Source organism: Salvelinus namaycush, chromosome 16 (genome assembly GCF_016432855.1).
Source record: "Salvelinus namaycush isolate Seneca chromosome 16, SaNama_1.0, whole genome shotgun sequence".
NCBI lineage: Eukaryota > Metazoa > Chordata > Actinopteri > Salmoniformes > Salmonidae > Salvelinus > Salvelinus namaycush.
The window spans coordinates 2,743,059-2,804,006 of record NC_052322.1 but is presented as its reverse complement, the minus strand read 5'-3'; the positions used below and the strand labels follow the sequence as shown (position 1 = coordinate 2,804,006).

Here is a 60,948-nt window from a genome sequence, read left to right as displayed (position 1 = left end):
ACTATTCAAACTCACTTACATTCACACAGAATGCAATTCATGGGTGATATTTAAACTCTACCAAACATACTGTACAAACACAACACAGTGAACACAGTGGGTAATAATTGTGATTTGCAGTCATCTAGTGTATCTGTGAGTGTGTTCTGTGTCCAAGTGTGTCTGTGGGTGGTATGTTTGAGTGGCAACTGCCAACATTCAATGTCATGGAGCTGAGAGAACATTCAATGTCATGGAGCTGAGAGAACATTCAATGTCATGGAGCTGAGAGAACATTCAATGTCATGGAGCTGAGAGAACATTAAATGTCATGGAGCTGAGAGAACATTAAATGTCATGGAGCTGAGAGAACATTAAATGTCATGGAGCTGAGAGAACATTCAATGTCATGGAGCTGAGAGAACATTCAATGTCATGGAGCTGAGAGAACATTAAATGTCATGGAGCTGAGAGAACATTAAATGTCATGGAGCTGAGAGAACATTCAATGTCATGGAGCTGAGAGAACATTCAATGTCATGGAGCTGAGAGAACATTCAATGTCATGGAGCTGAGAGAACATTCAATGTCATGGAGCTGAGAGAACATTAAATGTTTGGCTGACGGATTAGAAAAAAAACGGAGAATAAAACAGGGTTCCATTTTGGTTACCTGTGATTTTAAGGTGTTACCTCTTGGCCTATAGTTTTGGAGGTGGAGTTTGCATTGAGGTTCTGCTGTTGCAGAGACCCTTCCAGCTTATACCATTCTTCAGCCAAAGGGGAGTCTGGGCTGGCTGACAGGGCTGTTGCCTGTAGTTTAGTGTCAACGGGGATGTGGAGAGTTTGGGAGGAGTGTAAAGTGTGTGTTTGATGCAGGTTTGGTGTTGGTGGTTGTAGGTGGTAAAAAAAAGTTTGTTGCAGCGATAAAGAAATGGAATGCGGTATTGGATTTCAGAATCAGCACAAGAGTATACATGGGGTAAACAGGGGTAAATAAGGTGTGTTTTGGAGAGGAAAGGAAAGGAAAGGTAGAGGGAAAATAATGGGGGCCAAAGAGATGGGTGGGGGAGGAGCATGAAGTGGGAGTCAAAGCCAAACAAGAAGGCGGAGGGGAGACGAGAGGGGGAGAATGAAACAGAAGTGGCGCGAGGTAAATGAATGCGTGGTCAACTGTCTGAGTCCAAGAGACAGAGAAAGAGAGAAACAATGAGAGTGAGAGATGGCGAGGAGACCAAAATAAATACAAGGACAAAATGGAGGATGACAATTTGAGGCAGTGAAAGAGGGACAGAAAATACAGACAGGAAGAAAGAAGAGGCGGTACCAAGTGTGATGGATGAAAACAAGGACAGTATGGAGGTGAATAAGTGGAAACATAGAGCAGAGCAGAAGAGTAAATGTGTTGGTGTAGGTAGGTGTTGTTGTGTCCTGTCAGAACATAGAGTTTGTAACCTCCCTGTCACACAAACACAGTCATGTCTCTTCCCATGATGCTGTTGGCCGTTGCTTGTGTCTGCCTGTGTGTTTTCTCTAACTAACCACAAATCAGTTCCCACATATGCTGTATTTGATCATGTATACATAATTAGTGTGTATGTATTTGTGTCTTGCGCACCTTCTCTGTTGGCATCATCTATATAGGGAGTATTTGTACCAGTGCCTGTGCCTTATGGCATCTTATGTGTAGCTCTGTTGACTACGTGGTGTGTGTTTACAGTTCCGTCCGCTGCGGGACCGACATACCTTTCCGCACATTCCCATCTGTGGCGCGTAATTCCCTGGTGTTGAGCAGGAAGCAAGCACGGTCCTGCTGGTGGCGTTCCCGTGTTATTCGGGCGCCCTCTCGCTCCGGACTCAGCACCTGGTCAATCGTGGGGCAGTCCTCATTCGCCAGGACCGCAGTGGCCGCGTCGCCGTTCTGCTTGGACTCTTTTGGAAAAGGAGGGGAGATGGGGAAAGAGGGGAGGGAAGAGCAAGGGAGAAAGAGAGAGTAAAGGAGAAGGAAGGAATAGGAGAGTAGGAGTGAAGTGAGGTACCTGGATAGTAGAGGAAGAAGGTTGCGATAGGAGACTGAGGCCAAACTGGGCTGTGTTTCCATATCCACACTAGCATACCACTTAGGGTGCATGCCCATTACATTGCTTCATTCTACGTAGTATGTTAGTATGGGTATTTTAACATAGCCCGAGGGGAGTAGTTGCTTACTTGATGATTCAATTGACCCAATCAGAGAGCTTGCTGTTGTGAGTTTAGGGGCTTTGATTGGCTGCTATATCTGAGGTTTTGGCATGGCACCTTGGCCCACCAATACAGAAATCATGAATCCCCAGTCTCCCATCACTGTAAAAAAGTGTGTAAGAAAATAGTCAAAGGAATAGGGAGGAGAGGTGTTACTACAAGCTACTGATCACAATTGAATACTGCAGATGAGATACATAATCAGAGACGGATTCAGTCAAATAGCCTCCAACTGGGCCAAATCTAATCCCAAACTATGGTGTCCTACTAAAAAAAAACACAATGCAATAGACTACTTTATTAGGACTTAAACATAAATGATCTTTCTCACTGTGTGTGATAAAGTAAATGGCGTTAGTGAAGAGCAGTCGTTTCAAATGTAGGCTAAATGGACATGATGCTGCTGAGGGGAGGACGGCTCATAATAATGGCTGGAACGGAGCAAATGGAATGACATCAAACGTGGAAACTGTGTTTTTGATGTATTTGATACCATTCCACCTATTCCGCTCCAGCCATTACCACGAGCCCATCCTCCACAATTAAGGTGCCGCCAACCTCCTGTGGCTCTATGTAGTCTAGAGCTCAGGGCCGAGTACCATCTTAAGCTACTGTGTTTTCTAAAACACCCACATATACATTCTACTATGATATGTAATTGATAATTGCCAATGTGTCAAAGTTCATGTCTATCCTGGCTTAGCAAGACAGCATGGTAAACTAAACACTGGACGTAGTGATAGAAGTGGTGGTTCGGGGTGCGAGTTGACGCTACATGGTGGCTGGTGCTTATACGCTCAGACACAGCTGTCAAATCTTATCTCACATGAGTTCCTGCTCATAAACTTACTGACAACCCGCAACAAAAAAGAAAGATAGCGAGAAAGTGGTGGGGTACTATAGGTGCTGATGCAATAAAATACTAAAATTGCAGACTCACTGATGATTTCTCAAGGGCTACAAAATACACAACATGTGCCATATTGTCGTGTGTGGACATTGGGTTCATACACAATCATGCCAAATGAAATAGGAAGTACTGCACATATTACGTACTAAATATTGCAATTCAGTTTTTCAAAAAAAAATTGTCTAACATTTAAACCAAACCATTGAACCAAATGTATGTCTATTAGGCTGTTGTGAAGAGATCCAAATTATAATTTAAAGTACTGTGTTTGTTTTATGCAGACAGATGGAGGCCTGTCGGCAAAATGTGGACTCACCAGTTGATCATAAATTACCTATGAGTTCTGATGGATTAGCTATCTCTCAAGGGCAGATTCAGAATCAGCCCCCCTCTCTCAAGGGCAGATTCAGAATCAGCCCCCCTCTCTCAAGGGCAGATTCAGAATCAGCCCCCCTCTCTCAAGGGCAGATTCAGAATCAGACCCCCCCATCCCTATCAGGGACAGAGGCACTCTAAATCCACACCCCACAACCCAAGGATCTGCAGGACTGTACTATTACTGAGATCACTGAGTGCCTGTAACTGGCTGTCAGATAACATTCTGATTCTTAAGTCTTATACAGCCCAGAGTCACTCACATACTGTGAAAATCCCTACGTTTGATTGAATGGATATCTGTTGACACTAAACTGTACAATTTGACAACATCTTTGCCAAAAACTATAATATTTTGCCGTGGTAATTTGAGTTCTACGCCCTTGTTGGAGGCCAGTGGTGGTGTGTCCAGATGCTCAGCGAAGCTCCATGTTGTGTTTAAAAACTCATACCAATCTTACGAGGCAAGGTCGAAGCAAGTTTGTTAACTTGCAGTCTGTGTCTTAAAATAGGGGTCTGAGGATTAAAAATAGAAATGTCTCACCTCGGTTGATTGCTATGATCTCCTCTTGAGCGAGGGGGCAGTCGAGGCCTCCGGACCAGATCACCTCGCCGAGTACATTACCCAGGATCCTATGGGGTGAGGCAGTGGCCAGGGCGAGGGCGTCGGGCTTGCAGTAGTTGGGCGAGCCCGGCATGGTTGGCCGGGGGATGTGCTTGCCCTTTTTCTTGGGCAGCTTCTGCTTAGCCATGGCCAGTGAGTAGTACATGCCGAAGTTGTTGACGATGACGGGCACAGGCATGGCGATGGTCAACACCCCCGACAGGGCGCACAGCGCGCCCACCAGCATCCCTGACCACGTCTCGGGGTACATGTCCCCGTATCCCAGAGTGGTCATGGTGACCACGGCCCACCAGAAGCCAATGGGGATGTTCTTGAAGTTTGTGTGTTTGGCAGCCGTAGGGTCGTCAGGGTCTGCACCGATGCGCTCGGCATAGTAGATCATGGTGGCGAAGATGAGCACTCCGAGAGCAAGGAAGATGATGAGCAGGAGGAACTCATTGGTGCTAGCACGGAGCGTGTGGCCCAGGACGCGAAGCCCCACGAAGTGGCGGGTCAGCTTGAAGATACGCAGGATGCGGACGAAGCGGACCACACGCAGGAACCCCAATACGTCCTTGGCGGCTTTGGAGGACAGGCCGCTCAGCCCCACCTCCAGGTAGAAGGGCATGATGGCAATGAAGTCGATGATGTTGAGGGTGCTCCTGAAGAACTCGACCTTGTCCGGGCAGAAGACCACGCGTGCCATCACCTCAATGGTGAACCAGACGACGCACATGCCCTCCACGTAGGTAAGCCAGCTGTCGGTCACCACCTCGTAGACGATCACCTCGCGCGTCACGTTTCCCTCCGTCACGTTCTCCGTCCTGTTGTAGATGGTGTTGAAGGCCTCATGCGTCTCCATGCAGAATGTAGAGATGGAGATGAGGATGAACAAAAGGGAGAGGAATGCGCAGTACTGGAGGAGAGGAACAGAAGAAACAGAGAGTGGAGGGACAGAGAGAGCAGGGGAAAGGCAAAAAGACAGAAGGCAAAGAGAAAGTTGAAGATAGAGGGACAGTAAAGGAGAAAAGAAAGAGGAAGGAGAGAAGGTTTACAGTCATATACAAAACCAACAGCGCTAGAAAAACAGATGGTGTATTGTTCAACAGTTTGTCAGCCCCTACAGGACACTGCAGGGCATTACTCGATCAGATGAGATGAGGCCAGATTATTAAACCGGACTAGACTCCTAAGTGGGATAATGTTGACCTTGAGGGTGACTGCAGGGTCAAACTGGACCGAGCACTGAGGGATGCTCAATCTGACAATCATAAAAAATGTTGCAACGGTCATCGGCATGACAGCCCAAGGACAAGCGGTGGAAAAAATAGAAAACCGGGAGCCACACATAATAAACCTGCAGAATGGAGGAAAGCGGGAGGAGACCTGGCTGGAATGAGAATACAGACTACTACTGTTTCGTTGGCGCAGCATGGACACAGAGAAAAGGGGAGTAAAAGAAAGATGGAGAGGAAACAAAAGAAAGTGACGGGGGAACAGAAAATATAGTCGTAAAAGGATTAAACTGATGGATTATAAACATCCATGTGTCTCAGAGTGCACTGGATGGGTTTCAAAATCAGGATGGGGCACGTGTTCACCCCTTCATACTGAATGTTCAACATAAAGGGCCTGAAACATGTCATTGAGTCTGTTTGTGGCCCAGCATGATTAATTGTGGTCCCAAATATTTGAAAATATGTCATGCTGAAATAACAATTCACACATAAAGTATTATAAACAAAGTAAAAGGACTGACAGCCCTATTGTACATTATGTATTGACCATCATTTGGACCCTTACAACTACTATATTAATCATACAGTGGAAATCCCTAAAACCCAAAGTGCTTGAGATAGCATTCTATTTTAACACTTCATTTCAAGGTAACAGTACTGGGGAACCAATAATCCCCATTCAGTCATGTAATTAACCCACTACTTTTAAAGAGTTCTGCGAATGCAAAAATGTCTAAAACACCCTCCAATCACCCTCCAATTAGCCATATAGGTACTCCTTATACTACCACTACCACTATTATGGTGCTACTGTATAAAGCATTGTATGATTGGTAACTGAGTAAATATCAAAACTTCCCGTGAGATCCTCTTCATAATACCTTATAAGTACATTTATTATACCTTTTGAGCAATGCATAATGCATTACAATGCACGACATGGGTGCTAAAAACTGGTACTTATTTATTAACCATTGATAAAATCAGACGGTACAACATGAGTACAATCAGTCAGAGACATCCAACAAGACCTCAACCTGAATGAACCCTCTCAAAGGGTTCATTTGAGATAACCAAACAGGCAGACTTCATTTCAAACTGTATTATAGGTTGCCCTATATGTACTAAAACTAAACGACAACATCCAGTCTATAACAATAGTAATTTAACCATATATGGTGACAATGGTCCTGTGTGGCTCAGTTGGTAAGACTGTGTTGTTAGCAATGCCAGGGTCATTTGTTCAATTCCCACAGGGATCACAGACACCAACTAAAAATGTATGCACTCCACTGTAATGTTACTCGTGTTGGATAAAAGCATCTGGTAAATGGCACATATGATCATTAGATAATTAAAACATACAGTGCCTTCAGCTATGCAATCTGGTGTCCGAGCTGGTCATGGGTGCACCTCAGCCACGCTCAAGGTACTAAACGATATCATAACCGCCATCGATAAAAGACAATACTATGCAGCTGTATTCATCGACCTGGCCAAGGCTTTCGACTCTGTCAAACAACACATTCTTATCAGTAGACTCAACAGCCTTGGTTTCTCAAATGACTGCCTCGCCTGGTTCACCAACTACTTATCAGACAGAGTTCAGTGCGTCAAATCGGAGGGCCTGTTGTCCGGACCTCTGGCAGTCTCTATGGGGGTGCCACAGGGTTCAATTCTCGGGCCGACTCTTGTCTCTGTATATATCAATGATGTCGCTCTTGCTGCTGGTGATCCACCTCCACCTCTACGCAGACGACACCATTCTGTATACTTCTGGCCCTTCTTTAAACACTGTGTTAACTAACCTCCAGATGAGCTTCAATGCCATACAACTCTCCTTCCGTGGCCTCCAACTGCTCTTAAATTCAAGTAAAACTAAATGCATGCTCTACAACCGATCGCTGCCCAGACCTGCCCGCCCGTCCAGCATCATTACTCTGGACGGTTCTGACTTAGAATATGTGGACAATTACAAACACCTAGGTGTCTGGTTAGACTGTAAACACTCCTTCCAGACTCACATTAAGCATCTCCAAACCAAAATTAAATCTAGAATCGGCTTCTTATTTCGCAACAAAGCATCCTTCACTTATGCTGCCAAACATACCCTCATAAAACTGACTATCCTACCGATCCTTGACTTTGCCGATGTCATTTACAAAATAGCCTCCAACACTCTACTCAGCAAATTGGATGCAGTCTATCACAGTGCCATCCGTTTTGTCACCAAAGCCCCGTATACTACCCACCACTACGACCTGTACGCTCTCGTTGGTTGGCCCTTGCTACATATTCGTCGCCAAACCCACTGGCTGCAGGTCATCTATAAGTCTTTGCTAGGTAAAGCCACGCCTTATCTCAGCTCACTGGTCACCATAGCAGCACCCACCCGTAGCATGCGCTCCAGCAGGTACATCTCACTGGTCACCCCCAAAGCCTATTCCTCCTTTGGCTGCCTTTCCTTCCAGTTCTCTGCTGCCAATGACTGGAACGAATTGCAAAAATCACTGAAGCTGGAGACTCATATCTCCCTCACTAACTTTAAGCATCAGATGTCAGAGCAGCTCACAGATCATTGCACCTGTACATAGCCCATCTGTAAATAGCCCATCCAACTACCTCATCCCCATATTGTTATTTTAATTTTTTTCCCTTTTCACCAAGTATCTTTAACTTGCACATTCATCTTCTGCACATCTATCACTCCAGTGTTTAATTGCTAAATTGTAACTATTTTGCCACTACAGCCTAATTATTGCCTTACCTCCCTAATCTTACCTCATTTGCACACACTGTATATAGATCATTTCTATTGTGTTATTGACTGTACGTTTGTTTATTCCATGTGTAACTCTGTGTTGTTGTTTGTGTCGCACTGATTTGCTTTATCTTGGCCAGGTTGCAGTTGTTAATGAGATCTTGTTCTCAACTGGCCTACCTGGTTAAATAAAGGGGAAATACATTTTTAAAAAGAAAGTGTGTGATGCAATTCATCAACTAAAATACACAGTATCTGAGTTGATGTGGTGTGCAGATACTGTCTTTCAACTTGGGGATGGAAGTTAAACATTAGCCGACCGCCTAAATAAGCTACAATCTCTGGACCATTTTGAGGAAATGACATCCTACACCACCAAGAAAGCAATGGGATGAACTAAAACACAGTGAGTGTCATTGGTACTCTTCAGTTGCTGTTTGCACACTGCTTCCCTTTCTCTCTGCCTCTGTAGAATAGCACCATCTACAAACAGGATCATATCAATATACTACAATATCTTGCATCTCTGAGCCTAGCTAAATCCTTTCCAAAACTCTCTCTCGCCGGGCGAATTTCATGGACAGTGTAACGGCATTCCTCCTCCTCTTCATACGAAGAGGAGGAGTAGTGATTCGACCAAAGTGCAGCGGGTTGTGAATACATAATGATTTATTACAGCAAACTACGAAACACGAAAACAAACACTTGGAAGGATTACAAAAATAACAAAAACGAATGTAGACTGACCTAAACCATGAGAACTTACATATAACACGAAGCACGTAGGAACAGGTACAGACTATCACAAACGAACGAACAAACGCTACAGTCCCGTGTGGTGCGCAGACACAGACACGGACGACAATCACCCACAAACAAACAGTGAGAACAACCTACCTTAATATGACTCTCAATCAGAGGAAACGTCAAACACCTGCCTCTAATTGAGAGCCATACCAGGCAACCCAAAACCAACATAGAAACAGAAAACATAGACTGCCCACCCAAAACTCACGCCCTGACCAATAAACACATACCAAACAACAGAAAACAGGTCAGGAACGTGACAGAACCCCCCCCTCAAGGTGCGAACTCCGGGCGCACCCCTACAACTCAAGGGGAGGGTCTGGGTGGGCATCTGTCCGCGGTGGCGGCTCCGGCGGTGGACGAGGACACCACTCCACCACTGTCTTTGTCCCCCTCCTTAGCGTCCTTTGAGTGGCGACCCTCGCCCCCGACCATGGTCCAGGAACCTTCACTAAGGCCCCTCCTACATAGAGGAGACAGCTCAGGACAGAGAGGTAGCTCAGGACAGAGAGGTAGCTCAGGACAGAGAGGTAGCTCAGGACAGAGAGGTAGCTTAGGACAGAGGGACAACTCTGTACTAATGGCAGCTCCGGACTGAGTGGCAGCTCCGGACTGGGTGGCAGCTCCGGACTGGGTGGCAGCTCCGGACTGGGTGGCAGCTCCGGACTGAGTGGCAGCTCCGGACTGAGTGGCAGCTCCGGACTGAGTGGCAGCTCATGACTGTAGGGCAGCTCATGACTGTAGGGCAGCTCATGACTGTAGGGCAGCTCATGACTGTCTGGCGGTTCTGGCAGCTCCTGACTGGCTGGCGGCTCTGGCAGCTCCTGACTGGCTGGCGGCTCTGGCAGCTCCTGACTGGCTGGCGGCTCTGGCAGCTCCTGACTGGCTGGCAGCTCTAATGGCTCGGGGCAGACGGGCGGCTCTAATGGCTCGGGGCAGACGGATGGCTCAGAAGGCGCTGGGCAGACGGATGGCTCAGACGGCGTTGGGCAGACGGATGGCTCAGACGGCGTTGGGCAGACGGATGGCTCAGACGGCGCTGGGCAGACAGATGGCTCAGACGGCGCTGGACAGACGGATGGCTCAGACGGCGCTGGGCAGACAGATGGCTCAGACGATGCTGGGCAGACAGATGGCTCAGACGGTGCTGGGCAGACTAACAGTGCAGGCGGCGTTGGGCAGACAGCCGACTCTGACCTGCTGAGGCGCACAGTAGGCCTGGTGCGTGGTACCGGAACTGGAGGTACCGGGCTGAGGGCACGCACCTCAGGGCGAGTGCGGGGAGAAGGAACAGTGCGTACAGGGCTCTGGAGACGCACTGGAAGCCTGGTGCGTGGTGTAGGCACTGGTGGTACTGAGCTGGGGCGGGAAGGTGGCGCCGGATATACCGGACCGTGTGGGCGTACTGGCTCCCTTGAGCACTGAGCCTGCCCAACCTTACCTGGTTGCATGCTCCCCGTAGCCCGTCCAGTGCGGGGAGGTGGAATAACCCGCACTGGGCTGTGTTGGCGAACCGGGGACACCATGCGTAAGGCTGGTGCCATGTACACCGGCCCGAGGAGACGTACTGGAGGCCAGATATGTTGAGCCGGCTTCATGGCACTTGGCTCAATGCTCACTCTAGCCCGGCTAGTGCGGGGAGGTGGAATAACCCGCACCGGGCTATGAACACGTACAGGAGACACCATGCGCTCTACTGCGTAACACGGTGTCTGCCCGTACTCTCGCTCTCCACGGTAAGCCCGGGAAGTTGGCGCAGGTCTCCTACCTGACTTCGCCACACTACCCTTTAGCCCCCCCCCAATAAATTTTTGGGTTGTACTTGCGGGCTTCCAGCCTTGCTTCCGTGCTGCCTCCTCATATCGTCGCCTCTCCGCTTTAGATGCCTCCAGCTCCGCCTTGGGACGGCGACACTCCTCTGGCTCTGCCCAGGGTCCTTCTCCGTCCAGAATCTCTTCCCATGTCCAATCCTCCTTGACCCACTGCTGCTGTCGTTGCTGTCCGTTAACCCGCTGCTTGATCTGGGTTTGGTGGGTGATTCTGTAACGGCATTCCTCCTCCTCTTCATACGAAGAGGAGGAGTAGTGATTCGACCAAAGTGCAGCGGGTTGTGAATACATAATGATTTATTACAGCAAACTACGAAACACGAAAACAAACACTTGGAAGGATTACAAAAATAACAAAAACGAATGTAGACTGACCTAAACCATGAGAACTTACATATAACACGAAGCACGTAGGAACAGGTACAGACTATCACAAACGAACGAACAAACGCTACAGTCCCGTGTGGTGCGCAGACACAGACACGGACGACAATCACCCACAAACAAACAGTGAGAACAACCTACCTTAATATGACTCTCAATCAGAGGAAACGTCAAACACCTGCCTCTAATTGAGAGCCATACCAGGCAACCCAAAACCAACATAGAAACAGAAAACATAGACTGCCCACCCAAAACTCACGCCCTGACCAATAAACACATACCAAACAACAGAAAACAGATCAGGAACGTGACAGACAGAGAGCAAAAAAACAAGCAAAGTTATAACAGCATTCCGGCGCTGAGATATGCAACCTGCCCAGACTGTTTCTCGTAAAGAGATGGTGACTCAGTTCAGAAAAAGGGAGTTGTTTTATTTCCGCTTTGATGTTCATCCTTCGCAGCGCTCCCTTTTTCCTCACTCACTCATCGATGCGATTTGTTTTGCTGGCATTTGCTGTCTTTGCAGTCTGTAAATTACCTGACTGTCTGTCTGACTGTACTGTGTGTAGTGGAGCTCATTACACTGGACCATTGAAATGTTCCTGAGTCAATTACACAGGAGTGATAATATTTGTGCATGGCTACTAGCCTCATCTTTTCCCATGCCATTCTTACAGTTACCCGACCTGCATAGATACTGTATAGATACTTTGTGCATTATCATATAAATAATAAAACACAGATATGACCGGGAATACATTTTTTGGGGATAAATTCATACTTTAGTAAACACCATATACTGTATGTCAAATGCCTGAGTGCCATCACTGTGTTATGCATCTCCTATGTGTACATTCTCTGTTGTTCACATACACTCCTAAAAATAAAGTTGGAACCAAGTAAGTTTCTTAAGATTTATGCCATAGGGCAGCTATTCACCCAGGGGTACGCGCAATGCCGTCATGGGTACGCCAAATAAAAATGTGATTCACATTTAAAAAAATATATATATACACATATATATATATATTTATTTTTTATTTTTTATTAAAATTTTCAAACAGTCCATTTATATTTTACAACGGGGCTATACATTTGGGTGAGGTTTTTTCTTGCCTGAGTAGCCTCGTTTCACTGCCAAAACTAAAATGAAACCATCTAGTGTTCAGCGAAATAACAACACAATGTCAAACACAGGAAGCCTAGTCAAATAATTAACATCCAATCACATTAACCGTTTCTCTCTCGTGGGAATTCCACTAACGGTTCATATGGAGCCAAACGTAGCTGCTGCTCATGTTGGTATCTATACTGATGGTGCAAAAGCCATGACAGGGAGACAAAGTGGAGTGGTAACGCGTGCAAGCAGTTGCTCCCGATGCCACTTGGGTACACTGCAGCATCCCCCGAGAGGCTCTTGCTGCCACGGGAATGCCTGACAGCTTGAAAGACGTTTTGAACACTACAGTGAAAATAGTTAACTTTGTTAAAGCAAGGCCCCTGAACTCTCGTGTATTTTCTGCACTATGCAATGATATACTGGCAGCGACCATGTAAAACTTTTACAACTTACAGAAGTGCCCTGGTTATCAAGGGGCAAAGTATTGACAAGTTTTTTTAAAATTGAGAGACGAGCTTAAAGTTTTCTTTACAGACCATCATTTTCACTTGTCTGACCGCTTCCATGATGATGAGCTGCTCACACGACTGGCCTATCTGGGTGATGTTTTTTCTCGCCTGAATGATCTGAATCTAGGATTACAGGGACTCTCCGCAACTATATTCAATGTGCGGGACAAAATTGAGGCTATGATTAAGAAGTTGGAGCTCTTCTCTGTCTGCATTAACAAGGACAACACACAGGTCTTAACATCCTTGTATGATTTTTGTGTGCAAATTAACTCAAGCTTACGGGCAATGTCAAACGTGATATAGTGAAGCACCTGAGTGAGTTGGGTGCGCAATTACGCAGGTACTTTCCCGAAACGGATGACACAAACAACTGGATTCGTTATCCCTTTCATACCTTGCCTCCAGTCCACTTAACAATATCTGAACAAGAGAGCCTCATCGAAATTGCAACAAGCAGTTCTGTGAAAATTGAATTTAATCAGAAGCCACTGCCAGATTTCTGGATTGGTCTGCGCTCAGAGTAACATGCCTTGGCAAATCGCGCTGTTATGACACTGATGCCCTTTGCAACCACGTACCTATGTGAGACTGGATTCTCAGCCCTCACTAGCATGAAAACTAAATACAGGCACAGACTGTGTGTGGGAAATGATTTAAGACTGAGACTCTCCAATACAACCCAACATTGCAGAGTTATGTGCATCCTTTCAAGCACACCTTTCTCATGAACCTGTGGTGAGTTATTCACAATTTACGATGAACAAATAAGCTTTTATATGTAAGATGGTTAAATAAAGAGCAAAATTATTGATTATTATTTTTTAGTATTTGTGCCTTGGTCCTATAAGAGCTCTTTGTCACTTCCAATGAGCAGCGTTGTGACAAAAACTCAAACTCTTTCTTATGTTTAATAAATGCATCATATATAGTGTGTGTGTGTGGCAGGCTTACAACGATGACAAAAAACAACATTTGCGAGTGCGCTGACACTGGTGCTAGAGGGTGTATGCAGCTGGAGGTTTAATGTTTGAAGGGGTATGAGGCTATAAAACGTTTGGGAACCACTGCCATGGGGGAACCATTTTAGGGCCTCTGAAGAACCAGAAATGTGATTGTTCTTTGAAGAACCATACAAACCAGAAATGTTTTGTCCCTCCAGGATCGGAATTGAATAGCCCTGCTGTAGGATTTTAAGCCTTATTTGCATATTTCCCAGAGTGCCTTTTGAGTGAATTTTAGAGATACCAATACTACCCATGATTATATTTGCTAGTGATGGAGACATAGTTGATGCATTCATCCAGTTTCACTTTTGATGTCCTTCACCAAGTGAGATCCTAAGTGAATATTTTGCCATTAAAATGTCATTCTTTAAGGTGAAAGTCCTTTTTTTGAGGGTCTAGTTTTACACTGAAAACTCCATATTACACTCCATATTACACCTGCAAGTCACATTATGCTGGCTTGCAAAATGATGTGCAATTCCTATTGGAATCCTGCCAGAGTGGGGATATCCAACATTTGGCATTTTTATTCACCCGCAAGTTGCATTCAGAATGACTGCCAGCGTTGGGAAGACTAAGATATGAGACTACCTTAAACATCTAAACTGGAACAAGCAGTTCAGTAACGAGTCCAATAAGTTCAAGTGACAAATTAGAATAGTTTAGAAAGATTTGAGTAGCATAAGGTTAATGAATCAATCAATGTGCATGTCAAAACATAGATGTTGAAGCAAACAATTCTAAAAATCAACTGCAATAAAGCATGCTGGGAAATATGATAAAGATAGGTGTGGTTTTGGTTCAACTCTGGATGGTAATTTAGCTCTTTACAGTGTTAATTTAAACTCTTGAATTGTCACTAGAAATGTTACACTGACAAATCAACACTAGTTAACACTGGCCAATTTGCTACGTGCTATGAAAGGGCCACATCTCCAGGTTTCCATACATTTCAAGAACTTTTAAGAATTCTGAATATCCGTAGATGCCACATCAAGGACCCCACAGCTAACTCAAAGGTTCTTAATCTGGCAAGAGTTCTCCAAGGAACCTTAAGAGCAGAGGAAGAAGCATTTAAGAAGAAAGTGTATATAATATACAGTTGAAGTCAGAAGATTACATACACCTTAGCCAAATACATTTAAACTAGGTTTTTCACAATTCCTGAAATGTAATCCTAGTAAATATTCCCTGTTTTAGATCAGTTAGGATCACCACTTTATTTTAAGAAGGTGAAATGGCAGAAAAATAGTAGAGAGAATGATTTATTTCAGCTTTTATTTCTTTCATCACATTCCCAGTGGGTCAGAAGTTTGCATACCAAATACTAATTCAGTGTAGCATTGCCTTTAAATTGTTTAACTTGTGTCAAACGTTTCGTGTAGCCTTCCACAACCTTCCCACAATCATTTTGGCCCATTCCTCCCGACAGAGCTTGTGTAACTGAGTCAGGTTCACCGTCCCCCATCCCATGGAACTAGGAGGTACCAGTGCGGGACCTGCACACAGCGTTCCTGCATTGGCTAAGGACCATACACACAGCACAGCAGAGAGTTTCAGCTGTGGTTGTTAATTTGATGGTGTTGGTGGTAGTGAGTATGGTGGAGGCAAGATTTTCTTCTCGTAGGAAAATACATGTTTTTCTGATTCGGAGATGATGATGGTGGTGGTAGTGATGGTGATGATAGTTAGTAATACTACTCAAAGTACTGCTAGTCATAGCACTTTACGGTCACCATCATATTCATGTGTATGGAAAACATTATACAGTAGATGGTTTTACCATCAAGGTATGCTAGCCTTACCTGAGAGGCATTTACCTTCTCTGTTTGTTTGTCTCTCTCAGTCTCTCTCTACTACTCTCTCTAACACACACATGCACACAGTAGACTTGGGTACACATAGCAACAAAAAAAGCCTAACACAGTAAAATGGGTAGAAAATCTGATCTTGTATGTAGGCTGTACAGGGGGGCAGACGAGAGGGAGGGAGTGGGGGGACCAGTTGATGTAACAACCACATGCAGGGAATGACAGGAGAACATGAGAGGGGGGTTAGGAGGATATAAATGGAATAGAGGAAAACAAAGGACAAAAACATGACCAAAAGATAAATGGATGTGTTACCAGAGGACAAGACCGGACAATCTGAACATCCTCTCGTGCCTGTATTACTTAAGTCAGGCAGGACGTGTTAGTTGAAGGCTAGGCTAGGCATTTGTCCAGAGCTAGCATAGGTTGGGCTAGGCATTTGTCCAGGGCTAGGTTAGGCTAGTTATTAGGCTAGTGGTAAAAAACTAAAACATGCAACACCAGGGAAGACAGGAAAAGATGGAGGTAGATTAAAAAATACCTATCTTTAACCAAAAACGGCTGACCAAATTCCAAAAATTGTTTGAAAGGTAGTGGGGTCTATTACAATACGTAAATCCTATAGTAGTAACGTATGCCTTTAACATATTTTGAATCATAAAAAAAGGTCAAACAATGGTTAGCATACAATGCAACCACCTGCATATGTTTATAGTAATACCCTACTGTACTGCATATGTCATATACACTAAGGTGAGATTTAAACATTCTAAAAGCTACGCTTTTATCAGTCGAGTTTAGAAAAGTGGTGTAAAACTTACCCTGCCATAATAGTAGCTGTATAAACTATAACACTCATACATGTGTAATAGTATGCGTTATTTCCTCAATGATAAAAATGTAGATCTGTACACCAGATCAAAAGATAAAAGCATCACACCAGTCCGGATGTGATTACATGCACATCCGGACTGAAGTCGGAAGATTACATACACCTTAGCCAAATACATTTAAACTCAGTTTTTCACAATTTCTGGCATTTAATCCTAGTAAATATTCCTTGTCTAAGGTCAATTAGGATCACCACTTTATTTTAAGATTGTGAAATGTCAGAATAATAGTAGAGAGAATGATTTATTTCAGCTTTTATTTCTTTCATCACATTCCCAGTGGGTCAGAAGTTTACATACACTCAATTAGTATTTGGTAGCATTGCCTTTAAATTGTTTAACTTGTGTCAAACGTTTCGGGTAGCCTTCCACAAGCTTCCCACAATAAGTTGGGTGAATTTTGGCCCATTCCTCCTGACAGAGCTGGTGTAACTGAGTCAAGTTTGTAGGCCTCCTTGCTCGAACACACTTTTTCAGTTCTGCCCACAAATTTTCTACAGGATTGAGGTCAGAGCTTTGTGATGGCCACTCCAATACCTTGACTTTGGTGTCCTTAAGCCATTTTGCCACAACTTTGGAAGTATGAGTTTGAGTATGAGTTTGAAGGTAGGCCTTGAATTGAAATACATCCACATGTACACCTCCAATTGACTCAAATGATGTCAATTAGCCTATCAGGAGCTTCTAAAGCCAAGCTGTTTAAAGGCACAGTCAACTTAGTGTATGTAAACTTCTGACCCACTGGAATTGTGATACAGTGAATTAGAAGTGAAATAATCTGTCTGTAAACAATTGTTGGAAAAATGACTTGTGTCATGCACAAAGTAGATGTCCTAACCGACTTGACAAAACTATAGTCTGTTAACAAGAAATGTGTGGAGTGGTTGAAAAACGAGTTTTAATGACTCCAACCTAAGAGTATGTAAACTTCCAACTTCAACTGTAACCTGCCTAGTGGTGTGCTGTTTAGTTTTGGCCGCATAAGGGAAAACAATTGACTATTCAGCTTCAGATAAGAAACGACTGAGGATGTGTTTTGGTGTGACATACAGTATTATAGACCTACTATTCTGCAGTATACGCTATTATCTTCGGTTTTGTTATCTTTGATTGATTCCGCTTTGATTTATCTGTACTAAACAAGTACCATTGTGAGAAGTAATAATCTTCTATTTGTGATAATAATAATAATAAACGATGAATAGGACAGAACTTGATGAGGATTATTTTAAGAGGTTTGAGCACCCTTTGAATCGTGGTCCTGAAAGGACAACACCGTAACCAAGTGGTCACGTATCGTTCTCGGGTTACACTGCGCAAGAGGGGGTCCGTGGAGTTTCATCAACATCGTGGCAGACGTGGTGAATTTGGATCCTAGATCTCGTTGGTGTGATGAGAAGGTTAATGCGGTGGATCAGTTTGTCTGCATATGCAATACAGATGGTACGTTTCTGTAAACTAAGCAGTAGAGCGAGTTCAAGTGCATCGTACATGAGCCCCAAGTCCATAACAAACTGTTTTGAGGACAGCCGTTTTAGCAACTCTTTGGTAGATCATTTTGTCTGTGGTTGTTCTTGTAACATCGGATTTGAACCGCTCAAAATGGTCACACCTCCAAACGACGGGCCTCTGTACACACGCCTACAGTTATCCATCATTTGCACCCCGCCAGAGAGAGAGAGAAGACATGGAAGAAACCACAATTTACATACCTATAGGCTGCTATAGCCGACATATTGATTTACTTTGTCATTCTATCATTTTCATGGAATTTTAGTAGCAATTCAATCATTTATTTTGAATTTAGCAGAATACATTTTCCAGAAATATTTTTTTCAGCTCTGTATATTCTGCACCGCTCCCCCGCGCTACGGCATCACTATATCCTAGCTGAAACTATCTCACGGGATAAAGCATCTGAGTGAGCTGTCTTAATATACTGCACGTATCACATGTATCTGATGCTGTCTGGACAAATAGAGTATGCCGTACTCATTTTGTCCAGACAGCACCAGTTACATGGGATACACATACTGAGACAAAGGGGGCTATTTCGCTCACTCGGATGCTTAATCTGAGATTGATGGATCTTTCTGTCGGCGCGCATCTTGGTCTAATATATTATCAATATTTAAATATTTTATTTTGACTGGCAAGGAGGTATGGTAGGGCGGGCCAGGCCCCCTAAGGCCCGCCATAACGCCGGCCTGGGTGGGGCTGTGTTCACGCCCACCAATAGATCTTGGCTGGTATGATGAATACAGTCAACAAGCTACCCTCTGATTTATATCACACAGATTAACATGCTTCAACACGCAGACCACCATCAGTAAAATATAGACAACCATGGAGATGGATATGGGTGTAATGATGAGATGCAGGCAGGTTAGGTTGCACACATGCTCATATGAAACAAAGATGTATGGTGTTGTACAGAATAGTTTACCATACAATGTATATGTTTTAGTTACTGAAATAGTTATTACAGTGTAATAACTGGATATCAAATCAAATCAAAGTTTATTTGTCACGTGCGCCGAATACAACAGGTGTAGACCTTACAGTGAAATGCTTACTTACAGGCTCTAACCAATAGTGCAAAAAAGGTGTTAGGTGAACAATAGGTAAGTAAAGAAATAAAACAACAGTAAAAAGTAGCGAGGCTACATACAGACACCGGTTAGTCAGGCTGATTGAGGTAGTATGTACATGTGAGGCACATAGATATAATAGAGATATAATAACAGTCAACTGCAGACAACTGCAGACAAGGTATATCCATTTGTCAGAAATGCTAGGTGCATCGGTGTAGCTCTGTCCACATATCCACTACCTTCTGAGTCTACCAGTGCATGGTCAACAAACACACACACTCTCACGCGCATACACACACAATGAGACATATGTAGATCCATAATTTCAAGCATGTCACCCATATGTCCCGGTTCAAGAAACCCTGGACTTAGGGGTGACGGTCGGGAATCGATCCCATTCGTGTAGTCTCCGCCATCAGCGAGAGCACCCAATCGAGGCACTTCCTGTTACACTACATTAAAGCCAATGCGGGCACAGGAAAAGATCAGGTGACCCACTCCAGACTATGTATCTATCTAACCCTGACACGGACAGGCACGATACAGGCACGATACAGGCACGATACAGGCACGATACAGGCACGATACAGGCACGATACAGGCACGATACAGGCACGAGAGGATGTTCAGATTGTCCGGTCTTGTCCTCTGGTAACACATCCATTTATCTTTTGGTCATGTTTTTGTCCTTTGTTGTCCTCTATTGGACAGCTACAAAGTTTCTACAGCCAGGTTAGACTGTACTAGAAAGAGAGATGCAGTGTGTGTAGGATGGGGTGTGTGTGGTGTGTGTGTGCAGGGGTGGATGTGTGTGTGTGCGTATGTGCTACTTGGTTCTGTATGTTGGCATGTTTTGTTGAGCATGCATGTAATGATGTGTATTTGTATACTTACAGTATCAGTCAAAAGTTTGGACACACCTACTCATTCCAGGGTTTTTCTATATTTTTACTATTTTCTACATTGTCGAACAATAGTGAAGACAGCAAAACTATGAAATAACACATAAGGAATCATGTAGTAACCAAAAAAGTTTTAAACAAATAAAAATATATTTTATATTTGAGATTCTTCAAAATAGCCACCCTTTGCCTTGATGACAGCTTTGCACACTCTTTGGCATTCTCTCAACCAGCTTCATGAGGTAATCACCTGGAATGCATTTTAATTAACAGGTGTGCCTTGTTAAAAGTTAATTTGTGGAATCTCTTTCCTTCTTAATGCGTTTGAGCTATTCAGCTGTGTTGTGACAAGGTAGGGGTCATATACAGAAGATAGCCTTATTTGGTAAAAGACCAAGTCCATGTTGAAGCAAGAACAGTTCAAATAAGCAAAGAGAAATGACAGTCCATCATTACTTTAAGATATGAAGGTCAGTCAATCCGGAACATTTCAAGAACTTTGAAAGTTTCTTCAAGTGCAGTAGCATTAACCATCAAACGCTATGATGAAACTGGCTCTCATGACTAACGCCACAGGACAGGAAGACCCGGAGTTACCTCTGCTGCAGAGGATAAGCTCATTAGAGTTACCAGCCTCAGAAATCGACAATTAACTGCAACTCAGATTGCAGCCCAAATAAATGAGACATCTCAACATCGGTACAACGGTTCAGAGGAGACTGAGTGAATCACGCTTTCATGGTCAAATTTCTGCAAAGAAACAACTACTAAAGGACACTAACAACAAGAAGAGACTTGCTTGGGCCAAGGCAATGGTGGAAATCTGTCCTTTGGTCTGATAAGTCCAAATTTGAGATGTTTGTTTCAACCGCCGTGTCTTTGTGATACGCAGAGTAGGTGAACGGATGATCTCCTCATGTTTGGTTCCCACCGTGAAGCATGGAGGAGGAGGTGTGATGATGTGGGGGTGCTTTGCTGGTGACACTGTCAGTGATTTATTTAGAATTCAAGGCACACTTAACCAGCATGGCTACCACAGCATTCTGCAGTGATACGCCATCCCATCTGGTTTGCGCTTAGTAGGACTATCATTTGTTTTTCAACAGGACAATAACCCAACATTTCTCCAGGCTGTGTAAGGGCTATTTGACCAAGAAGGAGAGTGATGGAGTGCTGCATCAGATGGCCTGGCCTCCACAATCACCCAACCTCACCCTAATGTCACGCCCTGATCTGTTTCACCTGTCCTTATGCTTGTCTCCACCCCCTCCAGGTGTCGCCCATCTTCCGCACTTATCCCCTGGGTATTTATACCTGTGTTTTCTGTCTGTCTGTGCCAGTTCGTCTTGTTTGTTCAAGCCCACCAGCGTTTTGTGTCTCTTCTCCTGCTTTTTCCAGTCTCTCTTTTCTCACCCTCCTGGTTTTGACCCCTGCCTGTCCTGACTCCGAGCCAGCCTGCCTGACCACTCTGCCTGCCACTGACCCTGAGCCTTTCTGCTGTCCTGTACCTTGGCCCCACTACTCTGGATTATCGACCCCAGCCTACCATGACCTGTCGTTTGCCTGCCCCTGTTGTTACAATAAACATTGTTACTTCTACACAGTCTGCACCTGGGTCTTACCTGAAACCCAATTGAGATGGTTTGGGATGAGTTGGACCGCAGAGTGAAGGAAAAGCATGCAACAAGTGCTCAGCATATGTGGGAACTTTTTCAAGACTGTTGGAAAAGCATTCCAGGTGAAGCTGGTTGAGAGAATGCCAAGAGTGTGCAAAGCTGTCATCAAGGCAAAGGTTTGCTACTTTGAAGAATCTCAAATATAAAACATATTTTGATTTGTTTAACACTTTTAAACAAATCAATGTTATTTTATAGTTTTGATGTCTTCACTATTAAACCCTTGAATGAGTAGGTGTGTCCAAACTTTTGACAGATACTGTATGTTTGCATGTGCAGTACAGATACTTGGATCTCTAATGTTTTTGCTGCAGGTGTCTTTGTGTCTGTTGTGTGCCTGTGTTTGTGTGAGCTACCTGGTTACATGCATTCATACAGAGTGTGTATGTGCCTAAAGAGTAGTGTTTTGCATTGTCATAAAGCCGGAAACGTACTGTACTCAAAATAAATAGGAGTGTATGTTACCATATGCATGAATGTAACTTCTCTATACACAAAGCAAACCATACGGCCAGCTAATTAGGCATTGCGTGCATGTTAATTCCTAAGGGCATGTGTGGATAAAGAACCATAGCCTATTCGATTCAATTATTCAATCCATAATCTTTATCAAAACCCTGTATCCTGGGGAAAATAGGAAATCATTCATCGTGTTACCCTTACAGTATATTATACTATATGTGACTTCTGCACTTTCAAGGATAATCATTCAACAAACAGTGAAAGCCTGTGAAAAATTCCACTCATCGGCTCTCATTACTATTAACTTGAAATCCAACTGATTCGAATCGAAGGCAGCTTCTAGGAAATGGGTCTGAAAAGAGTGCATGAAGGGGATTTATCATCGCCTAAGCTAACTACAAATGAGAATCCCCAAGGACAAATGGAGAAAAACGAAAAGGGGACTTGTTTTATGTTCAAGCCTCGATGTATAAAGGCTAGGATTAAATGAGCGCTCAATAAATAACATGAAATACAGCGTACCTAGGCGCATCATAAAACAGGCGAATGAAGAATGTTGGGTAGGTTAGGTAGGCTACGGGAGTGAAACGGAGAAAACATTTCGCTTGGATGCAGGTATTGAACCTCTTGTAGCAGGCTAAATTATGTAGCTAATAGTAATGTGAAATCATGAATTTAAAAAATATGTGATTAATATCGATGGCAAATATTTGATTTGGCAGCACCCTCATAGCGAAATAATATCAACAAGTAGGCTAGCCGATAGTCTGCAATCTGAAATTAAAATAGCAGCCATATAATTTTTCCTATGCTATCACAATGAATTATTCCGTATCCGTGAGTCTATATCTTGCGACTTAACACAAGCAAACTGTCAAGGAAGTCATAGCCTACCTGCTCGATTATGATTGCTTGAATGAAAATCTAGCATTCATTATTCATAACAACTAGGCATATTGGTTGTTCATGGAAAGCTAATGTTAGAAACTTTCAACAACCTATTGTAACTCAGATGTTAGTTGTCACAGTTGAAATGACAAATATGACATTTAAAGCAATCAATTAAGAAAAAAAGAGTCACTCACCCGGGCATATTTTGAGGAATAAGGGTCTTCAAAAAGGGCCCACATTCTGGGCCGCCAGATTTCCCACCAAGTCTTTTTCCTTCCGTCCTCATGCAAGCACAGTCTTTTCATGTCCCCTTCATGTCCTGGCAGCGCTGGGTCGTCCTCTGCCAACTCCGGTTCGGGATTCTCAAAGCTGTCCAACGCCTCCTCTGCGTCCCTGTGCTGGCGATAATTCATCCAGCAACACGCCTCCACGTCCGTCTCATCGATGCCCCAGAATGCCAGCTCCTCTTCGAACAGCGGACCGCACACATCGTTCGGACAGTGCAACTTCCCTGTGCGGTAATAGTTGAGGATGAATGAAAAGACGGATGGGTGGCGATCGAAGAAGAACTCGTCGTTTCTGTGGTCGTAATCGAAGTTGCTAAAGGCGTCTGGCTCGGTAAGCCAAGATAAGCGGGTACCGGGCAACGTTTTTAGTGTGCTTCGATAGGTTTCATGTCGCACCCCCCCGCAGTTTATCACGATTTTCTCGCTTTCCGACGGACAAGTCATGTCTGCAGTGTAACATGCTTTGTTGGACGGTTTCTTCCCACTCTTGCACCCTTTGAAAGAGGAGACACAGACCGAACTGAGCATAGAGGAACGGAGGGAGCGAGAGGAGGAGAGAACGGGGGAGCAGAAGGGAGGAGGAGTCTGCGGGGAGAGAAAGGAATGTCATTTTATCTATGGATAAAATATGAACATTCAAATTCCAATGAAGTTAGAGTAATAGTCTACACTACAGTTATGCTATGATTCCTAATGTAAGGTGCATAGAGTGTAGTAAATGACATTGCAGCAGTTGCATAAACTACACGATTTCAATAGATAAAACAGGTTGGCTGTAAAGTTGGTTTAACAAGGCGGTTCAGACAAGCAATATTCACCAGAAGACTGTGGAGGTGTAGGCCTAGTTCATATTCATTGACTAACATACAGTAATACATTTGTGAAATGTGGGGAATGTCACGTTTGATTTAACAAGGATGATAATGGTTTAGTTATTAAAAATACATGTTGTGTTATGAATGTGCTATAAGCAAAATATCTTCCATGTAATATTTCAGCACCCTGGCGTCATTCGCATTTGACTAGCTACATGTTGTGCCTCCTGCTGCTGTTACTGTAAGATGACGTGTACATGATACCAAAATGATTCAAATTTCTCCCAATTCATTGAAATAGTACCTCTAATTAGGCCACTATCAGACATCAACAGAGCCAACCCCCGCCCCCTCCGCTGCTATCTGCTTGCCTCGGTACCCAATAGGAGAGAGAGAGAGAGAGAGCGGGGGAGTGTGTGTGTCACTGGGGAGAGGGACAGCATCTGAGGAATGAGAATGAGCGAAAGGGTGAAAGCAAGAGAGAAAGGGAAAGAGGAATAGCATAACAAATTGGGGATACAACTCGCTCCTTCACATCTCCTTTCGCTCGTCCCTAATGCTTCTCTGATGTAAGGTGGCGGAGCATTCGATGTGTGTGTATTCGTGTGTCTGCATGTGTGTGTGTTTATTGCTTCCCAGGAGTGCAGTGCCCGTACTAATGTTAGATCACCTCAATCAGTCTGCTACATTCACCATGCTTCCCTCTATCCCTGTATCCCTCTACTCCAGTTACATTCAACCAAAGCACGGTTATGTCATGCTGTTCCATAGCTTCTTCTGTATTGTATGTGTGCATGTGTGTGTGTGTGTGTGTGTGTGTGTGGGGTGGGTGGGTGTGTGTGTGTGTAAGAGAGAGAGAGAGAGAGAGAGAGAGAGAGAGAGAGAGAGAGAGAGAGAGAGAGAAAGAGAGAGGAGGGGGGAGTAAGAGAGATCATCAATCAGCTTGTTGGTAATCAGAAAGGACAGAAATAATCTAGATCGGGGAAAACAAGTGATGCTCAACAAAGACCTGGGGACAGGACAGATAGAGTGAAAGGAAAAGACAGAGAGAGACGGTGAGAGAGAGAGAAGACAGAATCCTTCTCTGTGAGGAGGGGAGGAGAGAGTGAATCCAGCATGTTTACGACCTCACCACTATAGACATTCCAATGAACGATAGCAACACAGGCTGTGCACCGACAATGGAGGGGGTGGGGGGAAGAGAGAGAATGAGATGCAGGGAGAGACAGAGAGAGGATGAGAGGCGAGAGAATGAGACAATGAGAGGTAGGGAGAGAGGGAGAGAGGATGAAACCAGGCAGAGGGAGAGAGAGTGTGCTATAAAAGTTAATGAATTCCACTGCAGTAAAAAGCTGAAGTTATGTGCTTTCTCTCCTTCTCCTCGCTAGATCAGCACATCTCCAATGCTTCTAAAAATGACGCGTTCTTCATTGCAAAGCCTCTACATGCTGTATACTAATCTCATTTTCTTGCTCTCTCTCTCCCCACCTCGCTCACTCAATCTCATATCCCGCATAAGGGATTCACATTTAATTCAAGGGGAATCTGGACTTCAGTTTCCTCCTCCTCTCACACTCTCTTTCTTTTCTCAGTGTCGCTTTCTCATCACATCTCTGCACTCCTCTTATCTTTTCCTCCTTTTTTACTGCATTTTTACTTGTGTGTTCTCTTTTTTCCTCACTCTTATTTTCATATCCTTTTTCCCATTTTTACTAATTTCCCCTCAGTTTTTATTTATTTCGCAAAGTAAGCTTCTCTCACTTCGCTCTTTACTTTTTTATCCCCTTTTAATTTTTGGGACCTTTTCTCATCCATTTACATTTAGCTTAATGCATTTTTTTCCTCTTCAACAACATTGTCAATTTCTTGACTTTACCTTTGTTTACTTTCTCAAATTCACACACAGGCTTTTCAGTCACACAGATCTGAGAACATTACTTAGAAGGATTAGAGACTGACCGCTATTTACAATGACGGCCTAGCCCGGCTAACGCTGGGCCAATTGTGCGCAGAGAAAAAAATTGAGACTCCCAATCCCGGCCAGTTGTGTAACAGCCTGGAATTGAACCAGGGTCTATTGTGAGACGTCTAGCACTGAGAAGCAGTGCCTTAGACCGCTGCGCCACTCAGGAGCCCCTAATAAGTAGAAGTAATAGTCGTACAGTAATAGATTAATAGAGTAAGTAAGACAGGATTCCGGTTCCTTGACCGTCAAAGTAAAACTTGGCAATAGTCTTCACTGCAGTACTTCTTTTGCTTGCTCACCAAAAAAATGCCAGGAGCTCTTTGAATTTAGGAACAGCGCAATATCATATCAAAGTGTTTTTTTGTGTTTACTGCGTTTCTTGCAGTTGGAAATTAACTATTTCAAATGACGATGTAAATATATAGGACATTTGAAAGAGAAAATAAGATCTAATCAAAGGTCAGCTTAGAAATGAGGGAGATTCCAGCAGAGTAGCACTTGTACAATTTCTATAAGTAAACCAAGATGGAAATGACAAGTTGTGGTCTAATTGAGCCAGTGGGCAGAACAGGCAAGGAGGTGGGCAGAGCCAAGTACGCGCTAGCGATATCCTGTTGGCGCATTCTACTATACACCTGCATATTTCTGTTAGGGAATACCTACTCTGTTAGATGCACACGTGCAATAACTCAAGTCGCCTTTGCACTCCTAAACAGCTCAATTTTAAAAAACTTTTGCAAAGGGTGAAGTCTACCAAACTTAGTCCGTTCTGTTCGGAACAGAAAACTGTATTGAGATTAAATGTTTAATTGATGAGAAGATTTGCAGAATGTCGGCCAAAATCCATCTCGTTCCATCTTCTCCCACTGCCCGCCAGTGGACTTCCTCTCACTACCATATTTGGTAGTGAGTGGAAACACCAAGCGGATGCTTCACATTTATACATCCAGTGACATATCTGGCTCATTGTTCTATCTGTGCTTGTACTGTTGAGCGATCAGATTTCAGCACCATCGACAGCAGCACTGCTTATGCATGGGATGGGATAGTGTCTCTACTGCACCCAAACTCCTAGGGTGCAAAATAGAGAATCTTAAACTATCCGCATGGAATAGATAGATCAATGAATGTATTGTTGAGGGATCACATTTCAGAACCATGGACAGCAGCCACTGCTGTTTTTTTTTTGCAATACATGGGACAGGAGGTTATTGCAAAAGGTTAGAGGTTTTAGTCGAGTCTAGTGCACCCAAACTTCAAAATGGGAAACAAAGAATCTTGAACTACAGAGTATGTGAGTAGTCCAATGTATTTTACATTTACATTTAAGTCATTTAGCAGACGCTCTTATCCAGAGCGACTTACAAATTGGTGCATTCACCTTATGACATCCAGTGGAACAGCCACTTTACAATAGTGCATCTAAATCTTTTAAGGGGGGGTGGGGGGGTCAGAAGGATTACTTTATCCTATCCTAGGTATTCCTTAAAGAGGTGGGGTTTCAGGTGTCTCCGGAAGGTGGTGATTGACTTTTGATTGACAGAACGGACTTTATTGTTAAGGGATCACATTTCAGCACCATGGAAAGCAGATACTGCTGTTTTCCTATGCATGGGACGGGATAGGGGCTCTAGTCAACTCTCGTGCACTCAAAGTCAAAGGGGGAAACTTTAAACTATCTGCATAGATTGACCAATGACTTGTTGAGGGATAGGATTTCAGTACCATGGACAGTAGCGCTGCTGACATTTGCATGGGACGGGATAGAGGCTCTACTGCACCCAAATCCCAAAGGGGAGTATGAATCTTGAACTATATGCGCAGATCAATGTACAGTATTGTTGAGGGATCATATTTCAGCACCATGGACAGCGGCACTGTTTATGCATAGGACGAGATAGGGGTTCTAGTTCTTGCACCCAAAGAATCTTGAACTATTTTCATAGACCAATGTTTACTTTCAATCCCTATTTCTCAAAATGAGGAACTTTTATTAGTTAGCTTACTTTACTCGACTACTTTATGTAGAGTTTTGGTTTATCTGGTCACTATTTGGTCATAATTAATAGCCTACATGAACAGTAACAAATCTTCAACATTAAGACTGCAGATAAATTCTAAACACTATCTAGCCATGATGTTTCTCCGCAATACAACCACATGGTGAGAACATTTAGATTTTATCATTGCAATTAAAGACATTTTACCATTATAGAGAATTAATGACAGAATAGTGTCAAATGTCTAGGTGATGCAGGTAAGGCGGAGTCAGGCGCAGGACACAGAGATGAGTAATAACCGTAACTTTACTCAAAAACAACATTCCACGAAGGAGAAAAATAATCCAGTTCACATAAACGAGACAATTTGACATGAACAAACACGCACAAAACCAAAGGGGAAACCAGAGGGTTAAATAGGGAACAATAATTATGGAATGGAAACCAGGTGTGTACAATGAAGACAAAAAAAATTGAAAATGAAATGTGGATCGGTGGCGTCTAGAAAACCGGTGACGTCGAACACCGCCCGAACAAGGAGAGGGACCAACTTCGGCGGAAGTCGTGACAAATAGAAAGCAGAGAAGACCTATAGACCTTTACAATCACATCCATATACCTTTCCAATGGAAGTGATGAACTACTTTTAAACATTATAAGTTAATTGCTACTTGAGATAGCTTAAAGCTCATTTTCAAAGGAAAATGTACAGTGCCGTCAGAAAGTATTGACTTAGTATTGACTTATTCCACATTTTGTTGTGTTACAGCATTTAACACGGATTAAATGGATTACCCATCTACACACAATACACGTATCTACCCACAGTACCCCATAATGACAAAGTGAAAAGGTTTTGATCAAATGAATTGAAAATGAAATACACAAATAGCTAATTTACATAAGTATTCACACCCCTGAGTCAATACATGTTAGAATCCCCTTGGCAGTGATTACAGCTGTGAGTCTTTCTACATCTCTAGGAGCGTTGCACACTGGGATTGTACAATAATTGCACATTATTATACAAAAAATATTCAATGGTTGTTGATCATTGCTAGACAGACATTTTCAAGCAGATTTAAGATATTAAAAAGTCATTGGTGATTTTTCTACAGTGTTGCATGATGGGAATCTAGTGGTTCACTGATATAATCTAGTAAACAAAATGAACTACTTTTTCACCACTCTGTCTGCAAGTGCATTCCTAAACGGCATTTAACGCAGGTCGATGTGATGTGATATTATCGGAACACAAAGTGGTTACCAGTAGCCGAAAATGTTGGCACTGGAGACACTTGCCCTCCACCGATGTCTATAACTCATACTTACCTGGCAAGGGAGATACCGTGATCAAGAAAGGCGGTTCACCCAGGGTGAGGCTTAGCCATTGCACGCCAGCTATGCTGACCCCTGTGAATTTCCCAAATGTGGAAATCTCGATTGCATAATTTATGGTAGTGGGGGACTGCGTCCGCGCTCTCCCCTGATGTCTTGTTTAATGACAAACCGATGCTTGGCGGCAAGCTTGAGGATGACTTGAGCCAATTGCCCGTGCTTATGGAGATCTTTGAAGTCAGTTGTGAAAGACACTTTGTGGACCAATTGAAAGGTAGAAACATTTGTTTGTAGCCAAACATTGTTGACATTTTGTGGAAACATCATGTTGCGAAATGCAGCATGGTATTTATGCCACGCTGGTACTTCAATCAAGAGATAGTTGAGAAGCCGCTCTAACCCCCATGGTCATGATGTGTCATACGCCCATGCGCTTACAATATGAAATTGTCCATACATGCGCTCCTCCTTGACACAGAACAATGCAATAGGTTTTCAACATTCAGAGATTTTGTGTATTTATTCTGGCTAGTAGGATAGCTGCATGGGAAACTGTTGCTAATGATGTATTTGTCAGAAGTCATTGTATTTGTCCGTTTTTTCCCACAAGGCTGAAATATGTGCCCTCGCTTTGAAATGTTAGCAAGGTTGGTTTGTATTTCATCCAACTATCTGTGCTAAAAAGTGATGGCTACAGTATATGTAATTTCTTCCACTTACTGAGTGACCCAAAGTTCAGGCTGCTTATCTAATTGGTGAAAATGTCTGTTTATCAGACTCACTTTGACTTTATATAGTGTACCAAGAGTTGGTCATTTCCTTACTCCATACCAGCCTGAATACTCCCGATCTCGTCTGATCTCGAAAGCTAAGCAGGGTCGGGCCTGGTAAGTACTTGGATGGGAGACTGCCTGGGAATACCAGGTGCTGTAAGCATTTTGTCCACTAGGGTGTGCTCTGGCATTATTTCATCAGCAACACTGCCTTGTAGTAAGCATTTGATGCTGAATTGACTAAATGCCGCTTCTATGGGCTAGTCTCCCCTGCCCTTTTAATACAATCAAAGTTCCTTGTGTTGTCAGGGAGCAACTGCCTTTTATGCATAAGACAAATAAGAATATTGTTACTGAATGCAGCTTGTGTGTGCTTTGTGCTCCCTCGCCCTGTTCAAATGATCAAAGGAAATAATGCTGGTGAGGAGTGGAACTGGACTGGTGTCTGATGGCCCTGTGTTTTCCATGGTGGAATTACAACCCTTCTTTTACGGCGTAAATCAAAAGTACAAGAGAATGTGAGATGTTATCGATAATAAATCAATTGCTTTCATGCATTTGTCTGTGTGTGTGTGTGTGTGTGTGTGTCTGAATGTGATTTTATTTCGTCATATCGCATACATTTGTGATATCAGACAGGTTAAGATATTAAAAAGTCATTGGTGATTTTTCTACAGTGTTGCATGATGGGAATCTAGTGGTTCACTGATATAATCTAGTAAACAAAATGAACTACTTTTTCACCACTCTGTCTGCAAGTGCATTCCTAAACGGCATTTAACGCAGGTCGATGTGATGTGATATTATCGGAACACAAAGTGGTTACCATTAGCCGAAAATGTTGGCACTGGAGACACTTGCCCTCCACCGATGACTATAACTCATACTTACCTGGCAAGGGAGATACCTTGATCAAGAAAGGAGGTTCACCCAGGGCGAGGCTTAGCCATTGCACGCCAGCTATGCTGACCCCTGTGAATTTCGCAAATGTGGAAATCTCGATTGCATAATTTATGGTAGTGGGGGACTGCGTCCGCGCTCTCCCCTGATGTCTTGTTTAATGACAAACCCCCTGATGTCTTGTTTAATGACAAACCGATGCTTGGCGGCAAGCTTGAGGATGACTTGAGCCAATTGCCCGTGCTTATGGAGATCTTTGAAGTCAGTTGTGAAAGACACTTTGTGGACCAATTGAAAGGTAGAAACATTTGTTTGTAGCCAAACATTGTTGACATTTTGTGGAAACATCATGTTGCGAAATGCAGCATGGTATTTATGCCACGCTGGTACTTCAATCAAGAGATAGTTGAGAAGCCGCTCTAACCCCCATGGTCATGATGTGTCATACGCCCATGCGCTTACAATATGAAATTGTCCATACATGCGCTCCTCCTTGACACAGAACAATGCAATAGGTTTTCAACATTCAGAGATTTTGTGTATTTATTCTGGCTAGTAGGATAGCTGCATGGGAAACTGTTGCTAATGATGTATTTGTCAGAAGTCATTGTATTTGTCCGTTTTTTCCCACAAGGCTGAAATATGTGCCCTCGCTTTGAAATGTTAGCAAGGTTGGTTTGTATTTCATCCAACTATCTGTGCTAAAAAGTGATGGCTACAGTATATGTAATTTCTTCCACTTACTGAGTGACCCAAAGTTCAGGCTGCTTATCTAATTGGTGAAAATGTCTGTTTATCAGACTCACTTTGACTTTATATGGTGTACCAAGAGTTAGTCATTTGCTTACGGCCATACCAGCCTGGATACGCCCGATCTCGTCTGATCTCGGAAGCTAAGCAGGGTTGGGCCTGGTTAGTACTTGGATGGGAGACTGCCTGGGAATACCAGGTGCTGTAAGCATTTTGTCCACTAGGGTGTGCTCTGGCATTATTTCATCAGCAACACTGCCTTGTAGTAAGCATTTGATGCTGAATTGACTAAATGCCGCTTCTATGGGCTAGTCTCCCCTGCCCTTTTAATACAATCAAAGTTCCTTGTGTTGTCAGGGAGCAACTGCCTTTTATGCATAAGACAAATAAGAATATTGTTACTGAATGCAGCTTGTGTGTGCTTTGTGCTCCCTCGCCCTGTTCAAATGATCAAAGGAAATAATGCTGGTGAGGAGTGGAACTGGACTGGTGTCTGATGGCCCTGTGTTTTCCATGGTGGAATTACAACCCTTCTTTTACGGCGTAAATCAAAAGTACAAGAGAATGTGAGATGTTATCGATAATAAATCAATTGCTTTCATGCATTTGTCTGTGTGTGTGTGTGTGTGTGTGTGTCTGAATGTGATTTTATTTCGTCATATCGCATACATTTGTGATATCAGACAGGTTAAGATATTAAAAAGTCATTGGTGATTTTTCTACAGTGTTGCATGATGGGAATCTAGTGGTTCACTGATATAATCTAGTAACAAAATGAACTACTTTTTCACCACTCTGTCTGCAAGTGCATTCCTAAACGGCATTTAACGCAGGTCGATGTGATGTGATATTATCGGAACACAAAGTGGTTAGCCGAAAATGTTGGCACTGGAGACACTTGCCCTCCACCGATGACTATAACTCATACTTACCTGGCAAGGGAGATACCGTGATCAAGAAAGGAGGTTCACCCAGGGTGAGGCTTAGCCATTGCACGCCAGCTATGCTGACCCTGTGAATTTCGCAAATGTGGAAATCTCGATTGCATAATTTATGGTAGTGGGGGACTGCGTCCGCGCTCTCCCCTGATGTCTTTTTAATGACAAACCCCCTGATGTCTTGTTTAATGACAAACCGATGCTTGGCGGCAAGCTTGAGGATGACTTGAGCCAATTGCCCGTGCTTATGGAGATCTTTGAAGTCAGTTGTGAAAGACACTTTGTGGACCAATTGAAAGGTAGAAACATTTGTTTGTAGCCAAACATTGTTGACATTTTGTGGAAACATCATGTTGCGAAATGCAGCATGGTATTTATGCCACGCTGGTACTTCAATCAAGAGATAGTTGAGAAGCCGCTCTAACCCCCATGGTCATGATGTGTCATACGCCCATGCGCTTACAATATGAAATTGTCCATACATGCGCTCCTCCTTGACACAGAACAATGCAATAGGTTTTCAACATTCAGAGATTTTGTGTATTTATTCTGGCTAGTAGGATAGCTGCATGGGAAACTGTTGCTAATGATGTATTTGTCAGAAGTCATTGTATTTGTCCGTTTTTTCCCACAAGGCTGAAATATGTGCCCTCGCTTTGAAATGTTAGCAAGGTTGGTTTGTATTTCATCCAACTATCTGTGCTAAAAAGTGATGGCTACAGTATATGTAATTTCTTCCACTTACTGAGTGACCCAAAGTTCAGGCTGCTTATCTAATTGGTGAAAATGTCTGTTTATCAGACTCACTTTGACTTTATATGGTGTACCAAGAGTTAGTCATTTGCTTACGGCCATACCAGCCTGGATACGCCCGATCTCGTCTGATCTCGGAAGCTAAGCAGGGTTGGGCCTGGTTAGTACTTGGATGGGAGACTGCCTGGGAATACCAGGTGCTGTAAGCATTTTGTCCACTAGGGTGTGCTCTGGCATTATTTCATCAGCAACACTGCCTTGTAGTAAGCATTTGATGCTGAATTGACTAAATGCCGCTTCTATGGGCTAGTCTCCCCTGCCCTTTTAATACAATCAAAGTTCCTTGTGTTGTCAGGGAGCAACTGCCTTTTATGCATAAGACAAATAAGAATATTGTTACTGAATGCAGCTTGTGTGTGCTTTGTGCTCCCTCGCCCTGTTCAAATGATCAAAGGAAATAATGCTGGTGAGGAGTGGAACTGGACTGGTGTCTGATGGCCCTGTGTTTTCCATGGTGGAATTACAACCCTTCTTTTACGGCGTAAATCAAAAGTACAAGAGAATGTGAGATGTTATCGATAATAAATCAATTGCTTTCATGCATTTGTCTGTGTGTGTGTGTGTGTGTGTGTGTGTCTGAATGTGATTTTATTTCGTCATATCGCATACATTTGTGATATCAGACAGGTTAAGATATTAAAAAGTCATTGGTGATTTTTCTACAGTGTTGCATGATGGGAATCTAGTGGTTCACTGATATAATCTAGTAAACAAAATGAACTACTTTTTCACCACTCTGTCTGCAAGTGCATTCCTAAACGGCATTTAACGCAGGTCGATGTGATGTGATATTATCGGAACACAAAGTGGTTACCATTAGCCGAAAATGTTGGCACTGGAGACACTTGCCCTCCACCGATGACTATAACTCATACTTACCTGGCAAGGGAGATACCGTGATCAAGAAAGGCGGTTCACCCAGGGCGAGGCTTAGCCATTGCACGCCAGCTATGCTGACCCCTGTGAATTTCCCAAATGTGGAAATCTCGATTGCATAATTTATGGTAGTGGGGGACTGCGTCCGCGCTCTCCCCTGATGTCTTGTTTAATGACAAACCGTTGCTTGGCGGCAAGCTTGAGGATGACTTGAGCCAATTGCCCGTGCTTATGGAGATCTTTGAAGTCAGTTGTGAAAGACACTTTGTGGACCAATTGAAAGGTAGAAACATTTGTTTGTAGCCAAACATTGTTGACATTTTGTGGAAACATCATGTTGCGAAATGCAGCATGGTATTTATGCCACGCTGGTACTTCAATCAAGAGATAGTTGAGAAGCCGCTCTAACCCCCATGGTCATGATGTGTCATACGCCCATGCGCTTACAATATGAAATTGTCCATACATGCGCTCCTCCTTGACACAGAACAATGCAATAGGTTTTCAACATTCAGAGATTTTGTGTATTTATTCTGGCTAGTAGGATAGCTGCATGGGAAACTGTTGCTAATGATGTATTTGTCAGAAGTCATTGTATTTGTCCGTTTTTTCCCACAAGGCTGAAATATGTGCCCTCGCTTTGAAATGTTAGCAAGGTTGGTTTGTATTTCATCCAACTATCTGTGCTAAAAAGTGATGGCTACAGTATATGTAATTTCTTCCACTTACTGAGTGACCCAAAGTTCAGGCTGCTTATCTAATTGGTGAAAATGTCTGTTTATCAGACTCACTTTGACTTTATATGGTGTACCAAGAGTTAGTCATTTGCTTACGGCCATACCAGCCTGGATACGCCCGATCTCGTCTGATCTCGGAAGCTAAGCAGGGTTGGGCCTGGTTAGTACTTGGATGGGAGACTGCCTGGGAATACCAGGTGCTGTAAGCATTTTGTCCACTAGGGTGTGCTCTGGCATTATTTCATCAGCAACACTGCCTTGTAGTAAGCATTTGATGCTGAATTGACTAAATGCCGCTTCTATGGGCTAGTCTCCCCTGCCCTTTTAATACAATCAAAGTTCCTTGTGTTGTCAGGGAGCAACTGCCTTTTATGCATAAGACAAATAAGAATATTGTTACTGAATGCAGCTTGTGTGTGCTTTGTGCTCCCTCGCCCTGTTCAAATGATCAAAGGAAATAATGCTGGTGAGGAGTGGAACTGGACTGGTGTCTGATGGCCCTGTGTTTTCCATGGTGGAATTACAACCCTTCTTTTACGGCGTAAATCAAAAGTACAAGAGAATGTGAGATGTTATCGATAATAAATCAATTGCTTTCATGCATTTGTCTGTGTGTGTGTGTGTGTGTGTGTGTGTCTGAATGTGATTTTATTTCGTCATATCGCATACATTTGTGATATCAGACAGGTTAAGATATTAAAAAGTCATTGGTGATTTTTCTACAGTGTTGCATGATGGGAATCTAGTGGTTCACTGATATAATCTAGTAAACAAAATGAACTACTTTTTCACCACTCTGTCTGCAAGTGCATTCCTAAACGGCATTTAACGCAGGTCGATGTGATGTGATATTATCGGAACACAAAGTGGTTACCATTAGCCGAAAATGTTGGCACTGGAGACACTTGCCCTCCACCGATGACTATAACTCATACTTACCTGGCAAGGGAGATACCGTGATCAAGAAAGGCGGTTCACCCAGGGCGAGGCTTAGCCATTGCACGCCAGCTATGCTGACCCCTGTGAATTTCCCAAATGTGGAAATCTCGATTGCATAATTTATGGTAGTGGGGGACTGCGTCCGCGCTCTCCCCTGATGTCTTGTTTAATGACAAACCGTTGCTTGGCGGCAAGCTTGAGGATGACTTGAGCCAATTGCCCGTGCTTATGGAGATCTTTGAAGTCAGTTGTGAAAGACACTTTGTGGACCAATTGAAAGGTAGAAACATTTGTTTGTAGCCAAACATTGTTGACATTTTGTGGAAACATCATGTTGCGAAATGCAGCATGGTATTTATGCCACGCTGGTACTTCAATCAAGAGATAGTTGAGAAGCCGCTCTAACCCCCATGGTCATGATGTGTCATACGCCCATGCGCTTACAATATGAAATTGTCCATACATGCGCTCCTCCTTGACACAGAACAATGCAATAGGTTTTCAACATTCAGAGATTTTGTGTATTTATTCTGGCTAGTAGGATAGCTGCATGGGAAACTGTTGCTAATGATGTATTTGTCAGAAGTCATTGTATTTGTCCGTTTTTTCCCACAAGGCTGAAATATGTGCCCTCGCTTTGAAATGTTAGCAAGGTTGGTTTGTATTTCATCCAACTATCTGTGCTAAAAAGTGATGGCTACAGTATATGTAATTTCTTCCACTTACTGAGTGACCCAAAGTTCAGGCTGCTTATCTAATTGGTGAAAATGTCTGTTTATCAGACTCACTTTGACTTTATATGGTGTACCAAGAGTTAGTCATTTGCTTACGGCCATACCAGCCTGGATACGCCCGATCTCGTCTGATCTCGGAAGCTAAGCAGGGTTGGGCCTGGTTAGTACTTGGATGGGAGACTGCCTGGGAATACCAGGTGCTGTAAGCATTTTGTCCACTAGGGTGTGCTCTGGCATTATTTCATCAGCAACACTGCCTTGTAGTAAGCATTTGATGCTGAATTGACTAAATGCCGCTTCTATGGGCTAGTCTCCCCTGCCCTTTTAATACAATCAAAGTTCCTTGTGTTGTCAGGGAGCAACTGCCTTTTATGCATAAGACAAATAAGAATATTGTTACTGAATGCAGCTTGTGTGTGCTTTGTGCTCCCTCGCCCTGTTCAAATGATCAAAGGAAATAATGCTGGTGAGGAGTGGAACTGGACTGGTGTCTGATGGCCCTGTGTTTTCCATGGTGGAATTACAACCCTTCTTTTACGGCGTAAATCAAAAGTACAAGAGAATGTGAGATGTTATCGATAATAAATCAATTGCTTTCATGCATTTGTCTGTGTGTGTGTGTGTGTGTGTGTGTGTGTCTGAATGTGATTTTATTTCGTCATATCGCATACATTTGTGATATCAGACAGGTTAAGATATTAAAAAGTCATTGGTGATTTTTCTACAGTGTTGCATGATGGGAATCTAGTGGTTCACTGATATAATCTAGTAAACAAAATGAACTACTTTTTCACCACTCTGTCTGCAAGTGCATTCCTAAACGGCATTTAACGCAGGTCGATGTGATGTGATATTATCGGAACACAAAGTGGTTACCATTAGCCGAAAATGTTGGCACTGGAGACACTTGCCCTCCACCGATGACTATAACTCATACTTACCTGGCAAGGGAGATACCGTGATCAAGAAAGGCGGTTCACCCAGGGCGAGGCTTAGCCATTGCACGCCAGCTATGCTGACCCCTGTGAATTTCCCAAATGTGGAAATCTCGATTGCATCATTTATGGTAGTGGGGGACTGCGTCCGCGCTCTCCCTGATGTCTTGTTTAATGACAAACCGTTGCTTGGCGGCAAGCTTGAGGATGAACTTGAGCCAATTGCCCGTGCTTATGGAGATCTTTGAAGTCAGTTGTGAAAGACACTTTGTGGACCAATTGAAAGGTAGAAACATTTGTTTGTAGCCAAACATTGTTGACATTTTGTGGAAACATCATGTTGCGAAATGCAGCATGGTATTTATGCCACGCTGGTACTTCAATCAAGAGATAGTTGAGAAGCCGCTCTAACCCCCATGGTCATGATGTGTCATACGCCCATGCGCTTACAATATGAAATTGTCCATACATGCGCTCCTCCTTGACACAGAACAATGCAATAGGTTTTCAACATTCAGAGATTTTGTGTATTTATTCTGGCTAGTAGGATAGCTGCATGGGAAACTGTTGCTAATGATGTATTTGTCAGAAGTCATTGTATTTGTCCGTTTTTTCCCACAAGGCTGAAATATGTGCCCTCGCTTTGAAATGTTAGCAAGGTTGGTTTGTATTTCATCCAACTATCTGTGCTAAAAAGTGATGGCTACAGTATATGTAATTTCTTCCACTTACTGAGTGACCCAAAGTTCAGGCTGCTTATCTAATTGGTGAAAATGTCTGTTTATCAGACTCACTTTGACTTTATATGGTGTACCAAGAGTTCGTCATTTGCTTACGGCCATACCAGCCTGGATACGCCCGATCTCGTCTGATCTCGGAAGCTAAGCAGGGTTGGGCCTGGTTAGTACTTGGATGGGAGACTGCCTCGGAATACCAGGTGCTGTAAGCATTTTGTCCACTAGGGTGTGCTCTGGCATTATTTCATCAGCAACACTGCCTTGTAGTAAGCATTTGATGCTGAATTGACTAAATGCCGCTTCTATGGGCTAGTCTCCCCTGCCCTTTTAATACAATCAAAGTTCCTTGTGTTGTCAGGGAGCAACTGCCTTTTATGCATAAGACAAATAAGAATATTGTTACTGAATGCAGCTTGTGTGTGCTTTGTGCTCCCTCGCCCTGTTCAAATGATCAAAGGAAATAATGCTGGTGAGGAGTGGAACTGGACTGGTGTCTGATGGCCCTGTGTTTTCCATGGTGGAATTACAACCCTTCTTTTACGGCGTAAATCAAAAGTACAAGAGAATGTGAGATGTTATCGATAATAAATCAATTGCTTTCATGCATTTGTCTGTGTGTGTGTGTGTGTGTGTGTGTGTGTGTGTGTCTGAATGTGATTTTATTTCGTCATATCGCATACATTTGTGATATCAGACAGGTTAAGATATTAAAAAGTCATTGGTGATTTTTCTACAGTGTTGCAGAGGAAAGACATGAAAGGAGGTAGCGGGTGGATGAGTCAAAGAGCAGTTGGCCGGATTCGAAACCATGCCAACTCTGGCATAATGTGAGCCAGGGTCAGCAGCTCTAACCACTCGACCACGCAGGCCACTCACAGAGTCACAATGGTTTTGCTCATGAATATAGTCGTTTACCAGATAGAATGACTGTGACAGAAGTCCAGGGCCGATATGATGTGTCGGAAGAACTTCCTGGCCTCTTTAGGTGTCAGCCTACCTTTCTTCACCAGATAGTCAAATAGCTCCCCACCTGACACGTGCTCTAACACCAGGTACCTACAGGGAGGGGGCGAGAGAGAGAGAGAGCGAGACAGAGAGGGAGAGATGGGTGATAGACAGAAAGAGAGAGAGAGAGTGATGGGTGATATAGACGGGGAGAAAGAGGGGTGAGCGGAAGAAATACAATGAAAGGGGTGAAGGTTGGGGAGAGAGAGAGAGAGAGAGAGGAATTGAGAAAGCATTTCAAGTGGGTTGAATCCTAACCTGAGGATAGTGTAATTACACCCACGGGTCTAGAGCTATAGGGTACAGGCAGAACAGAGGGTCGCTCCTGAATGTACAATGAACGAACTCACAGGTATGTGTCATTCTCGTAAACGTCATGCAGCTTCAACACATGCGGATGCTCAATCTCCCTCTCCACCTAGACAGAGCGGGAGAAAGAGAGGGGTGGGGATAGAGAGGGGGGTATAGGGAGAGAGAGAAGAGATGGGGATAGAAAGAGAGAGGGGAATATACATAGAGAGGGGGGGAAGAGAAAGATATACAAATTGTAATTTGAGAGGAATTTACATTCCAGTGTTCACTCTTAATGCATACTTGATGAAACGTGTCTTGTTACAGAGTGAGAAAGCCAATGTATGCATATCATTTCATTACTATTGCAAATTGTCTTTACTATGTACATCGCATTACAGTTATATTGCTATTGTAACTATTGCAAACAGACAGTTAATCACGAAATTGTCGGTCTAGAAAAGTAGGCATCATACTGGGATATCCTTATTTTCATCATTATTATTATCATCATTGTCTTACCTTCATCAGAACTGACTCTGACAGCTTCTCCCTGTTGACTATTTTGATGGCTACCTTCTGTCCTGTAATGCAGTGAACTCCAAGCTTCACCAAGCCTGAGAGAGTCACATGTTCACCCTTTTAATATAAGCATTATGCATTCATAACACAGTCACAAAACATACACAGTCACCGGCCAGATTATGAGATACACCACCTCGTTCACGAAAATGGATCGTACCTACAGACAGTTAGTTACGTGGCAGTGGCTTGCTATATGATAATTAATTGCAGACGTTGCGTGAGAGGGCCTCCCCGTTTAAAGTCCTTTGCTTTTCTTGCCGTAAATCGATATATTCTCTCTCCTCTTCCTTTGCCTCATTTGCATTAGCATCCGGGTCCCACATCCCTCCTCTCTCGGCTCTTCCCTCTCATCTTCGTCAAATACGCGTCTTTCTCTATCTCTACATTCAACACATACACCGTATGAGCGACTGCCTTTTTTCAAGCACACTTTCTCAGAATTATGGAATCAAATTCTTACCAGGATTAACCAAAGTTGTATAAAGATAATCTTTCTTTGCACCATATTTCACTTTACTGACCTAATGAACAACACACCTATTGTATTGGACAATTACACTGTTTTATTGCATGTCGGTGGCGGTGTGATGGCTTTGTTATTGTTTGCAGATTGTCAGAAACATGAACTTGCTTGACCATGCTGTAGTAGGTCCGTAACTGTGGACTTCAGTGGTCAGATGTTGCTCTCCGGCTTTGTGATGAAACAAAGGTGTAGTCAAATTTATTCTGCTACTGTGTCTTCTTATTGTCTCAGCCTTAGCCTATATATCACGTGGCAAGGGATATAAACTAACAGGTTATAAAGCAAACAACATATTTACCACAACACATAGGTTGTAATATGGCTTTTTTCCTGGCTTGGCTTCCTCCGTGATTTTACCCACGCACCGCTACTGACCCTAAAAACTGATTTGAGGAGTTAGCGCGGTAACTTTTGTCAACTTTGAGTTCAACTAGGGATAATCGGTCATACGAAAGTGGCTCACCTTTGAGCCAGGTACATTTCTACAGCAATTAATCCTACAGAACTAACCTGCTCCGGGGCAGGCTAACTCACGGTTAACTCCACTTACCCTGAATGAAGTGACTGAGCTGTGAGTTGAGGACCAATTAAATCAGATTCCCATCATCCCCTTCATTTGAGGAAGAGGACTGATTAAGTCATTTATTAATCAAGTGTTTTCTTTGTTAAAAATATCACAATACACATTTAGTAATGACAGAATGCATTTTAAACTCCCTCAATGTAACACACATTACTTTTGTATGACTAAATAAGAAATATACAGTGTGTGTACAAAACATTAGGAACACCTCTTTCAATGACAGACCAGGGACACGGTGCATGTTATATTCCCCCCTAGCACTACACAGCTGATTCAAATTATCGAAGCTTGATGAGTTTGGGAAACCCCGCCCTAAACCCTAGCCACTGAACTGGGAGGACCTTTTACCATATTACTTTTAACTGATCTGTTTAAATCTACAAATGTGTGCCTAGTGGGAACGTAGCCTCAACCCAGACAGAATCACTCCATGTTTCCTGCAAACAATAATGAGTAGTTTGGACATCACGAAAAGGTCGCCTAAAGTCGTCAGGACGTTGTGTCATGGTCCCCTGAACGTTCTTGGGATGTTTTGTCGAGTTCCCGGTTTGTCCCGGGGACATCACCTGATGGTCGCAAATTAACGTTTGCTGTACCCAGGGCACGCGCACCCTAGTTTATTACACTTCTCCCCTTGTTACTGTTGACCAGCGCATCAAGGCCCTGATTGGTGAACCACTGGTCCTTTCACACAACCTGGTCTCAGAGCATTTCATATTATTCTATACCTGAATCGGAGACACTCCACTTATACTGAACATAAATATAAACGCAACATGTAAAGTGTTGGTCCCATTTTTCATGAGCTGAAATAAAATATCCCAGAGATGTTCCATACGCACAAAAAGCTTATTCCTCTCAAATTTTGTGCACACATTTCTTTACATCCCTGTTATTTTACACTTGCATGTGTTCTTTTTCAGGCCTACCCAAGCTCCTACTAATATCTGCTCCAAAGCATCAGAAAACCTGTGCTAGTGACACTAAGAAGCATAAGGATAAAACACCCCAGAAGCCACCAACTATTGGTAGTGAAGGGAAATGGCAAACTAAAACTCTGTGCAAGCCACCAAGCTATTATAGTGAGGAGGACGCTTCACAACATACACAACCCTTTATTCGCATTCTTGATTGATGTATTTGGGAAAGGTATTCTAATTGTACCAAGAATTGCCATGATGCTGTCCAATATTTTACTGCAGAGAATCTTGGGCCTTCATGCTCCAGGGATAGAGTAGGTCAGGTGGGAGACCGAGGTCTACTTATTCCTCTTCAGATGAGAGATCCCCTCACCAAAGCGCTGCAAAGGCTCAGACCCTTTTTTCCTATGCTGGAAGTAAGTATGACACTTTTTTTTCGAAACAATTTTTAATTGTAAAAAAAATGTGGTTATGTTTAGAAGTGAACAAATGTAAAACTAATTTGTTTCAGAATTTCAAAAAAGTGTCCTATATCTCCTTTGTGAGATCCGTGACCTTTTAAACGACAGTAGCCTGAGTCCGGTTGAGGAATTCTACTTTAACCTGAACAAGACGGAGGAAGATTTACTAAAGATGGAAGAAATGGTTAGAAATTAAATGTTTAATTGGTATGAGTTGAATGGCATTAAATTGCCATGCAGTACTGGATAGAAAAATCCTAAAATTACAGATGTCTCAGATCTCAAAAGTTGGGGGGGGGGGAGACATCCCGGACTGGGTGAAGAGAGCAAGCCCTGGTAAACTATTACCATATTTGTTTCACTTTTAAATTAGGTCATGGTGTGTTGCTTGGAAAGTACATATTTTGTGTTTTGTACAGAGGCCTAATGTCACGATGAATATGAAAGCAAACAAAGGGAAGAGGGCCTTTGGGCACTCAGACCTTTCCAGGGTCATTATAGGTACAGTGGAGTCCAAATCATGACATTTTAATACCTTCTCTAGCTAATATTTGTTTTCCCCCTTCACAGCAGGGGTGAGTCTTGGTGAATCAGAGGCTACAGAGGCAGAAATACTACAGGCGATGTCAATCTACCTGAAAAATGCACCTGGCCGCAAGGGGGGGGGGGCCCAATGACTAAGGGGATGAAATAGTTCTTAAGTTAAAAATATAAAATCCTGTTCTGACAGTGCCTTTTTTTTGGTTTATTGTATATCTAATTTGTGTTGTTTTTCAGAAGCCTGTGGCAGAAAATATTTTTGTGGGGCTTTTTTTCACATTTTCGTTGGCTTGTACATCTACTTTGTTGTGCCATACATTTTCATTTAAACCGTTCTTGAGTTCCCATAGGAAAAAAAAATCTGTTGCTCACTTGGATATCCTCCAGACCTTTTGAGATTACCTAGAGCTTGTCAATTTTGAATTGAGTGAATTGCGATGATTGTTTTAGCAGTATTCGAGAAGTATGATCAGCAGAGGTCTCATCATTGTATACCGTTGAGCTCATTCTTGCCTCTTATTTTAAAGGAGCAATAATGATAAGTTCCTGAGACAAGTTTTGAGACTTTTATTAGACTAATGATCTTTGTCTGAGGTGATCATTTTCAGGAATATCTAAGTATGAGCCATAAAGGAGATCTCTACATTGTATGTGCAACGTCTCCTCCATGTCTCATTTCTCCTAAAATTACTACAGAAGCTATACATGAGCTTGATTAATGACATATCCTTTTCTCAATAGGGGGGCGCTGTTTTCACTTTGTAAAAAATCGTGCCCAAATTAAACTGCCTCGTACTCTATTCTTGCTCGTACAATATGCATATTATTATTACTATTGGATAGAAAACACTCTCTAGTTTCTAAAACCGTTTGAATTATATCTGTGAGTAAAACAGAACTCATTTTTGCAGCAAACTTCCTAACAGGAAGTGAAAAATCTGAAATCGAGGCTCTGTTCCAGGGCCTTCCTATTAATTTGCCTGAAATCTATGGATATACATGCACTGCATACGCCTTCCACTAGATGTCAACAGGCAGTGAGAGGTGGAATGGGGTGTCTAGATTGATCTGAGGCCGAACAAGAGCTTTTGGAATGACGTGTCTGGAAATTTCATTGTCTTGGAAGGCGCGAGAAGGAACCCCAGATTGCCTTCTGAAAAGCTTTCGGTATACACGTTAGATATCTCCGGCTCTGATTTTATTTGATATATGTGTTAAAAACATCATAAAGTAGTTTTTTTAAACCGAGTTATATCAGTTTATTGAACGTTAATTGCGAGTTTTGGAATTTTCTTTTCTTTGCGTCATGTGAAGTTGGCCACGTTTGCGCCACATGGCTAGCTATGGTTGCTCATTCAACAGGAGAAGAGGACATTCTAAAACCAAACAACGATTATTCTGGACAAAGGACTCCTTGTACAAGATTCTGATGGAAGCTCAGCAAAAGTAGGAACCATTTATGATGTTATTTCGTATTTCTGTGGAAAATGTTTAGTCATATTTTCCGCCCTTATTTTGGGCGCTGTCTCGCTATAACGTAAGCTGTATGTCCTACTAAAGTTATTTTTAAAAATCTAACACAGTGGTTGCATTAAGAACTAGTGTATCTTTCATTTGCTGTACAACATGTATTTTTTAGTAAAGTTTATGATGAGTTATTTGATTAGATTAGGTGACTGTCCAAGATATCTCCGGACAATTTTGTGCATTTTGACTACGTATTCACATTGTAAAACCACGATTTGTACTGCTAAATATGCACATTTTCAAACAAAACATATATGTATTGTGTAACATGATGTTATAGGACTGTCATCTGATGAAGTTTGTCAAGGTTAGTGAATACTTTTATATCTTTTGCTGGTTTTTTGCGATCGCTACCTTTGCGGTGAATGAATGCGGTTGTGTGGTTGGCTATTGTGGTAAGCTAATATAATGCTATATTGTGTTTTCGCTGTAAAACACTTAAAGAATTTGAAATATTGGCTGGATTCACAAGATGTTTATCTTTCATTTGCTGTACACCATGTATTTTTCATAAATGTTTTATGATGAGTATTTAGGTATTTCACGTTGCTCTCTGTAATTATTCCGGCTGCTTTGGTGATATTTTTTTATGGTAGCTGCAATGTAAAACTATGATTTATACCTCAAATATGCACATTTTCGAACAAAACATAGATTTATTGTATAACATGTTATAAGACTGTCATCTGATGAAGTTGTTTCTTGGTTAGTGACTAATTATATCTCTTATTTGGTCGGTTTTGTGATAGCTACCTATGCGGTAAAAAAATGGTGAAAATATGCGGTTGAGTCTTTTGCTATTGTGGTTAGCTAATAGAAATACATATTGTGTTTTCGCTGTAAAACATTTTAAAAATCGGAAATGATGGCTGGATTCACAAGATGTGTATCTTTCATTTGGTGTCTTGGACTTGTGATTTCATGATATTTATATGCTAGTATTTACTTGTGGCGCTATGCTAGGCTATGCTAGTCAGCTTTTTTACTGATGAGGATGCTCCCGGATCCGGGATGGTGACCAAGTAGAAGATATGAGACACAATTGAGAATTTAATTTGTTATCATTTGCCATATTAATTATGATTAGCTGTTAAAAACAGGAGTGAAAACTGATACAGTTCAACAAACGTATTCAATTCAATTCACGCCCTGACCTTAGTTCCTTTTTTATGTCTCTATTTTGGTTTGGTCAGGGCGTGAGTTGGGGTGGGCATTCTATGTTTTGTTCTATGTTTTGTATTTCTAGGTGTTTGGCCTGGTGTGGTTCTCAATCAGAGGCAGCTGTCTATCGTTGTCTCTGATTGAGAACCATACTTAGGTAGCCTCATTCCCACCTGTGCTTGGTGGGTAGTTGTTTCCTGTTGTGTGTCTGCACCAGCCAGAACTGTTTTGGTTGTTATTTCAGTGTTCATTTAATAAATATGGACACGTACCACGCTGCACCTTGGTCCTCTCCTTTTAACAGCCGTTACAACAGTGCTTATCATATTAACAATGCATCTCACTTTTCATTCCCAACACAGATTGGGTTCCATTAACTGTAAGAACATAAATAAAATACATATACAGTATATGCTCTTGTACCTGATTTGAAACGTTAGGTAAACCCGAAAATAATATTGTCGTGATGAAAATAGGCAGTTGTCACCCACCAGATGTAGTCAACAAAAAGTCTAACCTACAGTTGAAGTCGGAAGTTTACATACACTTAGGTTGGAGTCATTAAAACTCGTTTTTCAACCACTCCACAAATTTCTTGTTAACAAACTATAGTTTTGGCAAGTTGGTTAGGACATCTACTTTGTGCATGACACAAGTTATTTTTCCAAAAATTGTTTACAGACAGATTATTTCACTTCTAATTCACTGTATCACAATTCCTGTGGGTCAGAAGTGTACATACACTAAGTTGACTGTGCCTTTAAACAGCTTGGAAAATTCCAGAAAATAATGACATGGCTTTAGAAGCTTCTGATAGGCTAATTGACATCATTTGAGTCAATTGGAGGTGTACCTGTGGATGTATTTCAAAGCCTACCTTCAAACTCAGTGGCTCTTTGCTTGACATCATGGGAAAATCAAAAGAAATCAGCCAAGACCTCAGAAAAACAATTGTAGACCTCCACAAGTCTGGTTCATCTAAAAGTGTTAGATATCTAGCTTAGTGAATTACATTTTACCAGCTACCTAACTTCATATTAGCTAGCTATCTTGATGTATTTATCACTGTAAAAAAACAAACTCCAAATGCATTTGAAGGTAACGTTAGCTAGTTAACAGCCATGGAGGAGGGTGAAAGGATAATGTTAGCAGCCCCAACTTTCAAAGTGAGAGAGTAGGCTATTCTGGATAGGGCAGGTACTTTTGTGTAGTTCCAGTCCCTAGAAGTGAGGACGGAGATAATAGTAACATAATATTCAGTGCAGTGTAATTTGAGTATAATGAAGTCTGTTTCTTGTGAGGTTTCCTGCCCTCAGATACAGAGAGCTATGAAAGCCTGTCTACAGTTGAAGCGGTCCCAATGAAGAGCAGCGGTTCTCAGTCCTGGTCCTGGGGACTCAAAGGGGTGCACATTTTTGTTTTTGCCTTAGCACTACACAGCTGATTCAAACTCAACTCATCATCAAGCTTCAAGTGGTATTTATGTATTCATTTGTGATGCTATCCTTGTTTTGATCCTGTTATTGCCACATGCTACATATGCACGTGTGTGCTCATGCATCTATCAATCCAACGTTATCATGCTTTGTTTAATGGGATATTATACTTTACTAATCCACAATGACCTGGTGATGTAAAAGTCTAATAATGACATTATCTTCCATATTCCTACAGGTTCCTTCAAAACGATTGCCTACAATTAATGTGTAGGGCACTGCAAGGTTGGGTGATCAGGGCCATCTGGGACTGCCCCCTGGAGGAATTCAGGTGAGTGAAGGCTACCTGTGTCCGCCATAACTTCATGAGGATGGACACGAGGACCAGGAGGGGATCTGCAGCTGGCCGCCGTGTCCCAGAGGAGGAGTCTGCTGCTCTGCAGGATGTTTCAAGGATGGGGTCCAACAACGCAGCAAGAGAGGCAATCCGTGTGCGGGAGATCTTCACCTCCTACTTCTTCGAAGAGGGTGCTGTTCCCTGGCAACACCATAGACTACACTATGCACAACCAAAGGCTCTTTTAAGAGCCATCCACATTGCAATAAGAGTATTCTTCCATTTACTTAGCTATGTCAACTGCAGTTATTCAATTCCCAGTTTCTCTCCCTTTGATTTCTACTTCTCAGATGAGGGTGCTGTTTAGGTAAGGGTGTGATGTCTGTACAAAAACAAAACAGGCTATTTTTAAATCACCCATATTGAAAAAATGTAGAACAATTAGACACCCTATAACCCACACCTACACACTCATGTATCAATCTGATTGATGGATTGTGTTGTGCAGTCAGCAGGCTCAGGTGTATAACTGTGGCTCCTTCCACCTTCAAAGAATACGCAAGAGGGCCCAACCATGGAGAATAGTAAGACACTTCATTATTTCTATAACTACGCTATATTGTTTGTCCTCGTGTGTCCGTTCATGTTTTTCAGCATAAAGTACTCTGCAGCCACTTAGTGTGGTGTGGACACCAGGTGAGGCCACACACACAGATTCCTGTTGAACACTGTCCCTTTAACTACCTTATTTTCTCAATAAGTCTCTCCTTCACTTCATCCCTCTCTCCTCTTCTCCCTAAATCCTCTAGGTTATATCAGCTCTGTCGGTGAACCCCTCCCGCATCTGAAGTGGCTACATAGAGGGCGCAGCATGATCAGAGGTGAGAGGTCACTTGGTCAGGTCAACAGAAAGTATTATTAAAGAGATGCTTTACATTGAAATAGAGATGCAGTAGTCCCAGAGTTAATGATCCAAGGTCAGTTTTGCATTTCAACTCCTGATTTATTATGTAACAATGTTAGAATAAAAAATAAAACCACAAGGCTTAAACATGCTATCTCTCTCCATCTGTCGCTCATCTGCAGATATGTTTTGATGTGAGAGAGAGGATACCAGTCCCATCGCCACCTCACCCGCTTTTAAGATAAGGGGCGGCAGGTATCCTAGTGGTTAGAGCATTGGGCCAGTAACCGAAAGGTAAAAATCTGTCGTTCTGCCCCTGAACAAGGCAGTTAACCCACTGTTCCCCGGTAGACTGTCATTGTAAAGAAGAATTTGTTCTTAACTGACTCACCTATTTAATTAAAGGTTTAAAAAAATCTATATTCTTCACAAGGGGACCCTCACTTTCCAGGGAGGATAACTGTACCTGTGTACACAGTCAGACTCAAGTAGAGTATTATGCCCAGCACTGGCAGTAGCTGCTGGCATCCATGCTTTCTAATGAAGACATGCCTGACTGAAAAAGGAAGGCACGATACAACATGATGCAATGCATTCAGTTGAGCATGAAAAGATGAACCATCAAATTATTTTACAGTATTTTTTAGAATGGACAATAATTAAGAGCTATGGATAAAGCATGCTTGTTTAAGAGTAAATAAACAAGTGGTTTAAGTTTCATGTGTCTGTTGATTTTCTTGTTTACCCGTCTGCTACAAGCCATCTCTGACTGTGGCCCCATACTGTACACAACACAGAGTGTGTTCAGGTGTCTATAATCAACTTTTCGCCCAAGGTATCCATCAGCCCAATTAAAAGTTGAATTGGATTTTACACTATACTGTGGACCTAAATGGTATATGTCTATATTAATATTTGAGCCTCCAAGGGTGTGAAAAGTAGACATGTTTGCACTTGAGTTTCTCATATTAACAGTCCCATGGCATCCATCCTGTATTGGGTACACTGTCATCATTGATGCAACAGCCAAACTGCAGTGGTGTTGCAATAATAATCATGTTTCCAATAGCCCACAATTTCCCTTTGCTGGTGATAACCTTTCCAATTCAAATGTTCTCATCCAGGACATATGTGCTCTTTGATATAGGGTGGTGATTGGGATCTGGGTCAGGTGTTGGTGAGATCATTAGTGGTGTGACTGCTGAGCAGTAACAGCGTGCACAGTGGCTGAGGTCCCCTTTCCTCTCCAGCAATTCTGGGGAATGTGGCAGCTGCCTGCAGGGTGTGTCAGTGGATCCCGGTATATCTCTGTGCATTCTGTTCCCAACCAGAGGCAGTTCTCCCCTGATGTGTGTGACCCCAAAAATCTCTGTTTTCATAACTTTTAACCCTAAACCCAAAAATAAGTCACAAACAAAACAAAACAAGCAGCATCCGGTTATTGATAGACCTCACAAACCATATTTCCATTTCAGTGCAATCATGCAGAATGATGGGTCATCTTGAGACTGCTGAGTGCAGTAAAATGTGTTTGCTAGTACCTGTGTGTGTGTGTTTCAAACTTAATGACCCCAGACCAGCAACTGAAATGTCATAGCAACCCAAACCACTGACTCCCTGCCAAATGTAATTTACAGCTGTATGGTCATAAATGACCGGTGGTAAATAGCATGTGCCATAACTCTATATCAAACAAGAGGTATTAGATACCCTACCAGCAAACCTTTTTCTATTTAAATTATTTATGGAATTATTTCACAGGCCTATAGAAAGCATAATTGAAGTGTTAAATGAGTTGAAATACAGACTTGTAAACATTTTTTATTTTTATTGTATACATTTTTTCATTTATCCTTTTAACTAGTTAAGAAAAAATAATTGGTGACATATGTAGTTCAGGTTAAAATAAATGGAAATAAATGGTTTACTACTTGTTCTTACTACAAAACGTTCTCAACATGGTAGCACCGTTACCATGGAGATAAAATACATATCCTGATGCTCTGAACGAAAAGACAGGTTGGTCTGGTTTCAAAACACTTCTAGCTATTCCGAGGTAGTTTATCCTATTATAAAATAGTAACATTTAAGTAAACAATCCTATTTTGTGTCGAGGCATACTGTTTACAATGTATTTACAAACTAATAGAACAAAAAATCGAAAACCTTGTTTTATTGTTCATAGTTAGGGTTGCTGAAAACTTGAGCTAAATGTGGCCATCCTCATAAAGTTTGTTATTTGACCAATACAAACCAGAAAAAGTAGAACATATGTTACCACTTGTCTTAGCTGCAAGACATTTGTAACTATTGTGTTCATATACTATGGTATTCTCTTCCATAAAGGAAAATGGACTCAGAATACTTGAAAAGGGGTATGGGAAAATGCATCATAGAAGGATTAGCTGAGGTGGCCGAGTATCGCCCCATGGACCCCATCGAATTTCTTGCACAGTGGATTTACAAGTATAAAGGAAACATGGACCATGAGAAGAGAGTGAGTAATGTTCTTGAAATATGTTGTTCCGTTTATTGCCAGTGGGGGGCAGCCTTTACCCAAATGTTGTCTAGACAATTTCACTGTTCCACTACGACCATTTTTATATTAGGCTGGACACATGACATTTTTAACAACGCTTTTTTCAGCTAAAAACTAGTTCATTGCATCCGCCGTGGAGCCCAGTTTCATAATAGTACCATATGCCCCAGCTGCTTTCCGTAGTTCTGAAGTAATCGCGAAAGAACAGGCCTTATGTTAAGGACATGTTTCACCCTGCCAGCTCATAATAATTATGTTGAGCACTGTGGCATCAATTCGCCTACCGACCGTTCTATTCACAGCCCAAGTTCTGCATCACAATACCTGTTTCGCAAATGCTTGCAATGACACCTGCCCACGTATAGCTAGTAGGCTTGCCACCGGTAACTCATTATTAACAAGGTCGATTTCTTGGTGAGCATGTACATTGGTCGCCTTCGTACACGTTGTGCTGAACCGCGGTGTTAGCGATGGCTTATTGCGATCAACCGTTACCGTAATCATCTTCTGGTCATGGTTAACCGTATTTGTTTTCAGAAAAAGGTGTAAACCTAAACAAAAAGCATGTCTGTCCTCTTTTTTTTCAAGAAATTGCCGATTTACTTAAGAAATAACCTTTTTATTTTGACGATTTGTTGTTTCTAAATGGCTGCTGATTAAATTGGTATGCGTCGAAATCTGTTCGTTCGTAGGCATCGAATTGAGCGAATGCTGCGCAGGTTCACTGAGTTGCAAACTAAATGAATATGTTTAGCTCATTGATTTGTAGATCTGACGCAGTTGCTACCTCAGATTATGAGCCTAGCAACTGTCGCGAATGAGTTATGTAGTATTCACAACAAGCCACAGGGAGGAGCAAGAGAACAATAAACCCATACTGTTTTTTGCCTTAAAAACCCTAAACCTATTTAGCCCTAACCCCTAACAATAGGTATAACTTATTCTAGCCTTAACCCTAATTCTTGGGTAGGGTAACCTAGAACACTTTTAGAAACTATTTTAGTAATAATATTATGTTAGTAAATACCATTGTAGTAATACATAGCATTTTGATAGTCCTTTTTGAAATCAAGACCTATGTAAGTATTTTGCTGCTGTTATTTTATTATATTTATTATTGCAAGGCAGAACATGTTTGATTTTTAAATGTGCTTTGAATTGGGTGACCTAGTAACCTCTGTGTGAAAGTCCAGCAATTGGCTGGGATAGGTGGGGCAGGTTTGAGAATGATCACAGGAAAAATAAGAAAAATACACTTTATTTCTCAGCTGCCTTACTAATGTCTTTATGTGAATTAATAACTTTTAATTGCTAAATATTTCCAATAGATTGCAGGTGAAGACAACGAAGCATCAGTTATAGGCTATAGCGGCAATATGATTGACATAAAATAACATGCAACCAAAGACTACATGTCCCATGATTTTCTAAAATGGTTACTCGTTAATTGACAGTTCTATATTTATATATATCCTACTCAATCAAGCATAAGACCACTAATTAAATCTCAGAAGATCTGTTTTGGCTGGGGTTCAATACCTACTATTGTTTTTGTTTTTTTTGCTCTCCCAAAAGCAACACAGGCCTAATACGAGATATTTTGCTTTGCTGAGCAGTTCGTTTTCAGAGTGTGCTGCCTGCCCGCCATGCCATGCTATCAGAGAATTAGACCTGTGAAAAATGAAAAGTGAAGTTCTTGCTAGTTCAAACCACAAAATGTACAACACAAAAAAAAGGCAAACGGTAGCAGATAAATAGTAAGCTCGTTAAATAAAAGACTGCGCTTTTTAGACATTCCTATTTCCCCAACACAATGGCAATGTCTGTATTTCACCAAATAACTCAAAATTGTTGTATTTTTATGTTTTGAAGTTTAACACAATTTCATTCAGGATAATCTATTGATGAAAGGGGATACATTTTTTTTGGAATTCTAAGTATCACTCCAGTCAGAAGAGGCTCTACGAAGGGTCGTTTCAATTAATTTGCTATGCCTCGCGCTAGTGTTCCAGCTCAACCAACGTTCTTTGACCGTTTTTCAGCCTTGGGTGAATTTTGACTCATTCTATTGTCCAGCCTATTTATATTTCTGAGCCTATACTGTCATCCAATATTTGTAGGTGAAGGGACTATAAAATGCTTGACTATACAATGATAACTATTGTGTTATTATTGATATTATACAGTTGAAGTCGGAAGTCTACGTACACTTTAGCCAAATACATTTAAACTCAGTTTTTCACAGTTCCTGACATTTAATCCTAGTAAAGATTCCCTGTCTTAGGTCAGTTAGAATCACTACTTTATTTTAAGAATGTGAAATGTCAGAATAATAGTAGAGAGAATGATTTATTTCAGGTTTTATTTCTTTTTTCACATTCCCAGTGGGTCAGAAGTTTACATACACTCATTAGTATTTGGTAGCATTGCCTTTAAATTGTTTAACTTGGGTCAAACGTTTTGGGTAGCCTTCCACAAGCTTCCCACAATAAGTTGGGTGAATTTTGGCCCATTCCTCCTGACAGAGCTGGTGTAACTGAGCCAGGTTTGTAGGCCTCCTTGCTTGCACACGCTTTTTCAGTTCTGCCCACACATTTTCTATAGGATTGAGGTCAGGGCTTTGTGATGGCTACTCCAATACCTTGACTTTGTTGTCCTTAAGCCATTTTGCCACAACTTTGGAAGTATGCTTGGGGTCATTGTCCATTTGGAAGACCCATTTGTGACCAAGCTTTAACTCCCTGACTGATGTCTTGAGATGTTGCTTCAATATATCCACATAATTTTCCTACCTCATGATGCCATCTATTTTGTGAAGTGCACCAGTCCCTCCTGCAGCAAAGCACCCCCACAACATGATTTTGCCACCCCTGTGCTTCACGGTTGGGATGGTGTTCTTCGGCTTGCAAGCCTCCCCCTTTTTCCTCCAAACATAACGATGGTCATTATGGCCAAACAGTTCTATTTTTGTTTCATCAGACCAGAGAATATTTCTCCAAAAAGTATAATCTTTGTCCCCATGTGCAGTTGCAAACCATAGTCTGGCTTTTTTATGGCGGTTTTGGAGCAGTGGCTTCTTCCTTGCTGAGCGTCATCTCTAGGAGACAGAAAGCATCTCCTTCCTGAGCGGTATGATGCCTGCGTGGTCCCATGGTGTTTATGCATGCGTACTATTGTTTGTACAGATGAGCGTGGTACCTTCAGCCGTTTGGAAATTGCTCCCAAGGATGAACCAGACTTGTGGAGGTCTACAAAAATTTTTCTGAGGTCTTGGCTGATTTCTTTTGATTTCCCCATGATGTCAAGCAAAGAGACACTGAGTTTGAAGGTAGGCCTTGAAATACATCCACAGGTACACCTCCAATTGACTCAAATTATGTCAATTAGCCTATCAGAAGTTTCTAAAGCCATGACATCATTTTCTGGAATTTTCCAAGCTGTTTAAATGCACAGTCAACTTAGTGTATGTAAACTTCTGACCCACTGGAATTGTGATACAGTGAATTATAAGTGAAATAATCTGTCTGTAAACAATTGTTGGAAAAAGTCCTTGTGTCATGCACAAAGTAGATGTCCTAACCGACTTGCCAAAACTATAGTTTGTTAACAAGACATTTGTGGAGTGGTTGAAAAACGAGTTTTAATGACTCCAACCTAAGTGTATGTAACTTCCAACTTCAACTGTACATCTCTGATCAATTCAGAAAAAGGCCTTCCAGCAGCAACTGGAGCAGGAGCATCAGAAAGCCATGGATGAGGCTGTGCACCAGAGGCAGATGGAGGAAAAATATAAGATCACAAGGGAGGTCCCAGAAGAAGAACCCATTGTACCAAATGTATGTATGTAGTGTGTGTGTGTGCGTATGATTTAAAGCCCTTGAGGGTTAAACTTGTTTTTGTATCTTTACGGAAAGTTCAGGAACCACCTGCAACCCCTCCACCAGCTCCAGTTGTTTCAGAAAAGCCCAACAAATTCAACTTTCCAAAGCCTGCTGCAGTGGATGAGGGCAATGATGGGGTATGTTTTTTTTATTTATTTTTTTAGACTTCCTCAGTTCCCCAGATATAACATTTTAATGTTTGGGTTAAAAACAAATTTGACATATGGAATTGTTTTAAGATGCTCATACTATGGATCATTTATCTATTAATTTTAGAATTTTAAGGTTTTGAAGTGTTTGTCCTATGTATAGTAAATCTAGGAAAACTCAGGAAATATATATGTAATATATATACAGTTGAAGTTGGAAGTTTACATACACCTTAGCCAAATACATTTAAACTCAGTTTTTCACAATTCCTGACATTTAATCCTAGTAAAAAGTCTCTGTCTTAGGTCAGTTAGGATCACCACTTTATTTTAAGAATGTGAAATGTGCAAAGCTGTCATCAAGCCAAATAAAGGTTGGCTATTTGAATAATCTCAAATATAAAATACATTTTGATTTGTTTAACACTTTTTTGGTAACTACATGATTCCATATGTGTTATTTAATAGTTTTGATGACTTTTGACTGGTACATATACTTAAAAAATATATTTTTTAAACACATATTTAACCCCTTTTTTGGGTCTGCACAAAACCACCTTCATGCTTCCATTCATTTTTTTTCAACCGGTACCGGTTACCTTTCGACGAGTCCCGTGACACTTGTGGTCGTAGAGCAAAATGGAGAACACCATCGTGAGAGTCTCCCCTTTCCATGGGAGTGGTCATAATAGTTTTGTATGTCAAACCGTTCGGAACACTACCGATGTTTTCTGAGAAGATAGATTTTCGGGATGTCTCATGGTCTGGCAAACACCGCTGTAGCTCTGCCACCTTTCACTGCAGATGCGGAAGTGCGACATAGGCGGCTCTGGTGGATTCTCTAGCTTAAACTGACAGATTTTGATGAGGATTTTTGTGACTATGTTACTTAGATTGAAGCACCGGTGCGTCAATTGACTCTAGGGGGATATTCATCCCGTCAACATATCAGCAGATATTTCAAGAGGAGCCTAAAGGGTCTGGTCAGACCACTTGGGTCATATCACCAGGTGTCATGGAGAATGAACCGTTGAAATCAGAGGTACCCACCACCTCCACCTATGAAAATGAGCAGGTCACTGAAGAAATTCGAGACGAAGATAACACAGAACGGGAGGTGACATCTTAACTGATCACACGAATACTGGGTGCCTTTGGTGGTTGCTATATTATCCTATCTTTCGCACCTCTCTGTATCATTTAAGGGCTTTTCCGGTTCTATCCTTTTGCTGCTTCTGCACATTCTTTTAAAGGCTTGCCCTCTCCCTGAGGCTAAGAAATAAGGTTCGGAAAGGCTAGACTTTGCAGGCTAGAGCTGAGAGCGGAGACTAGAAATCTACAGATATGGATGAATTTCTGCAATGATTCTAATGGTGTTTTGTATCACAAACTGGTCACCAGGTGAATTATACACCTGAAACCAGTGAACCTGCTGATTCTACACAATTAAAAGCCGAGTCAATCTCGGTACCAGAGAATGATGATGTCAAACCAGACGAGACTCGCTCTGACGGGACAAATGGAGGATCCACAAGATAAACACAAACCTCTTTCTCCTGAACATCAGGGCCAAGAAAAGGTGATGGCTTATACCCAACAAAGATTCAAATGAGGGGAATTAGAAATAACAAACTAGAAAATGAGATATGAAAGAACATGGAGGAATGTGTGCCAGACGAGAGAGGGAAGGATATCTAGACAAGACAGAAGGGATACATTGGACAGACAGAGAAAGTTAACAGATTACTGAAAAAATGATAGCCAGTGGGAGACAGTCAATGTTGTTTTCAGGACTGAATGATAGAAAAGAGAGTAGGAGCAAGAATAAAAGAAGCGGGAAAGAGAAGAATAATCCATGAGAAAAATATTTCTTTTTAGATTTTTGGCCAGTCAGAAAACACGTATCAAACGTTTAGAGGGCTGCTGTCAGAAAAGAAACACCAGCAAATGAGGGAGGATAAGGGCATTCAATTAACTGAACCAAGACATTTTTTCCCAACAAACATTTTCAGCAGGTGATTGATGAACCTGATACACCTGAAACTAGTGAACCTGCTAATTCTACACGAGTACAGCCAACCTCAGGACCAGAGAATGATGATGTCCAACCAGACGAGAATCACTCAGGACCCACAAGAGAGAGACAAACCTCCTTCATCTGACCATCAGGACCAAGAGAAGGCTCCATGTGACACATACCCAAGACAGATTGCAATTATTGATTATGATTTGGAATGTATTTTAGAGATATGGTGAGTATTTCCATCTTCTGTTTATTTCATTCAAGGAAGAAAATACAAAATAAATGGATGACAAACCAGGAAAAGAAAGAGGGAAATATCATGAAGAAATTAGTGCCGAAGAAGAAGATGTCTAGAAAATACAGTGAGGAATCAAGTCTGAAGGAGGAATGTGTTGTGAGGTGTTTAGCCAGCCAAGAGTTAAAAGACAGGGATCATAATCTCAGAGGAGGAGGAGATAGGGCATGTGATGTCAGAGAAAGGTTACCCACAAAATGAGAGAGACAGGCTTAAAACATGGTTTCTTACTCAACATACTCAACATAGGAGACCGATGTGTGACACTATTGATCCCACACAAGAAGTCACAGCCTCTGAGGAGGGAGCGGAGATGTCGTGGGGGGGCACTTGAACACACCATGGAGAAGGTGAAACACTGAGAGGGCTTCTGTTTCGAGACACATTTACACTGTACAACTACAATATCATGCATAAGATAAGATACATTATAATCAAGTGTAGAGTGAATGACTAAGGAATACAGGTATAAACAGGTTTAGTAATTTACAAATCTATAGCCTTAGCCGCGGGAAGATGTTTGTTGGTGGGGGTGCCGAATCTTTGGGGACCTGCGCTACAGGCGGCTATATCGGTCTGCTAATACAGGACTAGTAAAGGCCCAGTACACAAAAATTCAACATTTTGGCATTATTATTAATAGATAAAAAAAAAAAAAAAAAATATCTGGTTTTTCAGGGGGGTGCTGCAGCACCCCCAGCACCCCTGCTTCCCACGGCTATGTCAGTAGCCTATACTTTCCAGTGAAGTGTGTCATTTCCATCTAAACCCTATTCTGTTTTGCAGGAGGAAGAGGAGGACCAGTAAGATGTGGAATTTTGATTGTCCTACATGACATTATCTGGACAAAGAAGTTTGTTCAAATGCAATGATAGCATAAAGATCTATATGTTATAACATTCTACATCTGATTCAGTTTATTTCGTTTATTAGGATCCCCATTAGCTACTGCACATGCAGCAGCTACTTTTCCTGGGGTCCACATAAAATGTGCAAATACATGACGAAGTACAGAACAGTAATAGACAAGAACAACATAAGATATTACATTAAATTCTAAATATTTTTTTAAATAAAATAAAAGTTATATACAAGAAAGACACCAAGAGACAACAAAACTACTATTTACACACTATTCTTATATAATATATACATATTCATATATACAGAGCAGTTAAATTCAATCTTTAAAAAAAGGAGAGGTGCTGTGATACAATATATTTTTTTATCTGTATTTTAAAAGGTAAACTTGTTTTTTGCCTGAGTAAACTCTGGTGGCAGAGCATTCCACAATGACATGGCTCTATACATAACTGAGCAATGCATTAAATACGTTTTTGGTTTGGGTACCATGAAGAAACCCAAAGTGGTGTGCTATGGCGATTTTAGCATGTCAATCTTGGTGGGGCAAAAGCAACCAATTTTTTTTTAGACGCATGACAGCAAAGCCACTACACAACATGTTATTATTTTATTAGGCCTGTGTGGTCTAAAAAGGAAGGACAATACAATTACGAAGATCCACTTTTATAGACCGTATACCGAAGCACTGACGGCGCATTGCGCAAACAAAACAACCCTCGCAATATCAACTGGAATTACATGGGTCTATCTATACTGCTGAACTTTTTGTTGAAAAATAATATTTGAATGGGAAGAGATTGTCATTGGATAACATGGTTACAGACCCAAAAATATTATTTACTATCCCCTCCTCGTGAAGAAAAGCACATGAGATAACATAATACATAATGATGAATTAGATACTAATGAGATAGACCTACAGTGCATTTAGAAAGTATTCAGACTCCTTCACTTTTCCCAAATTTTGTTACGTTTCAGCCTTATTCCCCCCCCCCTCAATCTACGCACAATACCCCATAATGACGAAGCAAAAACTTTTTTTGAATTTTTTGCAAATGTATAAAACATAAAAACAGAAATATAAAATTGACTCAGTACTTTGTTGAAGCACCTTTGGCAGCGATTACAGCCTCGAGTCCTCTTGGGTATGACGCTACAAGCTTGGCACACTTGTATTTGGGGAATTTCTCTGCAGATCCTCTCAAGCTCTGTAAAGTTGGATTAAGGACATTCAGAGACATATCCCGAAGCCACTCCTGCATTGTCTTGGCTGTGTGCTTAGGGTCATTGTCCTGTTGGAAGGTGAACCTTCTCCCCAGTCTGAGGTCCTGAGCGCTCTGGAGCAGGTTTTCATCAAGGATCTCTCTGTACTTTTCTCCGTTCATCTTTCCCTCGATTCTGACTAGTCTCCCAGTCACTGCTGCTGAAAAACATCCCCACAGCATGATCCTGCCACCACCATGCTTCACCGTAGGGATGGTATTGGCCAGGTGATGATCGGAGCCTGGTTTCCTCCAGACCCGACGCTTGGCATTCAGGCCAAAGAGTTCAAACTTAGTTTCATCAGACCAGAGAATCTTGTTTGTCATAGTTTCAGAGTCCTTTAGGTGCCTTTTGGCAAACTCCAAGCGGGCTGTCATGTGCCTTTTACTGAGGAGTGGCTTCCGTCTGGCCACTACCATAAAGAACTGTTTAGTGGAGTGCTGCAGAGATTGTTGTCCTTCTGGAAGGTTCTCCCATCTCCACAGAGGATCTCTGGAGCTTTGTCAGAGTGACCATCGGAATGGGAGAAAGTGTGCTTTATAGGCCGGCCTACTTTACTGTACACTACAGTAGTTTGGATGCTTTACTAACATAACGTTGGTAACAGTGGATTCTATTACTAGGCAAAGTTGGTTTAACGTCGCTGTCCAATGACCTGACAAGCCGTAGGCGCGTGGGTGAAATCCTCCTCCATGATGTAATCGGAACTAGGAAAGTCAGAAATGTCCGACTTGATAACTGGTTGAACGCGCACTTTTATAACTGCAACCAGTTAGCAAGTCTGACATTTCCCAGTTTTCTAGTTCCAAGTAGTACGTGAACATGCCATTAGTCAGAGACACTGTATATAATGACGAGAGGGTCTTGTCTCCGCCCAAACAATGGGAGTCATTGTCCCAAAGGCGGTTGGTCTGCTTATCGCTGTATTCGCGCGTGGAAGCGATTTTGACGGGAGAGGACCCTCTCGCTTTGCCGCCATCTCTCTGGGTTAGTCCAAGGTATACATGGCATCGAAGCATGTGACATCCTGACTGTAATTGGGTCAGGCAGGTTGAGGAAAGTAAGCTCAAGAAACCATTATCAACAAGAACTTGGCTGTTCATCATAGCCCAACATTCAGTCTATATGATTGCA

At 42.2% G+C, this 60,948-nt stretch overlaps 1 protein-coding gene, 11 non-coding genes and 1 pseudogene across 12 annotated transcripts; 12 read left to right on the top strand and 1 right to left on the bottom strand.

Moving 5' to 3' along the window:
* Positions 1 to 431: 431 nt before the first annotated feature.
* Positions 432 to 23,804, bottom strand: LOC120060854 (potassium voltage-gated channel subfamily C member 1-like). Its single transcript, XM_039010267.1, has 5 exons — positions 23,184 to 23,804; positions 4,049 to 5,024; positions 1,725 to 1,910; positions 672 to 784; positions 432 to 446 (listed from the first exon to the last, which is right to left on the bottom strand). The coding sequence occupies exons 1-5, from the start codon at positions 23,802 to 23,804 to the stop codon at positions 432 to 434; spliced, it is 1,911 nt and encodes a 636-aa protein (XP_038866195.1).
* A 5,577-nt stretch (positions 23,805 to 29,381) lies between these two features.
* Positions 29,382 to 29,546, top strand: LOC120061735. The gene has a single exon (XR_005478357.1). It is a non-coding gene; the product is annotated as a U1 spliceosomal RNA (small nuclear RNA).
* A 667-nt stretch (positions 29,547 to 30,213) lies between these two features.
* Positions 30,214 to 30,331, top strand: LOC120061730 (annotated as a pseudogene).
* A 720-nt stretch (positions 30,332 to 31,051) lies between these two features.
* LOC120061740 lies at positions 31,052 to 31,216 on the top strand. The gene has a single exon (XR_005478362.1). It is a non-coding gene; the product is annotated as a U1 spliceosomal RNA (small nuclear RNA).
* Positions 31,217 to 31,910: 694 nt separating this feature from the next.
* LOC120061748 lies at positions 31,911 to 32,029 on the top strand. The gene has a single exon (XR_005478368.1). It is a non-coding gene; the product is annotated as a 5S ribosomal RNA (ribosomal RNA).
* A 713-nt stretch (positions 32,030 to 32,742) lies between these two features.
* LOC120061741 lies at positions 32,743 to 32,906 on the top strand. Its single transcript, XR_005478363.1, has one exon. It is a non-coding gene; the product is annotated as a U1 spliceosomal RNA (small nuclear RNA).
* A 693-nt stretch (positions 32,907 to 33,599) lies between these two features.
* On the top strand, positions 33,600 to 33,718 carry LOC120061737. The gene has a single exon (XR_005478359.1). It is a non-coding gene; the product is annotated as a 5S ribosomal RNA (ribosomal RNA).
* A 722-nt stretch (positions 33,719 to 34,440) lies between these two features.
* LOC120061738 lies at positions 34,441 to 34,605 on the top strand. Its single transcript, XR_005478360.1, has one exon. It is a non-coding gene; the product is annotated as a U1 spliceosomal RNA (small nuclear RNA).
* Positions 34,606 to 35,272: 667 nt separating this feature from the next.
* Positions 35,273 to 35,391, top strand: LOC120061733. The gene has a single exon (XR_005478355.1). It is a non-coding gene; the product is annotated as a 5S ribosomal RNA (ribosomal RNA).
* Positions 35,392 to 36,113: 722 nt separating this feature from the next.
* LOC120061736 lies at positions 36,114 to 36,278 on the top strand. Its single transcript, XR_005478358.1, has one exon. It is a non-coding gene; the product is annotated as a U1 spliceosomal RNA (small nuclear RNA).
* Positions 36,279 to 36,945: 667 nt separating this feature from the next.
* Positions 36,946 to 37,064, top strand: LOC120061724. The gene has a single exon (XR_005478354.1). It is a non-coding gene; the product is annotated as a 5S ribosomal RNA (ribosomal RNA).
* A 724-nt stretch (positions 37,065 to 37,788) lies between these two features.
* On the top strand, positions 37,789 to 37,953 carry LOC120061739. The gene has a single exon (XR_005478361.1). It is a non-coding gene; the product is annotated as a U1 spliceosomal RNA (small nuclear RNA).
* A 667-nt stretch (positions 37,954 to 38,620) lies between these two features.
* LOC120061753 lies at positions 38,621 to 38,739 on the top strand. The gene has a single exon (XR_005478372.1). It is a non-coding gene; the product is annotated as a 5S ribosomal RNA (ribosomal RNA).
* Positions 38,740 to 60,948: the final 22,209 nt, after the last annotated feature.

Excerpts from the sequence above, each read along its gene's own strand:
- LOC120060854 (XM_039010267.1), bottom strand. The coding sequence starts at position 23,804 with ATGCTCAGTTCGGTCTGTGTCTCCTCTTTCAAAGGGTGCAAGAGTGGG. Across the intron at positions 1,911-4,048 it reads GATCATAGCAATCAACCGAG|AGTCCAAGCAGAACGGCGAC; the intron begins GTGAGACATTTC and ends CTTTTCCAAAAG. Across the intron at positions 785-1,724 it reads AGATGGGAATGTGCGGAAAG|CCCTGTCAGCCAGCCCAGAC; the intron begins GTATGTCGGTCC and ends TACAGGCAACAG.